Source organism: Rhea pennata, chromosome 1, assembly GCF_028389875.1.
Source record: "Rhea pennata isolate bPtePen1 chromosome 1, bPtePen1.pri, whole genome shotgun sequence".
In the NCBI taxonomy this organism is placed as follows: domain Eukaryota; kingdom Metazoa; phylum Chordata; class Aves; order Rheiformes; family Rheidae; genus Rhea; species Rhea pennata.
In genome coordinates this window covers 199,918,024-199,987,259 of record NC_084663.1, presented here as the reverse complement: position 1 = coordinate 199,987,259, position 69,236 = coordinate 199,918,024, and the positions used below count along the sequence as shown (strand labels likewise).

The 69,236-nt window shown below is 49.8% G+C and overlaps 4 protein-coding genes and 1 pseudogene across 6 annotated transcripts; all 5 read right to left on the bottom strand.

Moving 5' to 3' along the window:
- Positions 1-425: 425 nt before the first annotated feature.
- Positions 426-4,065, bottom strand: LOC134145099 (PHD finger protein 7-like). Its single transcript, XM_062584330.1, has 9 exons — positions 4,032-4,065; positions 3,470-3,561; positions 2,870-2,971; positions 2,455-2,579; positions 1,725-1,887; positions 1,530-1,636; positions 1,266-1,379; positions 788-906; positions 426-598 (listed from the first exon to the last, which is right to left on the bottom strand). Exons 1-9 carry the CDS (start codon positions 4,063-4,065, stop codon positions 426-428), a joined length of 1,029 nt encoding a protein of 342 aa, XP_062440314.1.
- A 17,998-nt stretch (positions 4,066-22,063) lies between these two features.
- Positions 22,064-25,703, bottom strand: LOC134144943 (PHD finger protein 7-like). Its single transcript, XM_062584290.1, has 9 exons — positions 25,670-25,703; positions 25,108-25,199; positions 24,508-24,609; positions 24,093-24,217; positions 23,363-23,525; positions 23,168-23,274; positions 22,904-23,017; positions 22,426-22,544; positions 22,064-22,236 (listed from the first exon to the last, which is right to left on the bottom strand). Exons 1-9 carry the CDS (start codon positions 25,701-25,703, stop codon positions 22,064-22,066), a joined length of 1,029 nt encoding a protein of 342 aa, XP_062440274.1.
- Positions 25,704-43,701: 17,998 nt separating this feature from the next.
- On the bottom strand, positions 43,702-47,341 carry LOC134144887 (PHD finger protein 7-like). The gene is made up of 9 exons (XM_062584202.1): positions 47,308-47,341; positions 46,746-46,837; positions 46,146-46,247; positions 45,731-45,855; positions 45,001-45,163; positions 44,806-44,912; positions 44,542-44,655; positions 44,064-44,182; positions 43,702-43,874 (listed from the first exon to the last, which is right to left on the bottom strand). Exons 1-9 carry the CDS (start codon positions 47,339-47,341, stop codon positions 43,702-43,704), a joined length of 1,029 nt encoding a protein of 342 aa, XP_062440186.1.
- A 4,110-nt stretch (positions 47,342-51,451) lies between these two features.
- On the bottom strand, positions 51,452-53,147 carry LOC134144833 (PHD finger protein 7-like; annotated as a pseudogene).
- A 6,019-nt stretch (positions 53,148-59,166) lies between these two features.
- On the bottom strand, positions 59,167-68,807 carry MSANTD4 (Myb/SANT DNA binding domain containing 4 with coiled-coils). 3 transcript variants are annotated; one of them, XM_062577554.1, is made up of 3 exons: positions 68,627-68,807; positions 62,543-63,172; positions 59,167-60,826 (listed from the first exon to the last, which is right to left on the bottom strand). In XM_062577554.1, exons 2-3 carry the CDS (start codon positions 63,002-63,004, stop codon positions 60,251-60,253), a joined length of 1,038 nt encoding a protein of 345 aa, XP_062433538.1. In that variant the 5' UTR covers positions 63,005-63,172; positions 68,627-68,807; the 3' UTR covers positions 59,167-60,250. The 3 variants fall into 3 exon arrangements, with proteins under 3 accessions (XP_062433538.1, XP_062433555.1, XP_062433548.1); XM_062577571.1 differs by lacking the exon at positions 68,627-68,807 and adding an exon at positions 68,227-68,311; XM_062577564.1 differs by lacking the exon at positions 68,627-68,807 and adding an exon at positions 67,181-67,273.
- Between the last annotated feature and the right edge of the window lie 429 nt (positions 68,808-69,236).

Below are 69,236 nucleotides of genomic sequence, written 5' to 3'. Positions count from 1 at the left end.
CACTGTCATCTTATCATGCAGGGATAAGGTGAGGAGAGCTAAAGCCTACCTAGAGTTGAAACTGGCAAGGGACACATAGGACTAAAAGAAAGAATTCTACAAGTACAAAACCAGCAAAAGAAATATGAATGAAAATGTAGGCAGACTGCTAAACGGGAAAGCCCACCAGAAAGCCACAGCAAAACACGACAAATTTGACTCTCCTTCTTAAGGCTAACTTGCAACTTCAAGAATGTCATTGCTCTTGCAAAAAGATTACGGTACAATTATCTTTATTCAGAGGCAGATGCAGCATGGTTCCCCAAGGTTGGAAGACAGTGTCCCTTCCGCATTGAGGCGGTGCGGGGACCAGTGGCCACAAGGCCCAACCTGCAGAGCTGTCGAGAAGGTGCAGGGTTGGGCTGGGGACTGGGACAGCTGGCTCTTCAGGGCCGGCTGTAAGGATGTTGTGAGCGGCGCTGTAACCGCAAGCGGCCTGGCCTTCGCTCTGGCCCACTCTGGCCTGCCTGGCTGCTACTTTCAGGAGCCGCTGAGCTGGGGGACGATGCTGGCTGGCTGGTGCTGCTGGAGCTGGCTGTCTGCGGCTGTGCACTGGAGGCTGTGAGGAGAGGCAGGAAGGTCAGAAGCATGGTCCCACATCCCCAAGACAGGACGGGCCCTGGGAACAGTGCCCTCCTGGGAGCTAAGGGACTCTGCCAAGCCCACCCAGTGCCCCCCCAGCAGGCCTGGCCTGGTCCCTGGCTCTGGCATGGGAGAAGCTGTGGGGAAGTCCTCTTTCTCCTCTTACCAGTGCCCAGGCCCGCACAGTCATCACATTCCCACGTGGCAGCGGTGGCCCTCAAGGCAGAGCAGCGGCGGTGGGTGCCCCTGGCAGCGCAGGAGGAGCAGAGGAGCAGGTACCAGGGCCTGGGAAAGCAAAACACACTGGTGGCCATGGCAGCCAAGGCTGGCAGTGACACCAGAGAGGTTGCCTGGAAAAAGTGACCCAAGCAAGAGGGTGCCTGGCAGAGCCCCCCGAGTGGTTCCCAAAAGCCCCAGGCAAACCCTCAGTTGCTTGGAGGACCACGTGGTACATGCCAGCAGGGGCATCCTTCCTGTCCTCGCAGCTCTGCAACCCCACGGCAAAGGGCCATCCCTTTCTCTGTCCCTCCTCCACCGCAGGCAGCCCCCCCACCTCCCTGAGGCCTTCAGACATCTGCCCAGAGCAGGGCTAAGGCACCTGCTTCCATGGAGGGAACCAGGAAATTGCTGTGCTGGACACTTACCCTGCGTCTTCTGCCTGTTCTCTGCCTCCTGCACAAAGGCACCGGCCAGCATCACAGCGGTCGTGCCTCTGATACAGTTCTGCAAAGGCACCATCTGCCTCCCACGCGGGTTGTCTGCAGGTGAAGCAAAGGAAGGTCTTGAGCCTCCGCTGCTCCTAGTCTAAGGAGCCTCCAGATGCTCCTGGCCTTATGGCCTCCCCTGCTACAACCTAACCCTCGTGCCCTTGTCTTGTGGGCATCAGGCAATGGCAGTGGAGAACCAACCTGATGGGGACTCGGATCCCCATGGAAGACATTTCCGGCTGGAATGTCTCACTGTCTTTGCACTGTGGGCACCGGAAGGAGAACAATCCAGCGCGCAGAGCCTGTTTCTGCAAGAGTGTCACAACCAGTGTGAGCCGGATATTGCTCCTTGCTGGGCACCTGCCAGGCCCAAGGGGCACGGGAAGGGCCTTGTACCTGGATGCAATCCCGATGGAACCACGCATGCAAACACGCAGGGCACACCATTGTGTGGTAAGACAGCTTCCCCTCCACAGGCTCCAGACAAATGAGACAGCAGGTTTCCCCATCCTGCTGTGCCTGCACTGTTTGCTCTGGGCGATGTTCCCGGCAGAAGGACCTGGGCAGAAGATTTTGGAAGAGGGCACCCCAGTCAGCATGTGCAGAGTCCATCCATGTTCCTGGACAAGACGACCCCACAGGCTGTAGGTGCTGGCTGCTCCCCGGGCAGGGTGCGCACACCTCTCTTCCCATTCCCGTCTTCCTCCAGAGAGTCTCCCACCCATGGGCCCCAGCTTCAGATTCCGGCTGAGGCCCGTGCATCATGCATCTGAGATGGGCCCTGGCATGCTCACACTGGCCCAGAAGGGAACCTTGCCTGCAGAGAGGAGCCTTGCAAAGACAGTGGTTTTCCATCCTGGAGTGAGGAAGGCATCCCCAGCTCCAGAGGTCCAAGAACATGGCACTGCCAGGGCCTTGCAGCCAGCAGATCCTCCCATACTACCCAGCACCCAGAGCAGGGGCAAAGGGACAGCAAGGAGACCGGCAGTCCCTGCCTGTGGCTGTGGCAGGGCTCCTAGAGGGTCACTGCAGGGCACAGCAAGCAGTTGCCTCACCTGCTTTGCCAATGCTAGCTGGAGGGGAAAGGAGGCAGAGGCGGCCCAGAAGGAGGCTCGTCAGCCCTTACCGGTACTGCCCAGAGAACTGCGAGATACAGCCATCTTCACGGCCACAGGGGAAATGGAAGGTGCGCTTGCAGCCCTTCTGCCGGCATGTCACCGTGGCCCCTCGCTCGCCGCAGACATAGCAGAGCTGGAACGAGCACAGCAGCCCCCCATCAGAGACACGCTCGGGGCCCCCAAGCCTGCCCCACACCTTTGGCAATGCTGCAGGGATGTGGGTTCTCCTGGCTAGTGTTCTGAAGAGCCACCTTGGGGACTGAGGTTTCTGCTTCTGCTGGAGTCTCGCTGCAGCTCCCGGCACTTGTGGAACGGCTGCCTAGAGCTGACAGGAAACCCCCAAACTTCCTTCCTATGGCACATACTGAGCTCTCAAAAACCCCTCCTGCCACAAACCTCCCCACACCCCAGCAAGGTCTTTACCTTCCGACTCGCCCGCTTCACCGTCCGCCTGATATCTGCAGGAAGGAACTCGGCGGCTGCCATGTCATTGGGGTATCTCATGGGGAGCCCACTGGCGAGATACTGGAAAACAGAAAAATCCCAAGCTTGTCAGCTCAGGGAGGCATGGTGCATTGCTGGTTGACGGTGCTGAGACACTGGCAGGCCACGCTCCGTTCCCTGGCGCTGCCTGAGCTGCAATGTTCCTGGGCCTTGGAGCTGCTCCGCAAGATGCAGTGCAGAGGCCTGGAGAGATGAGCCAGGCTGAGGGCTGGGAAGGCACTCGTGGGAGTGCCCTGGCAAAGGGCTGGGGGACACTGCCGCAGGCAGCGCTGGCCGGCTGGGCCTTGCTGAGAGGAGCACCGGCCACGTTGGGACGGGCGATGAGAGTCCAAGCAGAATACAGCAAAGGGTCTCCAGGAAGGGCAGGAGGTGGTGAAGACGAGTCGGTACCCACAGAGCTCTCGGGATGGTATTTCCCGTGGCTGCAGACCCAGGCGCACCCCCACGCCCCCATCCTGTCTGGCTGCCATGGACATGACATGCTGCTGGGGAAGCTGGACACAACGCAAGGAAACTCACCAGGCAATTCTCGTGGGCACAGAGACCGTCCCTCTGCCTCTTCGGCCCGTAGACGTCCGGGTCGGAATCGGCCCGGCGACACAGCACGCAAGCTGCACAGGGGAGAGCAAAGGCCACAGCGACCAAAAGCCTCCCTATGGCCTGGGAAAGGGTCCTGCGGGGCTTCCCCCCACAAGGGCTTGCTCCCTCCCGCCTGCCCAAAAATCCTCCATGACTGACCGGTTCCCCCTGGCTGCCTGACAACCCCACGCTGACCCAAAGCAGGCTCCAGCCCCTGGCTCCAGGGCTGCCCCGGCCAACGTGCCCTCGCCTTCCCCTTGCCTCTGCCAGCCCCTCTCGCCCCTTCCCATGGCCCCCTCGCTCCCAACCAGCCACGGCCACCATCAGCCTTTCCCCCCTGCACAGCCCTGCCTGCGCCCCAGGCCTCGTCCCCAGGCCCTGCCGCAGGGACGCTGCCCAGCTCCTGCCTCCCTGCCACCGTGGGCAGCCGTGCACCAGCCACCACGCAAGGCCTTTGCCCACCGGACACCTGCCGCGCGCTCCCGGCTCGCTCTGCTCTCACCCTCCTCCCTGGCGTCGGGCGCCTTGCGCTTCATGGCGCACACGAGGCGGCTCGACAGCGAGTGCTCTGGGAAAGATCTGCCCCGGCGGCGCCGGGGTCTCCGCTCCAGGCACTCCTTCGCCGACCCTGGGGGAGCAGCGGGGCCGGGGTGACTCCGCAGCCCAGCGCGGCCCAGCCCCAGCGGCCGCGGCGTGCGGCCCCGCTCCTGCCGCCGCGGCAGCCCCGCGCGAGCCCCTTCCTGCCCGGCCCCGGGGCGACCTCTCGCCGCCCGCCGCAGGGGCCGCGGCCCGGGAGCCCCGCGGGGCTGGAGCAGGGCCCCGGGCCCGGCCCTGCGCGGGGCAGCGCCACCTCCCCTGCGCGCACCTGTCCCGTGCTCAGAGGCGCCTCCAGCCTGGGGCTGCCCACACCCCGCCGCCCTTTTTGTACCGCCGGGCCGCCCGCATCACCCGCTGCCACTGTGACACGGCACCGCCGCCGGGGTGACACTGACCCCCACTGTGACACGGCACCACTGCCGCGGTGACACTGACCCCACTGTGACACGCCTTCACTGCCACCCGTGGGGACTGAAGGCAGGAACCAATGCCCTTGGCTGCCCAGGGCACAGGTACCTGCCACTGCTTGCTTGGGTCAGCCCTGACCTTACCCTGCTGACAGGGAAGTGTGACAGAGCTGCCCTTGCCCCCTCTTCCTGAGGGCGCAGTGCACACCTCGGGGCTGCTTGACAAGCCTCATGCCCACGCCTTGCCAGGCAAGACGTTCCTGAGGAGAGGCAGGCGGCCGAAACATTTGGATTGCCCTCAGATCTCGTCCCAGACGGAGGACGACCCCTGGAATCAACGGAGAACGGAGTCCTTCCGTCGTTAGCCCTGCCCAAAGGACGCTACGCGTTTCGCCCGCACACCTCGCGTGCTCGCTTTCTCTTCAGGTGGACGTTTCCCAAACACGTCCTGCCTAGGCATTTCAGACGTGATGTCTCCTCATTGTCCTGCTTACCGGAGTGACTCTGGTCTCCTCAGTCGCCTGCTGTCTTCCTTGAATTCTGTCTTGTTACCTTGGAGGCTTCAAGCTGAGGCTGGCCCATTGCGTACGAGGAAGACGAGCGGGCCCGGGTCAAGCGCCCTCTCCCTGTTGCGCAGTACGAAGGCCTTCTGTGGCCGAGCGTCAGTCCACCCAGAGCCAAGCGTCAATCAGGATCCTCACAGAAGGATCATACAGGCCCGAAGTGTCTGCACGCAGTGCTCGGGGTCTGCCTCTTTTCTCTCTCACCCTTCCCCGGCTCCTCTGGCTCTGAAGGTGGGGGCTGTCAGTCTGGAGGGCCGGGCGGTGCAGCGAGCTGGCAGCACCGCGAGTCCTTGGGCCTTTGGCAGGACTCTGCTGTTCATGCTGACACTTTCTCCCTCACGCTAGGACCCCCATTTTGGTCATTCGGAGATGTTTGTAAACAGCCTTGTGCACCTTGCTCTTTCTTCGCTGCTCTTCCACTCCACAGGACTCCCACGCTGGCCACACGTGGTGCGTTTTATGCATGTGAGATACTTGTTCTCTGTTCTCTTGGTTGGCCCTGAGCGTCTTCTGTTTCCAGCTCCAGCTCTCCGTTTCTTTAACTGCCCTGTGGTGGCTTGTTTAGAGTGAGGTGGTCTCCAGTGAGAGCCTGTGCCCCATCCCTTATCATCCCATGCCTGTACTCCTCCGTCACACCCGGTATTTCCCCCTCTCAAGTTCCCTACTGTCATAGCAGGCCTCTACTAGACCATTAGGCTCGAGAGGTGAATGTGGCTGTAGAGCTTTGAAGAAAGCCAACCTGCTTGGCTTTGAAGAAAGCCAACAGGCACCTGCTCGGGGAGAGTAACTGCTGTCACAGGTGCAGGAAGGAAGAAAGAACGACAGGTAGTCCGGAGAGGGCTCAAGGGGCTGGATGCTAAGCCAGACGCCTTGGCAGGGGGCCATTGCTCAGGCTCTCCTCTCTGGGAGGAGCATCCTCAAGCCTGCACCACACACCCAGGGGAGGTGACTGCAGGGGATGAAGAAGTTGGAGCAGGCCTCAGGGCTACGGACCTGTCCAAGGAGGTCACCAAGGGGCCCCTGCGCAAACCCTGCCACATGTAAAGACGAGACCTATCCTGTGAGCCTGACACACACGCCCCCGCATGTGACCCCAGGCCGACAGAGTGACTGAAGTTCTGTTTTCTGGGTCAGCCACGGCCTCCACCTCCACGCAGGGTGCTAATCAACACACCCAAGCGCACACACAGCTTGTGCCTCTGGAGGACTGCAGGTAAAGCAGGAGATGCCAGGGGCGGCTTCTGCACTGATAGAAATTGCCCCTCGGAGAGCTCTGGTGACATTGAGTCAAAGGCATTGCTGTGCCGGTGGCTAGAAGTTCCCCAAATGACAGAAGAGTTGGCATAGGAAGGCATGCCTGGAGACCCTCTGGTGCAAGAGCCCTGCTCAAGCAGGGTGTGCTGCAGCAGGTTGCCTAGCACCGTGGCCAGGCAGGTTTCCAATGTCTCCAAGGACGCAGACTCCACAACCTCTCAGGGCAGCTGCTTCCAATGTGCCATCAACCTGCACAAGGACAAAGTGCTTCCTTAGGCTCAGGGAGAATTTCCCGCATGCCACTTTGTGCCCATTGCCTCTCCTCCTGACCCGGGGCACCGCTGAGAAGAGTCTGCCTCCATCTGCTTTACACCCTCCCATCAGATGCCTCTCAACATTGATGGGATCCCTGCAGAGCCTTCCCTTCTCCAAGCTAGACAGCCCCACCTCTCTCAGCCTCTGCTGTCTGTGACCTTGTCTCCCCTTGCTCCGTTCTCACCAGCTGGTCCATTGCTTCAGCAGCGCAGACACCAGCTGGCCAGCTCCTGGGCCACCCTGGCACTTCAGGACTTCAGGGCCCTGGGCACCCAGGCTGCACACCGCAGCTCGACAGCAACTGGACTCTCGGACAAGGTGGACCTTCGTCCCTCCAGCTCACTCGCAACTTAAAGAATGCCACAGCTCTCGTCGCAGAGCTTGAACACGCTTCTCTTTACTGAGAGTCAGAGACAGGGTGGGCCCCTGTGGCTGCAAGTCAGCGTCCCTCCTGGGGGAGGCAGCACATCTGGGCTGCCGATGCAGGCTGGGAGGCCGCAGCAGCCCGCACCGCACTTCCTCTGGCAGGGGCTGGGGAGCGGTGGCATCGCTCGGGACCGTCACGAGGCCTGACCCGCAGAGGTGCCAAGAGGAAGGAGCCCGCGTGGGCTGGGACAGCGCTGGCTCGTCAGGGCCGTCTGTATGGATGTTGGGAACGGCGCCTTAACTGCGCGCGGCCCGGCCTGCGCTCTGGCCCGGTCTGGCCTGACCGGCTGCTGCTCGCAGGAGCCCGGGAGCTGGGGGATGATGCCGCTTGGCTGCTACTGTTGGAGCTGGCCGTCCCTGGCTGCGTGCTAGAGGCTGTAGAGAGAGGCAGGAGGGTCAGCAGCATGGCCCCACGTGCCCAGGGCAGGAGAGGCCAGAGCACTGGCCCCCTGGCAGTATAGAGGCTCTGCCAAGCCTGGCCTGAGCACCCATGGGAGGCTCTGCCTAGCCCTGGCTGTGGCCTGGGGGCATCCGGGGCCACCCAGCTTCTCCCCTTACCGGTGCCCAGGCCCGCGCAGTCGTCACACTCCCATGTGACTGCGGTGGGCCTCAAGGCGGAGCAGCGGTGGTGCGTGCCTTTGGCAGCGTAGGAGGAGCAAAGCAGCAGTTGCCATGGCCTAGGAAAGCAAACGGGTTGGTGGCCAAAGTGGCAGCCAGCGCTGCCCGTGACTCTAGGGAGGCAGCCAAGGACAAGGGTACTCGAGCAAGAGGGGGGCCTGGCCCAGCTGCCTGGCCTGGCCTGGCCCCCCAAGTGCCAAGGGCCCTTGCTCCCAGAGCTCCTGGGGAGGCCAAGAGCCTGGGCACAGCCCCCCACCAACCGGCCACTGCTTGGCACACCACTTGGCCAAATATGGAGAAAATGGCACACCACTTGGAGAAAATATGGTAATGGGTACACCCACACTGGCGTGTGGGCTGGTCATTCAGTTTCATAATCTAATCTTTGCACAGTGCATACGAATTCCCATTTCATGATATCCACCTACCACCTGAAGTGTATATCTCAGTGGAGAACTCTGACTGTGATCATTTATTAGCATAGAAAATTCTGTCAATTCCTTGCTCTTTTCAGAGAGTCACAGATCTGTAGTCCAGAAGGAAAAATTACAAACATCTAATCTGACCACATACGTGACACGGACAATAGAATTTCCCATGCCAAGGTCTGGCTCTCAAATGCCACTCAGATTTGGCTTACAGACTTTGAATGTATCTACATCCCTAGATGTTTTGTTGCAAGCACTCAGGGGTAAAAAGTACCTTGTTTCAAGTTTAAATGTGCTCAGTTTCTGCATCAAGGAATTTAATTATGTTGTTTTGCCTTTGTATTTTCTTTCTACCATCAGAACCACTGAAGGTATTTCTAGACCTTAAGCAACCTACCTCTCACCTGTTTTTCTCAAATTAAAAGGGTTCCTTTACTTAATATGTCATTGTGCAGCAGATTTTCCCAGCCCAGCATCACTCTTGATCTGTGTATTCTTGGGCTCTGTCAGCTCAAAGTTTTACTCAATCTTATGTCATATTCTTGAAAGTCTTGTCAAGCAAAGAACACTTCGACATGGAGAAGGAAAACTCACTATAGCTACATGAGGTCCATTCAAATGTGTGCAGGTGAGGACAGAAACTCCTCTCTGCCTTTATTCAGCAGTAGAGCTGCTATGTTTTTCTCTTCTGGAACCTGACACATGTGCAGTCCTTGCTGTAATGTGAATGCAGGGATGCTTCTGTCTGCCACTACCTTTTCTGCAGTAAGCAACTGAGGGAGGACAGCTCTACAGTCCTGCTGCTGTCAGCAGCCTTGGTTGGACTTTAAGGGAAGAAGAGGATGATGTCAAGTTCACACCTCTAGAATAAAATTTTTATCCCAAGAGCTGACCTTGGAGCAGCACAGCTCTGCAACAACCAAATCCATGGTAGCCATAGACTGTTGGAGGGAGGATAAGGTGGGATGAGAGCCTGACTAACTTCTGTTATGAGTTGTTATCACATGCTGCATATAACATGTGGTGTTTTTTTCCCTGCCTACTCCTAGTGGGCCTGAGACTTTATTCTGTTAATTTTGGTGGGAATTGTGATGAGTAGATGAATATGTCCTTTGAATTGGTATATCAGGCATAAAAGAATAATTTATGTATATTTGAAAATTGTTGATTCATTTCTTGATTTCTTTTGGATGATTTCCTACATACCCACACACACACACACACAGAAAAAAGGATAAAAAGTCTTTCTTGGCTGCTATATTTTATATTTGTCAGTATTATGGCACAAGAGGGTTCTTTTTTTTTTTTTTTTTTTTTTTTGTAAAATAAATGAGAGCTGCTAAAAGCGATCAAACAAACTCCTTGTGAAACTGAAGTTTCCTGCGTAAGTCTGGGAAAAGTATTGCACAGGCAACAGCAGTACTACGTATCCCCAGTTCACACCATTAAGTAGTGGCATCAGCCTTTACTTACAGAGACCACATCTCAGTTATCATTCTCTTTCAGTCTTTCCTCTGTTGCGACTCTGAAAAGATGAACTGCCTTGGTGTTTTTGTGATGAGATTGTCTGCCCATTTGTAACTTGAACTGCCCTGGTATTTTTGTGAATAGATTGTCTGCCCATTTGTAATTCTGTTGAGTCATCTTGGCAATGCTGTCAAACTTCAGCATAGACATATAGGAAGTCACTGAGAGGGAGTAAGTTGAGAAATGATTTGAGCTATTCTTTCTGGTTCTAAACTAAATATACCCAGCTCTTGAAAATGTACTTCCTGAAAATCTCCACCAGTAAAATAGTATTTCAAATGGCTGCACAGTTCACATTAGAGCCACAGGAGGTCAGATTTAGATAATGAACAAGCCCAGAATTCTAAATTTAAATATCTAGACTTTGGAAGTGTTTGGGTTTAGTTCTCACAATTTCCCTGTAATCATTTACTTTAATCCTTGTTTCAAATTAGTTCCCACCATTTCTCTTCCTTCTGGTCAGGCTCTATTATTTCTCTTTCTTCTTCAGTATACGAAAGTGTATATTTGGCAGGAATTCCAGTAATTTTATATGAAGTTTGGGAAATGTGCAAAGGCCATTTCACTTTTACTTCCTGTCTCACCACACTAATTAAAAAAAAAAAAAAAAAAATCAAACCTCAGTTTGAACTCCAAGCTGATTGAATTTTTTATGGCAATGATAAAGGAGCAGCTATAAGACTAGAACAAATACTTCCAAAGAAGATCTGAAGGCTAGAACAAATATTCCAAAGATCTGCATCTGCTGGGTGTACTCCTAACTTTCAGAGTCTCGCCAGGCAAGTCCATCATTAGTTTTGGAGGCATGATTTCAGCCTAATGTCTCTTAGTTCAGTCTCATCCAGTCACTAGTATGAACACTTTCTTGCATGATCACATGTATAGTTGCCTTTCAAGTATATTAATAAAATGTGTCCTGAAGTAACACAGATAGCCTTTTCTCTAGTGCAAGCACACATTCTAGTGGTGAGCTGCTGTCTGTGTTACCAGTAAGCATTGCTTCTCAGCAATGGGCCTCGTAATTTTTTTTCTTTTTTTCTACCTCTGAAAGGTTTCTCTTTTTTTTTGGCTCAGGAGACTTCAAGTCATTCCCCATGCTGTCATCTTGGTCACTTATATCAGGATAAGCACTTTAGATTGCCTTAGGGGTTGGTAGTGCTGTTAATCTGGTCTCTTCTCAAGACTGTCTCTGAACTCGGACTGTCCTTTCTCGCTGCCCTTTTCTTCCTCTCTAACTACAGCTCACCATGTTACGGAACGACAGTAATGATAGGGAGGCGGGGCAGCAGGTGGAAGACCCCTGCCACAATACCCTCACCACCTGTGCCACACTGTGCTAAGCTAATAAAGTTAAATGACAGCCTCCTTCACTCCCACAACTGAATCTGACCCAACAAAACCATCACGTTTGTCAGATTTGTGCCATAAACTCTGATAAGGTTGAGTCTACACACTTGAGAAATGTTCGTCTACATCATCTGTGATCTCAGGGGCAGCTCTTACCTTGGGGACACACAGACTCACACACACAGACACACACACTCAGATCACCATCAGCTAAAAAACAGTAGAGACACTGTTGGCTACTCTGGTCTTTCCTTGGTATAAGCAAAAGCGTGGCTGTGAGCATATTTCTGGCTGAGACCAACAACCACTCTGATCAGTAAGAGCAGTGCCACTGCCACCACATGTGCCATATCCATCTGAGCCCAAGGGACAGTGACAATAAAGTCTGTTCAGAGGCTGTTCCCTTCTATTTGGCAGTGGCAGAGTGGGTTTGGAAGGAGACTTAAAATTCTGCTCTGCTTTCACTGTTTTTGTGTTTCTCTTCACCTCTTTTTGAACTCTTGGATAAAAAGCTGTGAACTGAAGAACACAGAGCTCAACTTCTGTCCTTTCCACACAGATTTTTGCTTTACAGGAAATAACTCTTTTCTACAAAAAGAATAAACACATGAACTATTCAGACCTAACAATGGTCATATATCAAAAGGTACAGTGTGAAGAGGGCAGGAGGGACTTATTATCTGAATGGGTTTGTTCATCCTGAATAAAAGCTGCCATCTTCTAATAGATCAAATGTTATTTTCCAGAACACAGTCCAGCTAAATTGACAAGTTTTTGAGTACAGCCTCCTAAACACCTTTGTCTCTTTCTTCCAGAAATGTTGCAATTATTATAACTACTGTAGATGGGAAAATGATTTGAAGGAAGGGAGGCTGGCAGGTTTCAGGAAGCAGGAGGAGCTGGATGTGTGTACTTTGATTCATAGCAAGGTTGCCTTTATGATAAAAATGAAGTAGGTAAGTCTTTATGTTCGCTTTTACCTCTGAAATCTATAAGACATAGATTATATTTTGTTATCAAGATTATCTACAACTAAAAATTTAAATAAACTAGATCTCACACAAATCAGTTTTTAGAAAAGTGTTCAATAATGAGTATTTTACTTAGTAGACATACTGGTTTTTTTAGTAGAGAGACAATTCAAAGGAAGATAATAACCCTGTGCTTGTCTGGATACCATGCTGCATTAGCCCACAATTTTTCTTCCATACTTCTGGGACAAAAGATCTTTTCAGCCCCAAAATGCAAAGGAAACAATGCTAGTTCTTTTAGGTATAGTTTAGTCTTAGTGATTTAGGAAGCCATTAATATAACAGCAAGCTAGTCCTAAAATGACTATGTGATAGCTATATGAAAGGCATTTCCAGATGATCTGCCCAGCTCTAAAAGCAACTGTGCTCCTGACCACTCACTGTGCAGGTCTTCAAGAGCAATAGAAACACCCATATCGTCAAACAATATAAATAAAGATGCCTTTAAATGCTCTCATTAAATCAGCTTGCTTTTGACTTCCCTATGAGTAAGAAGTCCAGCAAAGGGGGCAGGAGACCTCCATAGGTGAGTAAGGAGCTCCTGGCCAAATTCAGACAGAAGAAGAAAGTGCACAGACTGTGGAAGAGGGGACAGGCTACTTGGGAGAATTATAGGAATGCAGTCAGAGTATGTCGAGATGCAGTGAGGAAGGCTAAGACCCAGCTGGAGTTGAGTCTGGCAAGGGATGTTAAGGACCATAGGAAGGACTTCTTCAAATACATCAGCAGCAAGAGGAGGACTCAGGAAAATGCAGGCCTGCTACTGAATGGGGCAGGGGCCCTGGTGACAAGGGATACAGAGAAGGCAGAATTACTGAATGCCTTCTTTGCTTCAGTCTTCACTGCTAAGGGCAGCCCTCAGGAATCCTGTAGCCTGGATGTGAGGGAGAAAGTCTGGAGAAGGGAAGACTTTCCTTTGGTTGAGGAGGAAAGGATTAGAGACCTTCTGGGCAGGCTAGACATCCACAAATCCATGGGCCCAGATGGGATGCACCAACGGGTACGGAGGGAGCTGGCGGATGGTGTTGTCAAGCCACTCTCCATCATCTTTGAAAGGTCCTGGAGAACTGGAGAGGTGCCTGAGGCCTGGAAGAAAGCCAGTGTCACTCCAGTCTTCAAGAAGGGCAAGAAGGAGGACCCAGGCAACTCTAGGCCTGTCAGCCTCACCTCCACCCCTGCAAAGGTGATGGAACAGCTCATTCTGGATGTCATCTCCAAGCATATGGAGGAGAAGAAGGTGATCAGGAGTAGCCACCATGGATCCACCAAGGGGAAATCCTGCTTAACTAATCTGATAGCCTTCTCTGATGGAATGACTGGCTGCATGGATGAGGGGAGAGCAGTGGACATTGTGTACCTTGACTTCAGCAAGGCTTTGGACACTGTCTCCCATCACATCCTCCTAGAGAAGCTCAGGAAGTGTGGGTTAGACGAGTGGACAGTGAGGTGGCTTGAGAACTGTCTGAAAGGCAGAGCTCAGAGGGTCGTCATCAGTGGCGTGGAGTCTAGTTGGAGGCCTGTGGCTAGTGGCATTCCCCAGGGCTCAGTCCTGCGTCCCATCCTGTTCAACTTCTTCATCAATGACCTGGATGAGGGGACAGAGTGCCTCCTCAGCAAGTTTGCTGATGATACCAAGCTGGGAGGAGTGGCTGATACACCTGAGGGCTGTGCTGCCATTCAGAGAGACCTGGACAGGCTGGAGAGTTGGGCAGAGAGGAACCTCCTGAGGTTCAACAAGGGCAAGTGCAGAGTCCTGCACCTAGGGAAAAATAACCCCAGGCACCAGTATAGGCTGGGGGCTGACCTTGTGGAGAGCAGCTCTGCAGAGAAGGACCTGGGAGTGCTGGTGGATGACAAGTTGACCATGAGCCAGCAATGGGCCCTTGTGGCCAAGAAGGCCGATGGTCTCCTGGGGTACATTGGGAAGAGTGTTGCCAGCAGGTGGAGGGAGGTGATCCTGCCCCTCTCCTCAGCCCTGGGGAGGCCATACCTGCAGTGCTGCATCCAGTTCTGGGCTCCCCACTACAAGAGAGACATGGAGCTACTGGAGAGAGTCCAGCGTAGGGCTACAAAGATGATCAGAGGGCTGGAGCACCTGCCCTATGAGGAACGGCTGCAAGAGCTGGGCCTGTCTAGCCTGGGGAAGAGAAGACTGAGGGGGGAATCTGATCAATGTGTACAGGTACCTGAAGGGAGGGTGTCAAGGGGACAGGGACAAACTCTTTTCAGTTGTCCCGTGTGACAGGACAAGATGCAATGGGCAGAAAATGAAGCACAGGAAGTTCCGCCTGAGCGTGAGGGGGAATTTCTTCCCTGTGAGAGTGATGGAGCCCTGGCACAGGTTGCCCAGAGAGGTTGTGGAGTCTCCTTCTCTGGAGATCTTCAAGGCCTGCCTGTATGCAACCCTGTCTGCCATGCTCTAGGTGACCCTGCTGAGCAGGGAGGTTGGACTAGGTAATCTCCAGAGGTCCACTCCAACCTTATTGATTCTATGATTCTGTGATAGTGTCACTGTCCTTGGTCTTACCTTTCTCTCTGATATTGACTTACTGACTTTAACGGCGTTATCAGATTTCTGATCTGTTTCTTATCTGTCGTACTTTTATCATTACATCTTGCATTGTATGTTAGTCTTACTCATCCATAGTGCTTAGGATCCTGGGAAGAACCAAGGCAATGCTATGTAAGAGGTGATCCTAAATAGGAGGCGGCCATGGCGAGTGGCAAGTGGCAAGTCTCTGTCAATTTGGAATTCTCTTGCTTGTGTGCATTTTCCATGTTTCCATTGCACTTTTTACTTTTTTAGTTCATAGTTACTGCTTTCCAGATTTTTATTACACCTGTTGTCACAGCCAAGGGTTTACTACTTGTTAATATTGCCCTCCTATCAATCTCCTTCCCTTGAACTTCTACGCAGCCTCATGACTGAACTTGGAACCTCTAACCTTGACAACATCAATTCATTTTGCAGATAACTGACACCTCCCCTTGCTTTGTCATTTACATGTGATCAGATGAATGAGCCCCTTTCATGGTACCAAAGCATGAAGTTTCTGAAGTGTTTTTTGCTCTACAGTTTCTGAGCAGTGGGATTCCACTACTTGTCCTTTGTGGAAAGATGAGATTCCAAAAAAGATGGCAGATAGGAGGTATGGCTAAAAATTTTAAAACAGTATAACACTGTGCAAAAAGCAAAGAGCAATGAGAACAAGAAAATTTTACCAGAGACTCACCTATAGTTTTTGCCCTCAAATTCTGCAATTATATAACGATACACAAGAACATAAATGTTCCCTTATTGAATCAGAGCAATAATCCCTCTAGTAAGAAATTCTGTCCTTGAAATTAGGTTGCATTAGATGCTTCCAAGGAAAGTGTAAATCTGTTCCACTAGAATAAAACTTTCTTCTTCCGTAACCACAGGGCATTAGGAGTTAAGCTGTTCATAAAGATTGTATCCTTCATCCATTGCTATTCTCTTAGTGTGGTTGTTCTGGATACCCTTGTAGCCAATGGCACATTCTTTGAACCCTACATGTGGTAGGCGACACGGGGCGCTGCGGAAGATCACGGGATGTGACGTCCTGACGAGGCAGGGCTAAGACAGGAAAAGACAGTGCGAGCGCGTATATAAAGAATTGTAACGACGCAATAAACGCCATTTGCTGCATCCTCCCTAGGGAGTCAGTGTGGTGTGGCCCAGGGGCGGGCGGGGTTGCGGGCTCCTGACCTCACCCTAACTCTGGGTATTGTTGCGACGGCAACACCTACACACACAATTTTTACCCTATTATGAAAAGGCACTTCCTATATCCAACAATTACTTGAAAATTGGTTGTCATTTCTGAAAACTGCTTGATTCATGAAAACTCCTATAACAGGACAGAAAACATATGGAAATAATTTTTTTCACAGGCCTAATACTGAACAGTAGTAGTAAGTAAGATCATCAGCTATGAGAAGTAAGTAATGGTTTTTATTTGTACATTAAATCGGTGACATAAAAGATTTGCAATCTATTACAGAGCAATAAGCAATAGGTTTCCATGGAACAATATCTAATTTATACCTTTCCTATTTTGCAAGGTAGAACTTTAGAAAATGCTTTTCAAACTTCAGATTTTCTTTTTTCTTTTTTTTTTTTTTTTTTTTTAATTCTCATTTCTATAATCTCTTCCTATCTCAGTGAGATAAATATCAGTCTGAAGACGGTGTTCAGGTAGCTAAACAGACAGAGGAGCCAAATTAAAAATGTGCTTCTTCCTTTAACTCATACAGTCCATGATGAGGCCATCCATCAAGAGTGAACTATCTTAGGATTGATCACTAGTCTGGCACAACATAATTACTGAACCAGAAGCACTGTATTATATAGTATGAAATGGCAACTTTGCCTCCACATTATGAACCAGTTGACTAATGATGGAGTGTTACAATTAGAAAATATGAATTTAACAAGGCAGGGTATTCCATAGTCTACTAATGTGTGGAATAAAACTACTGATAAGATGAAGCAGGGAAATTAAAAACAGTAAGATTTTAACAGAAAATACCAGTAGTATTCCTAATAAATTGTAAAAGAAGGGGATGGAAGTGTCCTCTGAGGTAGGTAAAGTTTAAAATGTTTACGGCTGATACATGAAAAGGGCTTCTTGTAGTCTTGTATCAGCAGACATATTCTTTTCTAATGTGTTTTATGATACCTGAGAACTGATGCATTAATTGGCACAGTAACTCTGACCTAGAATCAGGACATTTTGTTTTGAGAGTCTAGGAAGGAAAAACAACGAGTCCAGGAGTGAGAGCTGCTACAGGCACAGAGCCCGGATTTCTGTTCCCTGACTCCATTTTCATGCCATGTGAGTGACAAATGGCTAGATCACAGAGTCACTGCAAGATCATCCAGTGACACAGAGCCCAAAGGTCTGGTGGCATAACTAATGGTTTGAAAAATCACCTTTTTGGTATAAATTACTCCACCCTCAAAAAAAAAAAAAAAAAAAAAAAAAAGAGAGAGAAAGAAAGAAAAGAAAAGAAAAAAAAAAAAAGAAAAAAAAAGAAATGATGAGGTACTAAGGTACTATAACTTGCTCCAGGTCGGTACTGAAAGTGTTCTTCCACATCCTCCTCCTCTTATTGCCTACAACATTCTTCTTCAAATTAGTTGACTATCTGGAAGAAAATGGCCATTTATTTTAAAATAACTTCTTTTTTAGCCTTGATGAAACTCCTTTTGTAATCATGGTATCAGTTATTCTGAACCACTGACAAAAAATAAAAGGGCTAACATGGAAGAATCTGACTCATTTATGTTTTAGCTAAATCTTATCTAAAAACATCAGCAGTGCCTTTGTGATGCAGGCACTTAGACTTTCAGTGAAATCTAGGTTTGTAGGAGGCCAGAGCTGCTGTTCTTCTTACTCTGCTAGCTTTTTAAATTGTAGTTATTTACCTCATAGTTATTTGCCTTCTTAGCACTTTAGACTCCTCAAAGGCCTGCTAGCTCTTGCTCTGATTCCTGGACAGTCTGGTTAGTAGATAATGTAGCTCTTCACCAGCCAATTAGCCGACGGGCTAGCCCTATAAGATCAACGAAGATAATTATACATATAAAGCAAATAGCTCTGGTCTTTTTTCTTGTCACAGCACCATGCCCATTAAGCCTCGCTACCAACTGATGTCAGAGTACTCTGAGAGTAAGTCTGTGCTGCAGTCAAAGCTGTGACAGCAGCTCATGTAGCTTTAAGTTAGATAGGTGAGGTATCAAAAGCAGTAGCACCACACTAGCTGGAAAACTCACTTGACACCTTGAAATAAATACGAAATATTATATAAATACGAATAAATATGAAAACCAACTTGTGCTGGTTTTCATGGTGCTATGGGTCCATTACTGCTGGCACCTGATTGCACTAACATAGTTCATGGTGCCTAGCCTGGATTCACTGAGTTTGATGTTGGCATCTGAAGTTAGGTGAGATGATTTCTACACACTGTACTTGTTCTAAGTGCTGAGTTAGAAAACTTAGGTGTATTTCTGTGAGTTGTAATCATACCTTTCACTATAGTGTAGACACACATCAGAAGGTCTGTTTTTCCATGAATTTTAGCCTGAAAGAATATTGTCATAAAAAGCACAACATTTAGACAGTGTACTAACAAAGGTGATGGAAAAGATGAGCAAAAAGATGAGCTGGTGAGCAGTCAGCCCCACTGCCCCCTGACAGGTGCCCATTTAGCAAAGTTCATTAACATGTGCAATGTCAAGTAAGTGCATGACCAATGCCATACATGTAATTGCATTACAAAGGGCCTGAAAACCATTAAAGTAGAGAGAAAGCTAGAATGAGAAGCTAATTGTGCCACTTTGATGACGTGAAAAGGTAAAAGAAGGAAATGAGTAAGAAGATAGAGGCAAATCTAGGCTGTATTAACTCTTTATCAACACTTTAATACTGATGACTGCCCACTTTCCTATTTTAACTGTTTATATTTGTGCTAAAACTCAAAGTTCTCTTATTCTAAAATATCTTATAAAAAGGAAAATATACTAGAATCGTTTTTGGTTTTTTAAAAAAATCATTTAATTTCTTTCGTTTTTCCCCCCAGTAAAATTCTGCAAGATCTTCTCTAAGAAAGAAGAGATAATCTTAGATAAGAAAATATCAGATATAGGTAAAAATTGTTTTCTTCTTCATAAATTTTTCTCTCCGACACTTCCTTTTATAAAAAAGTCCATGATTAACTGTCATTGAATTGGAGGCTTCTTTTTGGCTTTGGATACATGACTGTTTGCAACATTGGAGAGACAGGTTTTAGAATCTAAAAGTTCTTGAGGTGCATTAATGCAGGAGAAAATAATTTTGGAGAAATTCTGAATTGTAGAATCATCACGAAACATCTGCTACTGGATGTTTTCTGATGCCAGAAGCTTTCTGGGAGGGGAGCTTCTCATTGCAATGGATTGTGGAGCTGAACTGACACCCTGGCAGCACTACCTGTGCTGCACAAGTGACACTGAACTGCAGAATGGTTCACAGCGCAAAACAGCAGAGTCCTGAGCAGGATGGCTGAGTTGCCTGCATCCACAGGGATGCACTGAACTAATTAATGTGCTGGAGTTGGGTGGGTCTGGTAAATAAAAGTAGGTCAAAGAAGCAAAGGCGTTTATACTGGGTAGTTTACATGTCTTTTCCCAAGAAACAAAACTTAAATGGAAGTCAGCCAGTAAACTGAGAACACAGCGATGTGGAGAAATAGGAAAAATAAGTGGGAAAAGAAGTGAATATTCTCATTTCTCCTCTTTGTGGAATCATAGAAAATGTAGCTGGAGGGCCACATCTATGTCACTCTTGACATGTTTGCCAAATGTATTTTTAAAATTGCTGACTGACGAAGACTATACAACTTCCCCAAGTGATCTATTCCATTCCTTCACGTCCTTACTAGCACTTTTCCTCATGGCTAGTCCAAACAGTCATAAGTTTATTCTTTTTTTGTCTTGTTGGCAATGTACACAAAGAACAGATCATTCCCTGCAGATTTTTAAATATTTGAAGGCTGTCATGTCTCCCCTCAGTCTCTCTTTTACAAACTGAGTAACACCAGTTTTTCAGTCATTCCTCGTGGATGATGGTTTAATGTGATTCTTCTCACCCATATTAGGTAGGAAAGCAGAGCGCCCTAGCTTTTCTGCCCTGCAAAAGGAAAAGATGGGCGAATATATCACCACAAGGCCTCTCTGGGAAGTGAGCAGTGTGCCCCATTGCTCCCGGCCTGGCGATCGCCTTTTGTCAGGTATCATCCCCACGGGTTCATGAGCTGCCCTGGGCCTGGCCAGCACCAGTAGTTGCCCCTTCCCATGACCCAGGAGCATGTCAGGATGGGAGTCCCTCCCCCCGCAAACACAGGCTGCCATTTTCTGCGTCCCCGTACATGCTTTACAAGACTTCTGAACAAACCCTAACACATCCATAATGTCTGAGGTCCAGATCTTCTCTAAGACTGCAGCTTTGCAGAGGAGGGCTCTTGTCCTACCCGAGGCCTTGATACTTTGGAGTAAATTCACACTCCTGTTAGCTGAAGAGCAGCTGGGAGCATCTGTGCCTGCTGAGCCAGAGCCACTTAGCGGCACTAGGAGGAAGTGGTGAATGTTAGCAGTGGAGGGCTGCAGGGGAATGGTGGTATTCTCCTGCCGGTGAGGGGGAAAGACCTGAGGAGGAGTGGACAGATTAGTTGTGCAGCTGGTTGACACCAGGATTCCAGTTTCTGCAACTGTGGGATCCTCTTCAAGAATGGACAACTACTTAATAGAGATGGGATCCATCTGATAAAGCAGGACAGAACTGTCTTTGCTAACAGGCTGGCCAAACAGGAAAGGAACGCTTTAAACTAGGAATGATGGAGAGGGAGAGAATGAAGAACAATCAAATAAGGAACTGGTGAACAGCATTGGCACCCATGGGTGTTGGGTAATGAAAGCATAATGGATCTCTTAATCAACAGAAGGGGGCTGAATCATCCCAAGCATATGCATGTAATTAATCAAGTGCTTGAAAGACCACATTATGGGCAAAGCTTTCGTGCTCATTCTAGGAAGTCAGCAATCCAGGTGCCTCTCTGAAGTGCCTGTACACTAATGCATGCAGCACAGGAAAGAAACAGGATGAATTAGAAGTCTGCATGCAGTTACAGGGCTATGATTTCATTAGGATCATGGGGACATGATGGAATAACTCACACACCTGGAGTGCTGCAATGGATGGATACAGACTCTTTAGGAAGGACAATCCAGAAAGGCACAGAGGAGGAGTTGGCCCTTATGCAAGATAATAGCGGGACTGTATGGAGCCCTCCCTGCAGACAGGTGAGATCTCAGCTGAGAGCTTATGGGTCAGACTTAGCAGACAGACCAACATAGGTGACATGGAGGGTGTCTGCTATAGATCACCTGATCAGAAAGAGGTAGATGAGGCCTTCTTCAGACAATTGGAAAAAGCCTCACATTCACAAGCCCTGATTTTCATGGGGGACTTGATCTTTATAGCAGATTTCAACCACCCTGATATTCGCTGGAGGGACCTCACAGAAGGGCACAAGCAGTCCAGGAGTTTTCTGGAGTGCATTGAAAACAAATTCCTAACATAAATGATTGAGGAGATGATGGGGAAAATGCTCTGCTGAATCTCATACCTAAAAACAAAGAAGAATTGCTTGAGGATGTGAAGGTCAGAGGCAACCTTGGCCACAGTGACCACAGAATGGTGGAGTTCAGAATCCTGCAAAGCGGAAGCAGAGCAAGTAGCAGGATCACATTCCTGGACTTCAGGAGAACAGACTTAGGGCTGTTCAGGGATCTGCTTTGAAATATTCCAAGGGAGAGGGCCCTAAAGATTAGAGGGGTCCAAGAGAGTTGGTTGATATTTGAAGATCACCTCCTCCAAGCTCAAAATTACTCCATCCCAACAAGTAGAAAAAGACAGGTGGCAAGAGAGCTATATTCATGAACAAAGAGCTCCTGAGAAAACTCAAAACAACAAAAAAGGAAATGTAAAGGGATAGAAGCAGAGAGAGGTGACCAGAAATGAATACAGAAACACTGTCATCTTATCATGCAGGGATAAGGTGAGGAGAGCTAAAGCCTACCTAGAGTTGAAACTGGCAAGGGACACATAGGACTAAAAGAAAGAATTCTACAAGTACAAAACCAGCAAAAGAAATATGAATGAAAATGTAGGCAGACTGCTAAACGGGAAAGCCCACCAGAAAGCCACAGCAAAACACGACAAATTTGACTCTCCTTCTTAAGGCTAACTTGCAACTTCAAGAATGTCATTGCTCTTGCAAAAAGATTACGGTACAATTATCTTTATTCAGAGGCAGATGCAGCATGGTTCCCCAAGGTTGGAAGACAGTGTCCCTTCCGCATTGAGGCGGTGCGGGGACCAGTGGCCACAAGGCCCAACCTGCAGAGCTGTCGAGAAGGTGCAGGGTTGGGCTGGGGACTGGGACAGCTGGCTCTTCAGGGCCGGCTGTAAGGATGTTGTGAGCGGCGCTGTAACCGCAAGCGGCCTGGCCTTCGCTCTGGCCCACTCTGGCCTGCCTGGCTGCTACTTTCAGGAGCCGCTGAGCTGGGGGACGATGCTGGCTGGCTGGTGCTGCTGGAGCTGGCTGTCTGCGGCTGTGCACTGGAGGCTGTGAGGAGAGGCAGGAAGGTCAGAAGCATGGTCCCACATCCCCAAGACAGGACGGGCCCTGGGAACAGTGCCCTCCTGGGAGCTAAGGGACTCTGCCAAGCCCACCCAGTGCCCCCCCAGCAGGCCTGGCCTGGTCCCTGGCTCTGGCATGGGAGAAGCTGTGGGGAAGTCCTCTTTCTCCTCTTACCAGTGCCCAGGCCCGCACAGTCATCACATTCCCACGTGGCAGCGGTGGCCCTCAAGGCAGAGCAGCGGCGGTGGGTGCCCCTGGCAGCGCAGGAGGAGCAGAGGAGCAGGTACCAGGGCCTGGGAAAGCAAAACACACTGGTGGCCATGGCAGCCAAGGCTGGCAGTGACACCAGAGAGGTTGCCTGGAAAAAGTGACCCAAGCAAGAGGGTGCCTGGCAGAGCCCCCCGAGTGGTTCCCAAAAGCCCCAGGCAAACCCTCAGTTGCTTGGAGGACCACGTGGTACATGCCAGCAGGGGCATCCTTCCTGTCCTCGCAGCTCTGCAACCCCACGGCAAAGGGCCATCCCTTTCTCTGTCCCTCCTCCACCGCAGGCAGCCCCCCCACCTCCCTGAGGCCTTCAGACATCTGCCCAGAGCAGGGCTAAGGCACCTGCTTCCATGGAGGGAACCAGGAAATTGCTGTGCTGGACACTTACCCTGCGTCTTCTGCCTGTTCTCTGCCTCCTGCACAAAGGCACCGGCCAGCATCACAGCGGTCGTGCCTCTGATACAGTTCTGCAAAGGCACCATCTGCCTCCCACGCGGGTTGTCTGCAGGTGAAGCAAAGGAAGGTCTTGAGCCTCCGCTGCTCCTAGTCTAAGGAGCCTCCAGATGCTCCTGGCCTTATGGCCTCCCCTGCTACAACCTAACCCTCGTGCCCTTGTCTTGTGGGCATCAGGCAATGGCAGTGGAGAACCAACCTGATGGGGACTCGGATCCCCATGGAAGACATTTCCGGCTGGAATGTCTCACTGTCTTTGCACTGTGGGCACCGGAAGGAGAACAATCCAGCGCGCAGAGCCTGTTTCTGCAAGAGTGTCACAACCAGTGTGAGCCGGATATTGCTCCTTGCTGGGCACCTGCCAGGCCCAAGGGGCACGGGAAGGGCCTTGTACCTGGATGCAATCCCGATGGAACCACGCATGCAAACACGCAGGGCACACCATTGTGTGGTAAGACAGCTTCCCCTCCACAGGCTCCAGACAAATGAGACAGCAGGTTTCCCCATCCTGCTGTGCCTGCACTGTTTGCTCTGGGCGATGTTCCCGGCAGAAGGACCTGGGCAGAAGATTTTGGAAGAGGGCACCCCAGTCAGCATGTGCAGAGTCCATCCATGTTCCTGGACAAGACGACCCCACAGGCTGTAGGTGCTGGCTGCTCCCCGGGCAGGGTGCGCACACCTCTCTTCCCATTCCCGTCTTCCTCCAGAGAGTCTCCCACCCATGGGCCCCAGCTTCAGATTCCGGCTGAGGCCCGTGCATCATGCATCTGAGATGGGCCCTGGCATGCTCACACTGGCCCAGAAGGGAACCTTGCCTGCAGAGAGGAGCCTTGCAAAGACAGTGGTTTTCCATCCTGGAGTGAGGAAGGCATCCCCAGCTCCAGAGGTCCAAGAACATGGCACTGCCAGGGCCTTGCAGCCAGCAGATCCTCCCATACTACCCAGCACCCAGAGCAGGGGCAAAGGGACAGCAAGGAGACCGGCAGTCCCTGCCTGTGGCTGTGGCAGGGCTCCTAGAGGGTCACTGCAGGGCACAGCAAGCAGTTGCCTCACCTGCTTTGCCAATGCTAGCTGGAGGGGAAAGGAGGCAGAGGCGGCCCAGAAGGAGGCTCGTCAGCCCTTACCGGTACTGCCCAGAGAACTGCGAGATACAGCCATCTTCACGGCCACAGGGGAAATGGAAGGTGCGCTTGCAGCCCTTCTGCCGGCATGTCACCGTGGCCCCTCGCTCGCCGCAGACATAGCAGAGCTGGAACGAGCACAGCAGCCCCCCATCAGAGACACGCTCGGGGCCCCCAAGCCTGCCCCACACCTTTGGCAATGCTGCAGGGATGTGGGTTCTCCTGGCTAGTGTTCTGAAGAGCCACCTTGGGGACTGAGGTTTCTGCTTCTGCTGGAGTCTCGCTGCAGCTCCCGGCACTTGTGGAACGGCTGCCTAGAGCTGACAGGAAACCCCCAAACTTCCTTCCTATGGCACATACTGAGCTCTCAAAAACCCCTCCTGCCACAAACCTCCCCACACCCCAGCAAGGTCTTTACCTTCCGACTCGCCCGCTTCACCGTCCGCCTGATATCTGCAGGAAGGAACTCGGCGGCTGCCATGTCATTGGGGTATCTCATGGGGAGCCCACTGGCGAGATACTGGAAAACAGAAAAATCCCAAGCTTGTCAGCTCAGGGAGGCATGGTGCATTGCTGGTTGACGGTGCTGAGACACTGGCAGGCCACGCTCCGTTCCCTGGCGCTGCCTGAGCTGCAATGTTCCTGGGCCTTGGAGCTGCTCCGCAAGATGCAGTGCAGAGGCCTGGAGAGATGAGCCAGGCTGAGGGCTGGGAAGGCACTCGTGGGAGTGCCCTGGCAAAGGGCTGGGGGACACTGCCGCAGGCAGCGCTGGCCGGCTGGGCCTTGCTGAGAGGAGCACCGGCCACGTTGGGACGGGCGATGAGAGTCCAAGCAGAATACAGCAAAGGGTCTCCAGGAAGGGCAGGAGGTGGTGAAGACGAGTCGGTACCCACAGAGCTCTCGGGATGGTATTTCCCGTGGCTGCAGACCCAGGCGCACCCCCACGCCCCCATCCTGTCTGGCTGCCATGGACATGACATGCTGCTGGGGAAGCTGGACACAACGCAAGGAAACTCACCAGGCAATTCTCGTGGGCACAGAGACCGTCCCTCTGCCTCTTCGGCCCGTAGACGTCCGGGTCGGAATCGGCCCGGCGACACAGCACGCAAGCTGCACAGGGGAGAGCAAAGGCCACAGCGACCAAAAGCCTCCCTATGGCCTGGGAAAGGGTCCTGCGGGGCTTCCCCCCACAAGGGCTTGCTCCCTCCCGCCTGCCCAAAAATCCTCCATGACTGACCGGTTCCCCCTGGCTGCCTGACAACCCCACGCTGACCCAAAGCAGGCTCCAGCCCCTGGCTCCAGGGCTGCCCCGGCCAACGTGCCCTCGCCTTCCCCTTGCCTCTGCCAGCCCCTCTCGCCCCTTCCCATGGCCCCCTCGCTCCCAACCAGCCACGGCCACCATCAGCCTTTCCCCCCTGCACAGCCCTGCCTGCGCCCCAGGCCTCGTCCCCAGGCCCTGCCGCAGGGACGCTGCCCAGCTCCTGCCTCCCTGCCACCGTGGGCAGCCGTGCACCAGCCACCACGCAAGGCCTTTGCCCACCGGACACCTGCCGCGCGCTCCCGGCTCGCTCTGCTCTCACCCTCCTCCCTGGCGTCGGGCGCCTTGCGCTTCATGGCGCACACGAGGCGGCTCGACAGCGAGTGCTCTGGGAAAGATCTGCCCCGGCGGCGCCGGGGTCTCCGCTCCAGGCACTCCTTCGCCGACCCTGGGGGAGCAGCGGGGCCGGGGTGACTCCGCAGCCCAGCGCGGCCCAGCCCCAGCGGCCGCGGCGTGCGGCCCCGCTCCTGCCGCCGCGGCAGCCCCGCGCGAGCCCCTTCCTGCCCGGCCCCGGGGCGACCTCTCGCCGCCCGCCGCAGGGGCCGCGGCCCGGGAGCCCCGCGGGGCTGGAGCAGGGCCCCGGGCCCGGCCCTGCGCGGGGCAGCGCCACCTCCCCTGCGCGCACCTGTCCCGTGCTCAGAGGCGCCTCCAGCCTGGGGCTGCCCACACCCCGCCGCCCTTTTTGTACCGCCGGGCCGCCCGCATCACCCGCTGCCACTGTGACACGGCACCGCCGCCGGGGTGACACTGACCCCCACTGTGACACGGCACCACTGCCGCGGTGACACTGACCCCACTGTGACACGCCTTCACTGCCACCCGTGGGGACTGAAGGCAGGAACCAATGCCCTTGGCTGCCCAGGGCACAGGTACCTGCCACTGCTTGCTTGGGTCAGCCCTGACCTTACCCTGCTGACAGGGAAGTGTGACAGAGCTGCCCTTGCCCCCTCTTCCTGAGGGCGCAGTGCACACCTCGGGGCTGCTTGACAAGCCTCATGCCCACGCCTTGCCAGGCAAGACGTTCCTGAGGAGAGGCAGGCGGCCGAAACATTTGGATTGCCCTCAGATCTCATCCCAGACGGAGGACGACCCCTGGAATCAACGGAGAACGGAGTCCTTCCGTCGTTAGCCCTGCCCAAAGGACGCTACGCGTTTCGCCCGCACACCTCGCGTGCTCGCTTTCTCTTCAGGTGGACGTTTCCCAAACACGTCCTGCCTAGGCATTTCAGACGTGATGTCTCCTCATTGTCCTGCTTACCGGAGTGACTCTGGTCTCCTCAGTCGCCTGCTGTCTTCCTTGAATTCTGTCTTGTTACCTTGGAGGCTTCAAGCTGAGGCTGGCCCATTGCGTACGAGGAAGACGAGCGGGCCCGGGTCAAGCGCCCTCTCCCTGTTGCGCAGTACGAAGGCCTTCTGTGGCCGAGCGTCAGTCCACCCAGAGCCAAGCGTCAATCAGGATCCTCACAGAAGGATCATACAGGCCCGAAGTGTCTGCACGCAGTGCTCGGGGTCTGCCTCTTTTCTCTCTCACCCTTCCCCGGCTCCTCTGGCTCTGAAGGTGGGGGCTGTCAGTCTGGAGGGCCGGGCGGTGCAGCGAGCTGGCAGCACCGCGAGTCCTTGGGCCTTTGGCAGGACTCTGCTGTTCATGCTGACACTTTCTCCCTCACGCTAGGACCCCCATTTTGGTCATTCGGAGATGTTTGTAAACAGCCTTGTGCACCTTGCTCTTTCTTCGCTGCTCTTCCACTCCACAGGACTCCCACGCTGGCCACACGTGGTGCGTTTTATGCATGTGAGATACTTGTTCTCTGTTCTCTTGGTTGGCCCTGAGCGTCTTCTGTTTCCAGCTCCAGCTCTCCGTTTCTTTAACTGCCCTGTGGTGGCTTGTTTAGAGTGAGGTGGTCTCCAGTGAGAGCCTGTGCCCCATCCCTTATCATCCCATGCCTGTACTCCTCCGTCACACCCGGTATTTCCCCCTCTCAAGTTCCCTACTGTCATAGCAGGCCTCTACTAGACCATTAGGCTCGAGAGGTGAATGTGGCTGTAGAGCTTTGAAGAAAGCCAACCTGCTTGGCTTTGAAGAAAGCCAACAGGCACCTGCTCGGGGAGAGTAACTGCTGTCACAGGTGCAGGAAGGAAGAAAGAACGACAGGTAGTCCGGAGAGGGCTCAAGGGGCTGGATGCTAAGCCAGACGCCTTGGCAGGGGGCCATTGCTCAGGCTCTCCTCTCTGGGAGGAGCATCCTCAAGCCTGCACCACACACCCAGGGGAGGTGACTGCAGGGGATGAAGAAGTTGGAGCAGGCCTCAGGGCTACGGACCTGTCCAAGGAGGTCACCAAGGGGCCCCTGCGCAAACCCTGCCACATGTAAAGACGAGACCTATCCTGTGAGCCTGACACACACGCCCCCGCATGTGACCCCAGGCCGACAGAGTGACTGAAGTTCTGTTTTCTGGGTCAGCCACGGCCTCCACCTCCACGCAGGGTGCTAATCAACACACCCAAGCGCACACACAGCTTGTGCCTCTGGAGGACTGCAGGTAAAGCAGGAGATGCCAGGGGCGGCTTCTGCACTGATAGAAATTGCCCCTCGGAGAGCTCTGGTGACATTGAGTCAAAGGCATTGCTGTGCCGGTGGCTAGAAGTTCCCCAAATGACAGAAGAGTTGGCATAGGAAGGCATGCCTGGAGACCCTCTGGTGCAAGAGCCCTGCTCAAGCAGGGTGTGCTGCAGCAGGTTGCCTAGCACCGTGGCCAGGCAGGTTTCCAATGTCTCCAAGGACGCAGACTCCACAACCTCTCAGGGCAGCTGCTTCCAATGTGCCATCAACCTGCACAAGGACAAAGTGCTTCCTTAGGCTCAGGGAGAATTTCCCGCATGCCACTTTGTGCCCATTGCCTCTCCTCCTGACCCGGGGCACCGCTGAGAAGAGTCTGCCTCCATCTGCTTTACACCCTCCCATCAGATGCCTCTCAACATTGATGGGATCCCTGCAGAGCCTTCCCTTCTCCAAGCTAGACAGCCCCACCTCTCTCAGCCTCTGCTGTCTGTGACCTTGTCTCCCCTTGCTCCGTTCTCACCAGCTGGTCCATTGCTTCAGCAGCGCAGACACCAGCTGGCCAGCTCCTGGGCCACCCTGGCACTTCAGGACTTCAGGGCCCTGGGCACCCAGGCTGCACACCGCAGCTCGACAGCAACTGGACTCTCGGACAAGGTGGACCTTCGTCCCTCCAGCTCACTCGCAACTTAAAGAATGCCACAGCTCTCGTCGCAGAGCTTGAACACGCTTCTCTTTACTGAGAGTCAGAGACAGGGTGGGCCCCTGTGGCTGCAAGTCAGCGTCCCTCCTGGGGGAGGCAGCACATCTGGGCTGCCGATGCAGGCTGGGAGGCCGCAGCAGCCCGCACCGCACTTCCTCTGGCAGGGGCTGGGGAGCGGTGGCATCGCTCGGGACCGTCACGAGGCCTGACCCGCAGAGGTGCCAAGAGGAAGGAGCCCGCGTGGGCTGGGACAGCGCTGGCTCGTCAGGGCCGTCTGTATGGATGTTGGGAACGGCGCCTTAACTGCGCGCGGCCCGGCCTGCGCTCTGGCCCGGTCTGGCCTGACCGGCTGCTGCTCGCAGGAGCCCGGGAGCTGGGGGATGATGCCGCTTGGCTGCTACTGTTGGAGCTGGCCGTCCCTGGCTGCGTGCTAGAGGCTGTAGAGAGAGGCAGGAGGGTCAGCAGCATGGCCCCACGTGCCCAGGGCAGGAGAGGCCAGAGCACTGGCCCCCTGGCAGTATAGAGGCTCTGCCAAGCCTGGCCTGAGCACCCATGGGAGGCTCTGCCTAGCCCTGGCTGTGGCCTGGGGGCATCCGGGGCCACCCAGCTTCTCCCCTTACCGGTGCCCAGGCCCGCGCAGTCGTCACACTCCCATGTGACTGCGGTGGGCCTCAAGGCGGAGCAGCGGTGGTGCGTGCCTTTGGCAGCGTAGGAGGAGCAAAGCAGCAGTTGCCATGGCCTAGGAAAGCAAACGGGTTGGTGGCCAAAGTGGCAGCCAGCGCTGCCCGTGACTCTAGGGAGGCAGCCAAGGACAAGGGTACTCGAGCAAGAGGGGGGCCTGGCCCAGCTGCCTGGCCTGGCCTGGCCCCCCAAGTGCCAAGGGCCCTTGCTCCCAGAGCTCCTGGGGAGGCCAAGAGCCTGGGCACAGCCCCCCACCAACCGGCCACTGCTTGGCACACCACTTGGCCAAATATGGAGAAAATGGCACACCACTTGGAGAAAATATGGTAATGGGTACACCCACACTGGCGTGTGGGCTGGTCATTCAGTTTCATAATCTAATCTTTGCACAGTGCATACGAATTCCCATTTCATGATATCCACCTACCACCTGAAGTGTATATCTCAGTGGAGAACTCTGACTGTGATCATTTATTAGCATAGAAAATTCTGTCAATTCCTTGCTCTTTTCAGAGAGTCACAGATCTGTAGTCCAGAAGGAAAAATTACAAACATCTAATCTGACCACATACGTGACACGGACAATAGAATTTCCCATGCCAAGGTCTGGCTCTCAAATGCCACTCAGATTTGGCTTACAGACTTTGAATGTATCTACATCCCTAGATGTTTTGTTGCAAGCACTCAGGGGTAAAAAGTACCTTGTTTCAAGTTTAAATGTGCTCAGTTTCTGCATCAAGGAATTTAATTATGTTGTTTTGCCTTTGTATTTTCTTTCTACCATCAGAACCACTGAAGGTATTTCTAGACCTTAAGCAACCTACCTCTCACCTGTTTTTCTCAAATTAAAAGGGTTCCTTTACTTAATATGTCATTGTGCAGCAGATTTTCCCAGCCCAGCATCACTCTTGATCTGTGTATTCTTGGGCTCTGTCAGCTCAAAGTTTTACTCAATCTTATGTCATATTCTTGAAAGTCTTGTCAAGCAAAGAACACTTCGACATGGAGAAGGAAAACTCACTATAGCTACATGAGGTCCATTCAAATGTGTGCAGGTGAGGACAGAAACTCCTCTCTGCCTTTATTCAGCAGTAGAGCTGCTATGTTTTTCTCTTCTGGAACCTGACACATGTGCAGTCCTTGCTGTAATGTGAATGCAGGGATGCTTCTGTCTGCCACTACCTTTTCTGCAGTAAGCAACTGAGGGAGGACAGCTCTACAGTCCTGCTGCTGTCAGCAGCCTTGGTTGGACTTTAAGGGAAGAAGAGGATGATGTCAAGTTCACACCTCTAGAATAAAATTTTTATCCCAAGAGCTGACCTTGGAGCAGCACAGCTCTGCAACAACCAAATCCATGGTAGCCATAGACTGTTGGAGGGAGGATAAGGTGGGATGAGAGCCTGACTAACTTCTGTTATGAGTTGTTATCACATGCTGCATATAACATGTGGTGTTTTTTTCCCTGCCTACTCCTAGTGGGCCTGAGACTTTATTCTGTTAATTTTGGTGGGAATTGTGATGAGTAGATGAATATGTCCTTTGAATTGGTATATCAGGCATAAAAGAATAATTTATGTATATTTGAAAATTGTTGATTCATTTCTTGATTTCTTTTGGATGATTTCCTACATACCCACACACACACACACACAGAAAAAAGGATAAAAAGTCTTTCTTGGCTGCTATATTTTATATTTGTCAGTATTATGGCACAAGAGGGTTCTTTTTTTTTTTTTTTTTTTTTTTTGTAAAATAAATGAGAGCTGCTAAAAGCGATCAAACAAACTCCTTGTGAAACTGAAGTTTCCTGCGTAAGTCTGGGAAAAGTATTGCACAGGCAACAGCAGTACTACGTATCCCCAGTTCACACCATTAAGTAGTGGCATCAGCCTTTACTTACAGAGACCACATCTCAGTTATCATTCTCTTTCAGTCTTTCCTCTGTTGCGACTCTGAAAAGATGAACTGCCTTGGTGTTTTTGTGATGAGATTGTCTGCCCATTTGTAACTTGAACTGCCCTGGTATTTTTGTGAATAGATTGTCTGCCCATTTGTAATTCTGTTGAGTCATCTTGGCAATGCTGTCAAACTTCAGCATAGACATATAGGAAGTCACTGAGAGGGAGTAAGTTGAGAAATGATTTGAGCTATTCTTTCTGGTTCTAAACTAAATATACCCAGCTCTTGAAAATGTACTTCCTGAAAATCTCCACCAGTAAAATAGTATTTCAAATGGCTGCACAGTTCACATTAGAGCCACAGGAGGTCAGATTTAGATAATGAACAAGCCCAGAATTCTAAATTTAAATATCTAGACTTTGGAAGTGTTTGGGTTTAGTTCTCACAATTTCCCTGTAATCATTTACTTTAATCCTTGTTTCAAATTAGTTCCCACCATTTCTCTTCCTTCTGGTCAGGCTCTATTATTTCTCTTTCTTCTTCAGTATACGAAAGTGTATATTTGGCAGGAATTCCAGTAATTTTATATGAAGTTTGGGAAATGTGCAAAGGCCATTTCACTTTTACTTCCTGTCTCACCACACTAATTAAAAAAAAAAAAAAAAAAATCAAACCTCAGTTTGAACTCCAAGCTGATTGAATTTTTTATGGCAATGATAAAGGAGCAGCTATAAGACTAGAACAAATACTTCCAAAGAAGATCTGAAGGCTAGAACAAATATTCCAAAGATCTGCATCTGCTGGGTGTACTCCTAACTTTCAGAGTCTCGCCAGGCAAGTCCATCATTAGTTTTGGAGGCATGATTTCAGCCTAATGTCTCTTAGTTCAGTCTCATCCAGTCACTAGTATGAACACTTTCTTGCATGATCACATGTATAGTTGCCTTTCAAGTATATTAATAAAATGTGTCCTGAAGTAACACAGATAGCCTTTTCTCTAGTGCAAGCACACATTCTAGTGGTGAGCTGCTGTCTGTGTTACCAGTAAGCATTGCTTCTCAGCAATGGGCCTCGTAATTTTTTTTCTTTTTTTCTACCTCTGAAAGGTTTCTCTTTTTTTTTGGCTCAGGAGACTTCAAGTCATTCCCCATGCTGTCATCTTGGTCACTTATATCAGGATAAGCACTTTAGATTGCCTTAGGGGTTGGTAGTGCTGTTAATCTGGTCTCTTCTCAAGACTGTCTCTGAACTCGGACTGTCCTTTCTCGCTGCCCTTTTCTTCCTCTCTAACTACAGCTCACCATGTTACGGAACGACAGTAATGATAGGGAGGCGGGGCAGCAGGTGGAAGACCCCTGCCACAATACCCTCACCACCTGTGCCACACTGTGCTAAGCTAATAAAGTTAAATGACAGCCTCCTTCACTCCCACAACTGAATCTGACCCAACAAAACCATCACGTTTGTCAGATTTGTGCCATAAACTCTGATAAGGTTGAGTCTACACACTTGAGAAATGTTCGTCTACATCATCTGTGATCTCAGGGGCAGCTCTTACCTTGGGGACACACAGACTCACACACACAGACACACACACTCAGATCACCATCAGCTAAAAAACAGTAGAGACACTGTTGGCTACTCTGGTCTTTCCTTGGTATAAGCAAAAGCGTGGCTGTGAGCATATTTCTGGCTGAGACCAACAACCACTCTGATCAGTAAGAGCAGTGCCACTGCCACCACATGTGCCATATCCATCTGAGCCCAAGGGACAGTGACAATAAAGTCTGTTCAGAGGCTGTTCCCTTCTATTTGGCAGTGGCAGAGTGGGTTTGGAAGGAGACTTAAAATTCTGCTCTGCTTTCACTGTTTTTGTGTTTCTCTTCACCTCTTTTTGAACTCTTGGATAAAAAGCTGTGAACTGAAGAACACAGAGCTCAACTTCTGTCCTTTCCACACAGATTTTTGCTTTACAGGAAATAACTCTTTTCTACAAAAAGAATAAACACATGAACTATTCAGACCTAACAATGGTCATATATCAAAAGGTACAGTGTGAAGAGGGCAGGAGGGACTTATTATCTGAATGGGTTTGTTCATCCTGAATAAAAGCTGCCATCTTCTAATAGATCAAATGTTATTTTCCAGAACACAGTCCAGCTAAATTGACAAGTTTTTGAGTACAGCCTCCTAAACACCTTTGTCTCTTTCTTCCAGAAATGTTGCAATTATTATAACTACTGTAGATGGGAAAATGATTTGAAGGAAGGGAGGCTGGCAGGTTTCAGGAAGCAGGAGGAGCTGGATGTGTGTACTTTGATTCATAGCAAGGTTGCCTTTATGATAAAAATGAAGTAGGTAAGTCTTTATGTTCGCTTTTACCTCTGAAATCTATAAGACATAGATTATATTTTGTTATCAAGATTATCTACAACTAAAAATTTAAATAAACTAGATCTCACACAAATCAGTTTTTAGAAAAGTGTTCAATAATGAGTATTTTACTTAGTAGACATACTGGTTTTTTTAGTAGAGAGACAATTCAAAGGAAGATAATAACCCTGTGCTTGTCTGGATACCATGCTGCATTAGCCCACAATTTTTCTTCCATACTTCTGGGACAAAAGATCTTTTCAGCCCCAAAATGCAAAGGAAACAATGCTAGTTCTTTTAGGTATAGTTTAGTCTTAGTGATTTAGGAAGCCATTAATATAACAGCAAGCTAGTCCTAAAATGACTATGTGATAGCTATATGAAAGGCATTTCCAGATGATCTGCCCAGCTCTAAAAGCAACTGTGCTCCTGACCACTCACTGTGCAGGTCTTCAAGAGCAATAGAAACACCCATATCGTCAAACAATATAAATAAAGATGCCTTTAAATGCTCTCATTAAATCAGCTTGCTTTTGACTTCCCTATGAGTAAGAAGTCCAGCAAAGGGGGCAGGAGACCTCCATAGGTGAGTAAGGAGCTCCTGGCCAAATTCAGACAGAAGAAGAAAGTGCACAGACTGTGGAAGAGGGGACAGGCTACTTGGGAGAATTATAGGAATGCAGTCAGAGTATGTCGAGATGCAGTGAGGAAGGCTAAGACCCAGCTGGAGTTGAGTCTGGCAAGGGATGTTAAGGACCATAGGAAGGACTTCTTCAAATACATCAGCAGCAAGAGGAGGACTCAGGAAAATGCAGGCCTGCTACTGAATGGGGCAGGGGCCCTGGTGACAAGGGATACAGAGAAGGCAGAATTACTGAATGCCTTCTTTGCTTCAGTCTTCACTGCTAAGGGCAGCCCTCAGGAATCCTGTAGCCTGGATGTGAGGGAGAAAGTCTGGAGAAGGGAAGACTTTCCTTTGGTTGAGGAGGAAAGGATTAGAGACCTTCTGGGCAGGCTAGACATCCACAAATCCATGGGCCCAGATGGGATGCACCAACGGGTACGGAGGGAGCTGGCGGATGGTGTTGTCAAGCCACTCTCCATCATCTTTGAAAGGTCCTGGAGAACTGGAGAGGTGCCTGAGGCCTGGAAGAAAGCCAGTGTCACTCCAGTCTTCAAGAAGGGCAAGAAGGAGGACCCAGGCAACTCTAGGCCTGTCAGCCTCACCTCCACCCCTGCAAAGGTGATGGAACAGCTCATTCTGGATGTCATCTCCAAGCATATGGAGGAGAAGAAGGTGATCAGGAGTAGCCACCATGGATCCACCAAGGGGAAATCCTGCTTAACTAATCTGATAGCCTTCTCTGATGGAATGACTGGCTGCATGGATGAGGGGAGAGCAGTGGACATTGTGTACCTTGACTTCAGCAAGGCTTTGGACACTGTCTCCCATCACATCCTCCTAGAGAAGCTCAGGAAGTGTGGGTTAGACGAGTGGACAGTGAGGTGGCTTGAGAACTGTCTGAAAGGCAGAGCTCAGAGGGTCGTCATCAGTGGCGTGGAGTCTAGTTGGAGGCCTGTGGCTAGTGGCATTCCCCAGGGCTCAGTCCTGCGTCCCATCCTGTTCAACTTCTTCATCAATGACCTGGATGAGGGGACAGAGTGCCTCCTCAGCAAGTTTGCTGATGATACCAAGCTGGGAGGAGTGGCTGATACACCTGAGGGCTGTGCTGCCATTCAGAGAGACCTGGACAGGCTGGAGAGTTGGGCAGAGAGGAACCTCCTGAGGTTCAACAAGGGCAAGTGCAGAGTCCTGCACCTAGGGAAAAATAACCCCAGGCACCAGTATAGGCTGGGGGCTGACCTTGTGGAGAGCAGCTCTGCAGAGAAGGACCTGGGAGTGCTGGTGGATGACAAGTTGACCATGAGCCAGCAATGGGCCCTTGTGGCCAAGAAGGCCGATGGTCTCCTGGGGTACATTGGGAAGAGTGTTGCCAGCAGGTGGAGGGAGGTGATCCTGCCCCTCTCCTCAGCCCTGGGGAGGCCATACCTGCAGTGCTGCATCCAGTTCTGGGCTCCCCACTACAAGAGAGACATGGAGCTACTGGAGAGAGTCCAGCGTAGGGCTACAAAGATGATCAGAGGGCTGGAGCACCTGCCCTATGAGGAACGGCTGCAAGAGCTGGGCCTGTCTAGCCTGGGGAAGAGAAGACTGAGGGGGGAATCTGATCAATGTGTACAGGTACCTGAAGGGAGGGTGTCAAGGGGACAGGGACAAACTCTTTTCAGTTGTCCCGTGTGACAGGACAAGATGCAATGGGCAGAAAATGAAGCACAGGAAGTTCCGCCTGAGCGTGAGGGGGAATTTCTTCCCTGTGAGAGTGATGGAGCCCTGGCACAGGTTGCCCAGAGAGGTTGTGGAGTCTCCTTCTCTGGAGATCTTCAAGGCCTGCCTGTATGCAACCCTGTCTGCCATGCTCTAGGTGACCCTGCTGAGCAGGGAGGTTGGACTAGGTAATCTCCAGAGGTCCACTCCAACCTTATTGATTCTATGATTCTGTGATAGTGTCACTGTCCTTGGTCTTACCTTTCTCTCTGATATTGACTTACTGACTTTAACGGCGTTATCAGATTTCTGATCTGTTTCTTATCTGTCGTACTTTTATCATTACATCTTGCATTGTATGTTAGTCTTACTCATCCATAGTGCTTAGGATCCTGGGAAGAACCAAGGCAATGCTATGTAAGAGGTGATCCTAAATAGGAGGCGGCCATGGCGAGTGGCAAGTGGCAAGTCTCTGTCAATTTGGAATTCTCTTGCTTGTGTGCATTTTCCATGTTTCCATTGCACTTTTTACTTTTTTAGTTCATAGTTACTGCTTTCCAGATTTTTATTACACCTGTTGTCACAGCCAAGGGTTTACTACTTGTTAATATTGCCCTCCTATCAATCTCCTTCCCTTGAACTTCTACGCAGCCTCATGACTGAACTTGGAACCTCTAACCTTGACAACATCAATTCATTTTGCAGATAACTGACACCTCCCCTTGCTTTGTCATTTACATGTGATCAGATGAATGAGCCCCTTTCATGGTACCAAAGCATGAAGTTTCTGAAGTGTTTTTTGCTCTACAGTTTCTGAGCAGTGGGATTCCACTACTTGTCCTTTGTGGAAAGATGAGATTCCAAAAAAGATGGCAGATAGGAGGTATGGCTAAAAATTTTAAAACAGTATAACACTGTGCAAAAAGCAAAGAGCAATGAGAACAAGAAAATTTTACCAGAGACTCACCTATAGTTTTTGCCCTCAAATTCTGCAATTATATAACGATACACAAGAACATAAATGTTCCCTTATTGAATCAGAGCAATAATCCCTCTAGTAAGAAATTCTGTCCTTGAAATTAGGTTGCATTAGATGCTTCCAAGGAAAGTGTAAATCTGTTCCACTAGAATAAAACTTTCTTCTTCCGTAACCACAGGGCATTAGGAGTTAAGCTGTTCATAAAGATTGTATCCTTCATCCATTGCTATTCTCTTAGTGTGGTTGTTCTGGATACCCTTGTAGCCAATGGCACATTCTTTGAACCCTACATGTGGTAGGCGACACGGGGCGCTGCGGAAGATCACGGGATGTGACGTCCTGACGAGGCAGGGCTAAGACAGGAAAAGACAGTGCGAGCGCGTATATAAAGAATTGTAACGACGCAATAAACGCCATTTGCTGCATCCTCCCTAGGGAGTCAGTGTGGTGTGGCCCAGGGGCGGGCGGGGTTGCGGGCTCCTGACCTCACCCTAACTCTGGGTATTGTTGCGACGGCAACACCTACACACACAATTTTTACCCTATTATGAAAAGGCACTTCCTATATCCAACAATTACTTGAAAATTGGTTGTCATTTCTGAAAACTGCTTGATTCATGAAAACTCCTATAACAGGACAGAAAACATATGGAAATAATTTTTTTCACAGGCCTAATACTGAACAGTAGTAGTAAGTAAGATCATCAGCTATGAGAAGTAAGTAATGGTTTTTATTTGTACATTAAATCGGTGACATAAAAGATTTGCAATCTATTACAGAGCAATAAGCAATAGGTTTCCATGGAACAATATCTAATTTATACCTTTCCTATTTTGCAAGGTAGAACTTTAGAAAATGCTTTTCAAACTTCAGATTTTCTTTTTTCTTTTTTTTTTTTTTTTTTTTTAATTCTCATTTCTATAATCTCTTCCTATCTCAGTGAGATAAATATCAGTCTGAAGACGGTGTTCAGGTAGCTAAACAGACAGAGGAGCCAAATTAAAAATGTGCTTCTTCCTTTAACTCATACAGTCCATGATGAGGCCATCCATCAAGAGTGAACTATCTTAGGATTGATCACTAGTCTGGCACAACATAATTACTGAACCAGAAGCACTGTATTATATAGTATGAAATGGCAACTTTGCCTCCACATTATGAACCAGTTGACTAATGATGGAGTGTTACAATTAGAAAATATGAATTTAACAAGGCAGGGTATTCCATAGTCTACTAATGTGTGGAATAAAACTACTGATAAGATGAAGCAGGGAAATTAAAAACAGTAAGATTTTAACAGAAAATACCAGTAGTATTCCTAATAAATTGTAAAAGAAGGGGATGGAAGTGTCCTCTGAGGTAGGTAAAGTTTAAAATGTTTACGGCTGATACATGAAAAGGGCTTCTTGTAGTCTTGTATCAGCAGACATATTCTTTTCTAATGTGTTTTATGATACCTGAGAACTGATGCATTAATTGGCACAGTAACTCTGACCTAGAATCAGGACATTTTGTTTTGAGAGTCTAGGAAGGAAAAACAACGAGTCCAGGAGTGAGAGCTGCTACAGGCACAGAGCCCGGATTTCTGTTCCCTGACTCCATTTTCATGCCATGTGAGTGACAAATGGCTAGATCACAGAGTCACTGCAAGATCATCCAGTGACACAGAGCCCAAAGGTCTGGTGGCATAACTAATGGTTTGAAAAATCACCTTTTTGGTATAAATTACTCCACCCTCAAAAAAAAAAAAAAAAAAAAAAAAAAGAGAGAGAAAGAAAGAAAAGAAAAGAAAAAAAAAAAAAGAAAAAAAAAGAAATGATGAGGTACTAAGGTACTATAACTTGCTCCAGGTCGGTACTGAAAGTGTTCTTCCACATCCTCCTCCTCTTATTGCCTACAACATTCTTCTTCAAATTAGTTGACTATCTGGAAGAAAATGGCCATTTATTTTAAAATAACTTCTTTTTTAGCCTTGATGAAACTCCTTTTGTAATCATGGTATCAGTTATTCTGAACCACTGACAAAAAATAAAAGGGCTAACATGGAAGAATCTGACTCATTTATGTTTTAGCTAAATCTTATCTAAAAACATCAGCAGTGCCTTTGTGATGCAGGCACTTAGACTTTCAGTGAAATCTAGGTTTGTAGGAGGCCAGAGCTGCTGTTCTTCTTACTCTGCTAGCTTTTTAAATTGTAGTTATTTACCTCATAGTTATTTGCCTTCTTAGCACTTTAGACTCCTCAAAGGCCTGCTAGCTCTTGCTCTGATTCCTGGACAGTCTGGTTAGTAGATAATGTAGCTCTTCACCAGCCAATTAGCCGACGGGCTAGCCCTATAAGATCAACGAAGATAATTATACATATAAAGCAAATAGCTCTGGTCTTTTTTCTTGTCACAGCACCATGCCCATTAAGCCTCGCTACCAACTGATGTCAGAGTACTCTGAGAGTAAGTCTGTGCTGCAGTCAAAGCTGTGACAGCAGCTCATGTAGCTTTAAGTTAGATAGGTGAGGTATCAAAAGCAGTAGCACCACACTAGCTGGAAAACTCACTTGACACCTTGAAATAAATACGAAATATTATATAAATACGAATAAATATGAAAACCAACTTGTGCTGGTTTTCATGGTGCTATGGGTCCATTACTGCTGGCACCTGATTGCACTAACATAGTTCATGGTGCCTAGCCTGGATTCACTGAGTTTGATGTTGGCATCTGAAGTTAGGTGAGATGATTTCTACACACTGTACTTGTTCTAAGTGCTGAGTTAGAAAACTTAGGTGTATTTCTGTGAGTTGTAATCATACCTTTCACTATAGTGTAGACACACATCAGAAGGTCTGTTTTTCCATGAATTTTAGCCTGAAAGAATATTGTCATAAAAAGCACAACATTTAGACAGTGTACTAACAAAGGTGATGGAAAAGATGAGCAAAAAGATGAGCTGGTGAGCAGTCAGCCCCACTGCCCCCTGACAGGTGCCCATTTAGCAAAGTTCATTAACATGTGCAATGTCAAGTAAGTGCATGACCAATGCCATACATGTAATTGCATTACAAAGGGCCTGAAAACCATTAAAGTAGAGAGAAAGCTAGAATGAGAAGCTAATTGTGCCACTTTGATGACGTGAAAAGGTAAAAGAAGGAAATGAGTAAGAAGATAGAGGCAAATCTAGGCTGTATTAACTCTTTATCAACACTTTAATACTGATGACTGCCCACTTTCCTATTTTAACTGTTTATATTTGTGCTAAAACTCAAAGTTCTCTTATTCTAAAATATCTTATAAAAAGGAAAATATACTAGAATCGTTTTTGGTTTTTTAAAAAAATCATTTAATTTCTTTCGTTTTTCCCCCCAGTAAAATTCTGCAAGATCTTCTCTAAGAAAGAAGAGATAATCTTAGATAAGAAAATATCAGATATAGGTAAAAATTGTTTTCTTCTTCATAAATTTTTCTCTCCGACACTTCCTTTTATAAAAAAGTCCATGATTAACTGTCATTGAATTGGAGGCTTCTTTTTGGCTTTGGATACATGACTGTTTGCAACATTGGAGAGACAGGTTTTAGAATCTAAAAGTTCTTGAGGTGCATTAATGCAGGAGAAAATAATTTTGGAGAAATTCTGAATTGTAGAATCATCACGAAACATCTGCTACTGGATGTTTTCTGATGCCAGAAGCTTTCTGGGAGGGGAGCTTCTCATTGCAATGGATTGTGGAGCTGAACTGACACCCTGGCAGCACTACCTGTGCTGCACAAGTGACACTGAACTGCAGAATGGTTCACAGCGCAAAACAGCAGAGTCCTGAGCAGGATGGCTGAGTTGCCTGCATCCACAGGGATGCACTGAACTAATTAATGTGCTGGAGTTGGGTGGGTCTGGTAAATAAAAGTAGGTCAAAGAAGCAAAGGCGTTTATACTGGGTAGTTTACATGTCTTTTCCCAAGAAACAAAACTTAAATGGAAGTCAGCCAGTAAACTGAGAACACAGCGATGTGGAGAAATAGGAAAAATAAGTGGGAAAAGAAGTGAATATTCTCATTTCTCCTCTTTGTGGAATCATAGAAAATGTAGCTGGAGGGCCACATCTATGTCACTCTTGACATGTTTGCCAAATGTATTTTTAAAATTGCTGACTGACGAAGACTATACAACTTCCCCAAGTGATCTATTCCATTCCTTCACGTCCTTACTAGCACTTTTCCTCATGGCTAGTCCAAACAGTCATAAGTTTATTCTTTTTTTGTCTTGTTGGCAATGTACACAAAGAACAGATCATTCCCTGCAGATTTTTAAATATTTGAAGGCTGTCATGTCTCCCCTCAGTCTCTCTTTTACAAACTGAGTAACACCAGTTTTTCAGTCATTCCTCGTGGATGATGGTTTAATGTGATTCTTCTCACCCATATTAGGTAGGAAAGCAGAGCGCCCTAGCTTTTCTGCCCTGCAAAAGGAAAAGATGGGCGAATATATCACCACAAGGCCTCTCTGGGAAGTGAGCAGTGTGCCCCATTGCTCCCGGCCTGGCGATCGCCTTTTGTCAGGTATCATCCCCACGGGTTCATGAGCTGCCCTGGGCCTGGCCAGCACCAGTAGTTGCCCCTTCCCATGACCCAGGAGCATGTCAGGATGGGAGTCCCTCCCCCCGCAAACACAGGCTGCCATTTTCTGCGTCCCCGTACATGCTTTACAAGACTTCTGAACAAACCCTAACACATCCATAATGTCTGAGGTCCAGATCTTCTCTAAGACTGCAGCTTTGCAGAGGAGGGCTCTTGTCCTACCCGAGGCCTTGATACTTTGGAGTAAATTCACACTCCTGTTAGCTGAAGAGCAGCTGGGAGCATCTGTGCCTGCTGAGCCAGAGCCACTTAGCGGCACTAGGAGGAAGTGGTGAATGTTAGCAGTGGAGGGCTGCAGGGGAATGGTGGTATTCTCCTGCCGGTGAGGGGGAAAGACCTGAGGAGGAGTGGACAGATTAGTTGTGCAGCTGGTTGACACCAGGATTCCAGTTTCTGCAACTGTGGGATCCTCTTCAAGAATGGACAACTACTTAATAGAGATGGGATCCATCTGATAAAGCAGGACAGAACTGTCTTTGCTAACAGGCTGGCCAAACAGGAAAGGAACGCTTTAAACTAGGAATGATGGAGAGGGAGAGAATGAAGAACAATCAAATAAGGAACTGGTGAACAGCATTGGCACCCATGGGTGTTGGGTAATGAAAGCATAATGGATCTCTTAATCAACAGAAGGGGGCTGAATCATCCCAAGCATATGCATGTAATTAATCAAGTGCTTGAAAGACCACATTATGGGCAAAGCTTTCGTGCTCATTCTAGGAAGTCAGCAATCCAGGTGCCTCTCTGAAGTGCCTGTACACTAATGCATGCAGCACAGGAAAGAAACAGGATGAATTAGAAGTCTGCATGCAGTTACAGGGCTATGATTTCATTAGGATCATGGGGACATGATGGAATAACTCACACACCTGGAGTGCTGCAATGGATGGATACAGACTCTTTAGGAAGGACAATCCAGAAAGGCACAGAGGAGGAGTTGGCCCTTATGCAAGATAATAGCGGGACTGTATGGAGCCCTCCCTGCAGACAGGTGAGATCTCAGCTGAGAGCTTATGGGTCAGACTTAGCAGACAGACCAACATAGGTGACATGGAGGGTGTCTGCTATAGATCACCTGATCAGAAAGAGGTAGATGAGGCCTTCTTCAGACAATTGGAAAAAGCCTCACATTCACAAGCCCTGATTTTCATGGGGGACTTGATCTTTATAGCAGATTTCAACCACCCTGATATTCGCTGGAGGGACCTCACAGAAGGGCACAAGCAGTCCAGGAGTTTTCTGGAGTGCATTGAAAACAAATTCCTAACATAAATGATTGAGGAGATGATGGGGAAAATGCTCTGCTGAATCTCATACCTAAAAACAAAGAAGAATTGCTTGAGGATGTGAAGGTCAGAGGCAACCTTGGCCACAGTGACCACAGAATGGTGGAGTTCAGAATCCTGCAAAGCGGAAGCAGAGCAAGTAGCAGGATCACATTCCTGGACTTCAGGAGAACAGACTTAGGGCTGTTCAGGGATCTGCTTTGAAATATTCCAAGGGAGAGGGCCCTAAAGATTAGAGGGGTCCAAGAGAGTTGGTTGATATTTGAAGATCACCTCCTCCAAGCTCAAAATTACTCCATCCCAACAAGTAGAAAAAGACAGGTGGCAAGAGAGCTATATTCATGAACAAAGAGCTCCTGAGAAAACTCAAAACAACAAAAAAGGAAATGTAAAGGGATAGAAGCAGAGAGAGGTGACCAGAAATGAATACAGAAACACTGTCATCTTATCATGCAGGGATAAGGTGAGGAGAGCTAAAGCCTACCTAGAGTTGAAACTGGCAAGGGACACATAGGACTAAAAGAAAGAATTCTACAAGTACAAAACCAGCAAAAGAAATATGAATGAAAATGTAGGCAGACTGCTAAACGGGAAAGCCCACCAGAAAGCCACAGCAAAACACGACAAATTTGACTCTCCTTCTTAAGGCTAACTTGCAACTTCAAGAATGTCATTGCTCTTGCAAAAAGATTACGGTACAATTATCTTTATTCAGAGGCAGATGCAGCATGGTTCCCCAAGGTTGGAAGACAGTGTCCCTTCCGCATTGAGGCGGTGCGGGGACCAGTGGCCACAAGGCCCAACCTGCAGAGCTGTCGAGAAGGTGCAGGGTTGGGCTGGGGACTGGGACAGCTGGCTCTTCAGGGCCGGCTGTAAGGATGTTGTGAGCGGCGCTGTAACCGCAAGCGGCCTGGCCTTCGCTCTGGCCCACTCTGGCCTGCCTGGCTGCTACTTTCAGGAGCCGCTGAGCTGGGGGACGATGCTGGCTGGCTGGTGCTGCTGGAGCTGGCTGTCTGCGGCTGTGCACTGGAGGCTGTGAGGAGAGGCAGGAAGGTCAGAAGCATGGTCCCACATCCCCAAGACAGGACGGGCCCTGGGAACAGTGCCCTCCTGGGAGCTAAGGGACTCTGCCAAGCCCACCCAGTGCCCCCCCAGCAGGCCTGGCCTGGTCCCTGGCTCTGGCATGGGAGAAGCTGTGGGGAAGTCCTCTTTCTCCTCTTACCAGTGCCCAGGCCCGCACAGTCATCACATTCCCACGTGGCAGCGGTGGCCCTCAAGGCAGAGCAGCGGCGGTGGGTGCCCCTGGCAGCGCAGGAGGAGCAGAGGAGCAGGTACCAGGGCCTGGGAAAGCAAAACACACTGGTGGCCATGGCAGCCAAGGCTGGCAGTGACACCAGAGAGGTTGCCTGGAAAAAGTGACCCAAGCAAGAGGGTGCCTGGCAGAGCCCCCCGAGTGGTTCCCAAAAGCCCCAGGCAAACCCTCAGTTGCTTGGAGGACCACGTGGTACATGCCAGCAGGGGCATCCTTCCTGTCCTCGCAGCTCTGCAACCCCACGGCAAAGGGCCATCCCTTTCTCTGTCCCTCCTCCACCGCAGGCAGCCCCCCCACCTCCCTGAGGCCTTCAGACATCTGCCCAGAGCAGGGCTAAGGCACCTGCTTCCATGGAGGGAACCAGGAAATTGCTGTGCTGGACACTTACCCTGCGTCTTCTGCCTGTTCTCTGCCTCCTGCACAAAGGCACCGGCCAGCATCACAGCGGTCGTGCCTCTGATACAGTTCTGCAAAGGCACCATCTGCCTCCCACGCGGGTTGTCTGCAGGTGAAGCAAAGGAAGGTCTTGAGCCTCCGCTGCTCCTAGTCTAAGGAGCCTCCAGATGCTCCTGGCCTTATGGCCTCCCCTGCTACAACCTAACCCTCGTGCCCTTGTCTTGTGGGCATCAGGCAATGGCAGTGGAGAACCAACCTGATGGGGACTCGGATCCCCATGGAAGACATTTCCGGCTGGAATGTCTCACTGTCTTTGCACTGTGGGCACCGGAAGGAGAACAATCCAGCGCGCAGAGCCTGTTTCTGCAAGAGTGTCACAACCAGTGTGAGCCGGATATTGCTCCTTGCTGGGCACCTGCCAGGCCCAAGGGGCACGGGAAGGGCCTTGTACCTGGATGCAATCCCGATGGAACCACGCATGCAAACACGCAGGGCACACCATTGTGTGGTAAGACAGCTTCCCCTCCACAGGCTCCAGACAAATGAGACAGCAGGTTTCCCCATCCTGCTGTGCCTGCACTGTTTGCTCTGGGCGATGTTCCCGGCAGAAGGACCTGGGCAGAAGATTTTGGAAGAGGGCACCCCAGTCAGCATGTGCAGAGTCCATCCATGTTCCTGGACAAGACGACCCCACAGGCTGTAGGTGCTGGCTGCTCCCCGGGCAGGGTGCGCACACCTCTCTTCCCATTCCCGTCTTCCTCCAGAGAGTCTCCCACCCATGGGCCCCAGCTTCAGATTCCGGCTGAGGCCCGTGCATCATGCATCTGAGATGGGCCCTGGCATGCTCACACTGGCCCAGAAGGGAACCTTGCCTGCAGAGAGGAGCCTTGCAAAGACAGTGGTTTTCCATCCTGGAGTGAGGAAGGCATCCCCAGCTCCAGAGGTCCAAGAACATGGCACTGCCAGGGCCTTGCAGCCAGCAGATCCTCCCATACTACCCAGCACCCAGAGCAGGGGCAAAGGGACAGCAAGGAGACCGGCAGTCCCTGCCTGTGGCTGTGGCAGGGCTCCTAGAGGGTCACTGCAGGGCACAGCAAGCAGTTGCCTCACCTGCTTTGCCAATGCTAGCTGGAGGGGAAAGGAGGCAGAGGCGGCCCAGAAGGAGGCTCGTCAGCCCTTACCGGTACTGCCCAGAGAACTGCGAGATACAGCCATCTTCACGGCCACAGGGGAAATGGAAGGTGCGCTTGCAGCCCTTCTGCCGGCATGTCACCGTGGCCCCTCGCTCGCCGCAGACATAGCAGAGCTGGAACGAGCACAGCAGCCCCCCATCAGAGACACGCTCGGGGCCCCCAAGCCTGCCCCACACCTTTGGCAATGCTGCAGGGATGTGGGTTCTCCTGGCTAGTGTTCTGAAGAGCCACCTTGGGGACTGAGGTTTCTGCTTCTGCTGGAGTCTCGCTGCAGCTCCCGGCACTTGTGGAACGGCTGCCTAGAGCTGACAGGAAACCCCCAAACTTCCTTCCTATGGCACATACTGAGCTCTCAAAAACCCCTCCTGCCACAAACCTCCCCACACCCCAGCAAGGTCTTTACCTTCCGACTCGCCCGCTTCACCGTCCGCCTGATATCTGCAGGAAGGAACTCGGCGGCTGCCATGTCATTGGGGTATCTCATGGGGAGCCCACTGGCGAGATACTGGAAAACAGAAAAATCCCAAGCTTGTCAGCTCAGGGAGGCATGGTGCATTGCTGGTTGACGGTGCTGAGACACTGGCAGGCCACGCTCCGTTCCCTGGCGCTGCCTGAGCTGCAATGTTCCTGGGCCTTGGAGCTGCTCCGCAAGATGCAGTGCAGAGGCCTGGAGAGATGGGCCATGCTGAGGGCTGGGAAGGCACTCGTGGGAGTGCCCTGGCAAAGGGCTGGGGGACACTGCCGCAGGCAGCGCTGGCCGGCTGGGCCTTGCTGAGAGGAGCACCGGCCACGTTGGGACGGGCGATGAGAGTCCAAGCAGAATACAGCAAAGGGTCTCCAGGAAGGGCAGGAGGTGGTGAAGACGAGTCGGTACCCACAGAGCTCTCGGGATGGTATTTCCCGTGGCTGCAGACCCAGGCGCACCCCCACGCCCCCATCCTGTCTGGCTGCCATGGACATGACATGCTGCTGGGGAAGCTGGACACAACGCAAGGAAACTCACCAGGCAATTCTCGTGGGCACAGAGACCGTCCCTCTGCCTCTTCGGCCCGTAGACGTCCGGGTCGGAATCGGCCCGGCGACACAGCACGCAAGCTGCACAGGGGAGAGCAAAGGCCACAGCAACCAAAAGCCTCCCTATGGCCTGGGAAAGGGTCCTGCGGGGCTTCCCCCCACAAGGGCTTACTCCCTCCCGCCTGCCCAAAAATCCTCCATGACTGACCGGTTCCCCCTGGCTGCCTGACAACCCCACGCTGACCCAAAGCAGGCTCCAGCCCCTGGCTCCAGGGCTGCCCCGGCCAACGTGCCCTCGCCTTCCCCTTGCCTCTGCCAGCCCCTCTCGCCCCTTCCCATGGCCCCCTCGCTCCCAACCAGCCACGGCCACCATCAGCCTTTCCCCCCTGCACAGCCCTGCCTGCGCCCCAGGCCTCGTCCCCAGGCCCTGCCGCAGGGACGCTGCCCAGCTCCTGCCTCCCTGCCACCGTGGGCAGCCGTGCACCAGCCACCACGCAAGGCCTTTGCCCACCGGACACCTGCCGCGCGCTCCCGGCTCGCTCTGCTCTCACCCTCCTCCCTGGCGTCGGGCGCCTTGCGCTTCATGGCGCACACGAGGCGGCTCGACAGCGAGTGCTCTGGGAAAGATCTGCCCCGGCGGCGCCGGGGTCTCCGCTCCAGGCACTCCTTCGCCGACCCTGGGGGAGCAGCGGGGCCGGGGTGACTCCGCAGCCCAGCGCGGCCCAGCCCCAGCGGCCGCGGCGTGCGGCCCCGCTCCTGCCGCCGCGGCAGCCCCGCGCGAGCCCCTTCCTGCCCGGCCCCGGGGCGACCTCTCGCCGCCCGCCGCAGGGGCCACGGCCCGGGAGCCCCGCGGGGCTGGAGCAGGGCCCCGGGCCCGGCCCTGCGCGGGGCAGCGCCACCTCCCCTGCGCGCACCTGTCCCGTGCTCAGAGGCGCCTCCAGCCTGGGGCTGCCCACACCCCGCCGCCCTTTTTGTACCGCCGGGCCGCCCGCATCACCCGCTGCCACTGTGACACGGCACCGCCGCCGGGGTGACACTGACCCCCACTGTGACACGGCACCACTGCCGCGGTGACACTGACCCCACTGTGACACGCCTTCACTGCCACCCGTGGGGACTGAAGGCAGGAACCAATGCCCTTGGCTGCCCAGGGCACAGGTACCTGCCACTGCTTGCTTGGGTCAGCCCTGACCTTACCCTGCTGACAGGGAAGTGTGACAGAGCTGCCCTTGCCCCCTCTTCCTGAGGGCGCAGTGCACACCTCGGGGCTGCTTGACAAGCCTCATGCCCACGCCTTGCCAGGCAAGACGTTCCTGAGGAGAGGCAGGCGGCCGAAACATTTGGATTGCCCTCAGATCTCGTCCCAGACGGAGGACGACCCCTGGAATCAACGGAGAACGGAGTCCTTCCGTCGTTAGCCCTGCCCAAAGGACGCTACGCGTTTCGCCCGCACACCTCGCGTGCTCGCTTTCTCTTCAGGTGGACGTTTCCCAAACACGTCCTGCCTAGGCATTTCAGACGTGATGTCTCCTCATTGTCCTGCTTACCGGAGTGACTCTGGTCTCCTCAGTCGCCTGCTGTCTTCCTTGAATTCTGTCTTGTTACCTTGGAGGCTTCAAGCTGAGGCTGGCCCATTGCGTACGAGGAAGACGAGCGGGCCCGGGTCAAGCGCCCTCTCCCTGTTGCGCAGTACGAAGGCCTTCTGTGGCCGAGCGTCAGTCCACCCAGAGCCAAGCGTCAATCAGGATCCTCACAGAAGGATCATACAGGCCCGAAGTGTCTGCACGCAGTGCTCGGGGTCTGCCTCTTTTCTCTCTCACCCTTCCCCGGCTCCTCTGGCTCTGAAGGTGGGGGCTGTCAGTCTGGAGGGCCGGGCGGTGCAGCGAGCTGGCAGTACCGCGAGTCCTTGGGCCTTTGGCAGGACTCTGCTGTTCATGCTGACACTTTCTCCCTCACGCTAGGACCCCCATTTTGGTCATTCGGAGATGTTTGTAAACAGCCTTGTGCACCTTGCTCTTTCTTCGCTGCTCTTCCACTCCACAGGACTCCCACGCTGGCCACACGTGGTGCGTTTTATGCATGTGAGATACTTGTTCTCTGTTCTCTTGGTTGGCCCTGAGCGTCTTCTGTTTCCAGCTCCAGCTCTCCGTTTCTTTAACTGCCCTGTGGTGGCTTGTTTAGAGTGAGGTGGTCTCCAGTGAGAGCCTGTGCCCCATCCCTTATCATCCCATGCCTGTACTCCTCCGTCACACCCGGTATTTCCCCCTCTCAAGTTCCCTACTGTCATAGCAGGCCTCTACTAGACCATTAGGCTCGAGAGGTGAATGTGGCTGTAGAGCTTTGAAGAAAGCCAACCTGCTTGGCTTTGAAGAAAGCCAACAGGCACCTGCTCGGGGAGAGTAACTGCTGTCACAGGTGCAGGAAGGAAGAAAGAACGACAGGTAGTCCGGAGAGGGCTCAAGGGGCTGGATGCTAAGCCAGACGCCTTGGCAGGGGGCCATTGCTCAGGCTCTCCTCTCTGGGAGGAGCATCCTCAAGCCTGCACCACACACCCAGGGGAGGTGACTGCAGGGGATGAAGAAGTTGGAGCAGGCCTCAGGGCTACGGACCTGTCCAAGGAGGTCACCAAGGGGCCCCTGCGCAAACCCTGCCACATGTAAAGACGAGACCTATCCTGTGAGCCTGACACACACGCCCCCGCATGTGACCCCAGGCCGACAGAGTGACTGAAGTTCTGTTTTCTGGGTCAGCCACGGCCTCCACCTCCACGCAGGGTGCTAATCAACACACCCAAGCGCACACACAGCTTGTGCCTCTGGAGGACTGCAGGCAAAGCAGGAGATGCCAGGGGCGGCTTCTGCACTGATAGAAATTGCCCCTCGGAGAGCTCTGGTGACATTGAGTCAAAGGCATTGCTGTGCCGGTGGCTAGAAGTTCCCCAAATGACAGAAGAGTTGGCATAGGAAGGCATGCCTGGAGACCCTCTGGTGCAAGAGCCCTGCTCAAGCAGGGTGTGCTGCAGCAGGTTGCCTAGCACCGTGGCCAGGCAGGTTTCCAATGTCTCCAAGGACGCAGACTCCACAACCTCTCAGGGCAGCTGCTTCCAATGTGCCATCAACCTGCACAAGGACAAAGTGCTTCCTTAGGCTCAGGGAGAATTTCCCGCATGCCACTTTGTGCCCATTGCCTCTCCTCCTGACCCGGGGCACCGCTGAGAAGAGTCTGCCTCCATCTGCTTTACACCCTCCCATCAGATGCCTCTCAACATTGATGGGATCCCTGCAGAGCCTTCCCTTCTCCAAGCTAGACAGCCCCACCTCTCTCAGCCTCTGCTGTCTGTGACCTTGTCTCCCCTTGCTCCGTTCTCACCAGCTGGTCCATTGCTTCAGCAGCGCAGACACCAGCTGGCCAGCTCCTGGGCCACCCTGGCACTTCAGGACTTCAGGGCCCTGGGCACCCAGGCTGCACACCGCAGCTCGACAGCAACTGGACTCTCGGACAAGGTGGACCTTCGTCCCTCCAGCTCACTCGCAACTTAAAGAATGCCACAGCTCTCGTCGCAGAGCTTGAACACGCTTCTCTTTACTGAGAGTCAGAGACAGGGTGGGCCCCTGTGGCTGCAAGTCAGCGTCCCTCCTGGGGGAGGCAGCACATCTGGGCTGCCGATGCAGGCTGGGAGGCCGCAGCAGCCCGCACCGCACTTCCTCTGGCAGGGGCTGGGGAGCGGTGGCATCGCTCGGGACCGTCACGAGGCCTGACCCGCAGAGGTGCCAAGAGGAAGGAGCCCGCGTGGGCTGGGACAGCGCTGGCTCGTCAGGGCCGTCTGTATGGATGTTGGGAACGGCGCCTTAACTGCGCGCGGCCCGGCCTGCGCTCTGGCCCGGTCTGGCCTGACCGGCTGCTGCTCGCAGGAGCCCGGGAGCTGGGGGATGATGCCGCTTGGCTGCTACTGTTGGAGCTGGCCGTCCCTGGCTGCGTGCTAGAGGCTGTAGAGAGAGGCAGGAGGGTCAGCAGCATGGCCCCACGTGCCCAGGGCAGGAGAGGCCAGAGCACTGGCCCCCTGGCAGTATAGAGGCTCTGCCAAGCCTGGCCTGAGCACCCATGGGAGGCTCTGCCTAGCCCTGGCTGTGGCCTGGGGGCATCCGGGGCCACCCAGCTTCTCCCCTTACCGGTGCCCAGGCCCGCGCAGTCGTCACACTCCCATGTGACTGCGGTGGGCCTCAAGGCGGAGCAGCGGTGGTGCGTGCCTTTGGCAGCGTAGGAGGAGCAAAGCAGCAGTTGCCATGGCCTAGGAAAGCAAACGGGTTGGTGGCCAAAGTGGCAGCCAGCGCTGCCCGTGACTCTAGGGAGGCAGCCAAGGACAAGGGTACTCGAGCAAGAGGGGGGCCTGGCCCAGCTGCCTGGCCTGGCCTGGCCCCCCAAGTGCCAAGGGCCCTTGCTCCCAGAGCTCCTGGGGAGGCCAAGAGCCTGGGCACAGCCCCCCACCAACCGGCCACTGCTTGGCACACCACTTGGCCACTGCTAGCAGGGGCATCCCTCCTGCCCCAGCAGCACAGCATGCCTGTGCAAAGGGCTGTCCCGTTGCCTGTTCTCCTGCCCCCGCAGGGGGTCCATCCCTCTTCCAAAGACCTTCAGAGAGCGTGCAAGACTGGCACTAAGGCACATGGCCAGCAGGGGAACTGGGGCTTTGACGACTTACCCCTCTTCTGCTGCCTCTTCTCTGCCTCGCACAGAAAGACACTGGTTGGTGTCACATCGACGGTGCCTCTCATGCAGCTCAGCAAAGGCCCCCTCTGCCTCCCAGGTGGGTTGCCTGCCAGGTCGAAGCCAAGCAAGGGATGAGCCTCCCCTGCCCCGTAGACTTGTGCCCCTCTTCTGTCTCGTGGGCACATGGCAAGGGCAGAAGAGAGCCAACCTCATGGGCACTCAGATGCCCACAGAAGACATTTCCCACAGGAAGGTCTCCCTGTCTTGACACTGCGGGCACTGGAAGCAGAAGAAGCCAGCGCCGAGAGCCTGTTGCTGCAAGAGAGGCACGGCAGCACTTGGGCACGTGGGGCACTGCCCACTGCTGGCCACCGGCCATGACCAAGGTGGGGCCGCGGGAAGGGCCTCATACCTGGATGCAGCCCTGATGGAACCAGGCGTGCCTGCACGCGGGGCACACCAGAGTGTGATGGGAGAGCCTTCCCTCCACGGGCTCCAGACAGATGAGACAGCAGGTCTCCCCATCCTGCTGCGCCTCCATGGTCTGCTCCGGGCGATGTTCCCAGCAGAAGGACCTGGGTGGCACAGGGAAGAGGTGGGCGAGGTGCCTTTCTGCGCAAGACTATCCCGCAAGCTCTAGAGGCTGGCAGCTCCCAGGCAATGTGTGCATGCCTCTCTTCTACCCCTTTCTGGCCCATGAATCTCCCACCCAAGGGTGCTGGCATGTTCTAGCTGAGGTCCGGGCATCATCCCTCTGTGCTGGGCTCTGGTGTCCTTGCACCAAGCTGAGGACCTGCACTGCAGACAGGAGGCCGGAGCAAGCCACTGGCTTTCCAGCCCACCTTCCTCGGGAGCCGAGCACAAGGGATTGCCAGGGCATGGCTTAGGGCACCCTCCCACTCTGCTCCTGCACCCAGTGGAGGCAAAAGGGGCGCAGAGAGGAGCCCTCCCGGCTCCAGCAGGGCTCTTGCAGGGTCCCGGCAGCACAGAGCTAGCTGCCCTCTTGGCCAGGGCTGCCTGCAGGACGACGGAGGCAGAGGCCACCCAGCATGAGCCTCGTCACCTCTTACCTGTACTGCCCAAAGAACTGCGAGGCGCAGCCATCCTCGCAGCCACGCGGGAAGTGGAAGCTGCGCTTGCAGCCCTTCTGCCGGCACCTAATGGTGGCCCCTCGCTCGCCGCAGACATAGCAGAGCTAGGACGAGCACAGCGGCCCCCCGTCAGAGACATGCTCAGGGCCCCCAAAGCCTGCTGCACACCTTTGGCAAGGCTGCAGGCATGACGGGGGCACTGCTGGCTCACGTGCTGCAGCTCTGCCTCAGGCGCTGGGCTTCCTGCCTCTGCTGCAGCCTCGCTGCAGCTCCCGGGCCTTGCAGGAGTGTTGCCGGCAGCTGATGCAAGACCCCGGGATTTCCTTCCCGCAGCATAGCCTGAGCTCGCACAACCCAGGCCGGCACAAACCTCCCCACACCCCTGCTAGCTCTTCCTTCACCTTCCGAGTTGCCTGCTTCACTGCCCGCCTGATACCCGCCGGAAGGAACTCGTCGGCTCCCGTCTCGCTGGCGTGTCTCACAGGGAGCCCGCTGGCAAGAGACTGACAAACAGAAAAGTCCCGGAGCTCAGTAGGTCGGGGAGGCATGGCGCATTGCCGGCAGGTGCTGCTGAGACCCTGGCGAGAGGCCATGCCCACTTGCCCGGCGCTGGGCACGCTGCCGTGCTCACGGGCCTTCGAGCTGCTCCGCAACAAGCAGCGCAGAGGCCTGGAGGGGTGGGAGGCCGGGCTGCGCTGTGGCCTGGCAAGGCACCGCTGCCCGGGAGCGCCCGGGCGAGGGGCTGGGGGACGCTGCTGCGGGCAGCACTGGGCTGCTGGGCCTCGCTGAGCGGAGCACCCGCCGTGTTGGGGCGCACGAGGAGAACCCGAGCAGAGCGCAGCAAAGGGACTGCGGGAGGAGTTGACACCCGCAGAGCTCTCGGGAGGACGTTGAGACCCAGGTGCATCCCCACGTGCCCATCGTGCCCGGCGGGGCAGGGAGGTCGCAGGCTGCTGGGCTCGGCACCGGGGGGACGCTGGACGCAGCCCAGGGAGACTCACCAGGCAATTCTCGTGGGCGCAGAGACCGTCCTTCCGCTGTTTCTCGCCGTACAGATCCGAGTTGGAATCGGCTTGGCGACACAGCACGCAGGCTGCGGAGGGGGCTGCAAAGGCCCCAGCCACTGAGCACCTCGCTGGGGCTTTGGGAAAGGGTCCTGCAGGGCTTCCCCCACCAGGGCCTGCTCCCTCCCTGCGGCGCAAGTGCCCTCCTGGTGATGACTGCTGCCCCCACGGCTCCCCGACAGCCCCACGCTGACCCGGAGGAGGCTCTGGCCCCGGCCCCCAGAGCTCCCACGCACGACCTGCTCTTGCCTTCCCCTTGCCTCTGCCGGCCCCTCTCGTCCCTTCTTGGGAGCCCCTGGCTCCCAGCCAGACCTGCGAAGTGAAGACCTCTCCTCCCTGCACACCTCTCCCGCCTAGCACGTCCCTCGCCGTGGCCCAGGCCTCGTGCGCGGCAGAGCAGCTCAGGCTCGCTCTGCTCTCACCCTCCTCCCTGGCATCGGCGCCTTGCGCTTCATGGCGCACACGAGGCAGCTCGACAGCGAGTGCTCCGGGAAAGATCTGCCCCGGCAGCGCCGGGGTCTCCGCTCCAGGCACTCCTTCGCCGACCCTGGGGGAGCAGCGGGGCCGGGGTGACTCCGCAGCCCAGCGCGGCCCAGCCCCAGCGGCCGCGGCGTGCGGCCCCGCTCCTGCCGCCGCGGCAGCCCCGCGCGAGCCCCTTCCTGCCCGGCCCCGGGGCGACCTCTCGCCGCCCGCCGCAGGGGCCGCGGCCCGGGAGCCCCGCGGGGCTGGAGCAGGGCCCCGGGCCCAGCCCTGCGCGGGGCAGCACCACCTCCCCTGCGCGCACCTGTCCCGTGCTCAGAGGCGCTGGTAGTGCTGGGGGGCCGGAGGCAGGCTGACATTACTAATTCCTGTGTGGAAATGTGGGCCCTATTTCCTAAGTCAGTAAAGGTGAAACGGCAGCTTTTGAAATAAGAACCTATGCTGAGCCTTAAGGCTTTGGAAGGCTTTGAACACTTATGTTCAAAGTCTAGATATTGTCAGTTATCCCAGATTTGAAAGTTATTACATTCAACTGTATAAAAGAAAAAAATGGGGGGGAAACGATTGCATTTAGTGGCAATTTTCTGGCACTCTCTGCCTTAAATTCACTATTTGATTTCAGCAGCAATAGAGAAGAATCAGAGTATTTCCTCCTCCCTTTTCTCCCACTCATAACCCCTATCAATCTCATGTTTGACATCAAGTAGGATTTTCAACAGATTTTTTTTTCACACTTGTAAAATATCAACCCTGGATCTGATACAATCTCCTTGGATTTCTCTGCCTTTCTGAGGCGGATTTCTGGGGGAGTGTAAGCTGGAGAAGCAGGTGACATCATTGCTAATACTCCTTTGTGGCAAATGAGCCTGAGAAGTTCTATGAAAAGGCAAAGAAATGTGAGCTGTCAGGCTGTGTGCCTACTTGCAGAGAGGAATTTTATCTGATAGATTTAAAAATGTGTCTTTTGAGAGAGGAGGGGTAAAATATGAACATGGCCAAAGCAGTGAACATGATTCATGAACACCAGATAGATTGTTGTCCAGTACATATAAACCAAGTGCAATCCTAGATTACTGGAAGAACTCATTTAGTAGCAATATTTTGAACAACTACCATCTAGCAACTGGATAATAGCATGATATAAATGGAAGCCTCTTTCTCATATCTGCCTGAATTCTACTTTAAAAAATTCAGAAGGCAAAACTTACCTTTCTTTCCTTCTTGGGCCCATCAACATATTCCATTGAGCTACCAGAGACTTTGAGAAGCTTTTCCAACACCTAGAGATAGCTGGAGGAAGGTGTCACTGACTTTGCCTGTTTTTGCAGTCTTACTGTTATCCTGGAGATAGGAACAGAAGTAACATAAAGGACACCTTTATCCAGTCACATAGTTCTGTTAGAGAAATACTGTAAGAAAAACCTTGCAAATAGTTAACAAGACTCAAGGACAAGGGAGAGAGAAAAACAGTACTGCAAAGGATAAGCAGCTCTGGCTAAATAACCTTGATGAAACCACAGCGCTTTGAAGAATGTGAGGGGTAGGTAAGACAAAAACAGCAGAATAACCCAGAAGTGACCTTAGGTTCATTAAGGCTTATTAACATATTAAACTACACACCCCTAAATGAATAATGAGATGGAAATGACATGATAATGATGTCACTGCCTCTTCTCCACTTCCTATGCTAATTAACAAGAATGTGAAAGTGCAAGCGCAGAGCAATTACCTGATGTAATGAAACCAATAGAAAGATTTGTATAAAGTACTCCCTGGAAAGTGTGTATAAATCAAGAATGAGAGGGGGAGAAGGGGTGCTAGCTTTGTGGATTTACCACCTAGCACCCATCTCTGCGCAGAAATGAAATAAACAAATATCTCGACCCTGTGTGTCTATTAGTTGCTTGCACACCGGGTAACAGAACCCAGATTTTGGGACAACAGTTCCTCTACAAGTAAGCATTGGAGAACTGCTACATGCTATAGAGGTTGGTCTGTCTAGTGCTACCAGTATCCAAGACCTCCTGGATTATGACTAGTGAGGCTGCGTGGGTCCTATCAACTGTCCTGATCAATGTGTAGCTTCCCCATTTAAAGTATTCAGCTGTAACCCAGGCCCAGCACTGATAACAGCCCAGCTGCCTAACCTTGGCTCACACTGATGAGAAAACTTGCAAGTTGTGAGAAAAAAACTTGTAGAAAAAAAGTCAAGCAAAATAAGAAAGCTAAAACCACAGACAGATGTAGGATTGTTGAGATAGGTATCAGTAGTAATTTGAGAATTTAAGGAGAAAAGAAAAAAATATGGAAAGGTTAAAAAATCCTAAGGAAAAAAAAAAAAAAAGAGAGAGAGAGAGAGAGGAGTCAGAAGATAGCAACTCAGGGCTATCAAAGAGCCATTCCAGGTAGTCCTGCAGGCTGATCCTTCATCTCCTGACTGATGCCTGCCTGGTTAACAGAGGATCTTTGGATGCCCTACCAGTGGTGATGAGGATACTAATGCTTAGCCTGACAGCTTTTTAAATTCTAACTATTGTTTACATTAGATAATAAATATTTTATACTCTAAGTTGTGTATATGCAGCTTGCAGAGTGTCTTTGTGCATGCAGAAAGTTGCTTGAAGTGGCCTAGAGAGAAATAACACATGACCCTTTATATTCAAGGAAATTAAGTCTGTGTTGAATCATACTGTGCTTTCTCAGGTATGTCCTGTTGGAGTGTAGCTGCTGTTCATGCCAGGCTGTCCAAGGGTAAGGTTCACAACCTTGCCCTGTGAGCTTTTCTGGCTGTTTTTAGTATACCATTTAAACATCGGCAAGTCTGTCTCCAAATTGTTTTGTGAAAACACCTGGACGTACTCTGCTCCTCTTCATTAATGTCTTAACTGGGCACAAATTGTTGGGACACGCCACTAAAAGCAGATGGTGAGAAACTCAGTGGGGTAGCCTTTATCTAACCTTCATTATTCAGCCTTCTAGCCTTAGAATTACTAGCTAGAAAATCCTTTAAGGATTACCTGACATAATGACATTTATTAAGGTTTGAATAGATGTTTTCCCTGCAGCGAGGGGAAACATCCGGGCGTACACTTAACATATAAGCTTGTCACTACGGATCTCCCTGCTGAATCTCAGGCTTCACTTTTCCCCTCACCTTCATGTATACATTCCCGTGAGGCATCACAGAGCCATGAGACTGGACACCAATATATCAGGAATAAGCTTAACAAGGCGTCTCCCAATAACCTCTGGGGATATTTACAGTACTTTGTTTCATTACTTGTCTTGGCAAAACACCACTGGGCTGTGTCTAACTGCTATGATTGGCTTCCCTCACCTTCCCTCTTCCACCTTCCCTCATACTAAATGTTTGATCCTCACTCCTTCCCCCCATCCCGAATATTTGCCCCTTCCTCTATAAGTGGTTTCCTCCTTGTCTTACAGTCCTCAGTCTGGGAATGTCGGTTAGCTTACATATAATCATAGACCCTTCTTTTATGCAGGAATCCAAAATCTCTCCTTCACATGGGAATGAAATTAATGTGCAAGTCCTGACTTCAGTGACATTTAGACAGTCTAAATCTTGCCCTTAGACTTTGCTATCAGGATTCCAAATTGGTAAATCAAGTAATTAAGGTTTAAGAGATTACAGATTAGTATTTGAAAGAATGACATTTAAATTACCATAAAATGACTGCAATTTTGGTACAAAAAAAGCAAGCTATTAAAATTATTGTATTAAACTCTACAATTTGCTCTAAAATTTGTGTTGGAATTGTGTTTTCAATTATTTATGATCGTACTTAATTTCAACATTTAATATTTTCCAAGAGGCTTTGTATAACCAAAGGATACATCACTTCCCTAGGAGGCTGAATAGATAGTTGTTAAAAGAAATAATTGCTTGCTTATTGCTTTTTTCATAAAGTGTTCAAATTTCTGAAATAAAAAAGCCAAAACTTTCAGATTTATCTCAGTTGGGTATTTTTTTGTCCAAATCTTCAATGTTCTTAGAGCAAAATTTCCAAGATGTCCAATGTAAGATGTAAGTCTTAATCCTAATGATTACATCCTTGAACTGAAATAAAAGATGAAGAAACAGGTGCTGGTATAAACTAGTGGCATAACTGCCTTTCAGAACAAGAGCCAGATGCCACACCTGCTCCTTCCCAGACAAGTGTTTTGCGTGCAAAGGACTACAGAAGCATTATCTGGCCTGACATGGTACTTCTGGTCACTAACTTACTCTTGCATTCCAGGTTACACTGACCCTCAGTCATTCCAACTCACCCATAGTTTGGCACTCAGAATAGATTTCTAGAAAAATGGGTCACCTCAGGATAAGGCAATTATGAAATCCATGTTAGTATCTGGGCAGATTCCAGTATCTCTATGCGTTAGGCAATCACAACAAAAATTCTGAATTGTCTCTTATATGTTTTAGAAGGGTAAGATAAGTGAAGCGAATGACTGATAAATAGGCAGAGAAAGCTCCTTCTGGTGTAAATGTGTTTGACACACATAAGGTAGTCACTCACTTTGAGGAGAAAAAGAGAATTTCAGATACACTTCCCTCTAGGGCATTTCCATCCAACTCGTTTGTGTTCTCCTCTTTTCCCTTCCCAAGTACTGGTTGTTTTGAATCCTATTTTGAGGTGCCTTGTCTCTCCAGTTTATTACACAAGGAACAAAGGCACTAGCAACTTGGGGCTGTTGCAATGTGGAGTATCCAGGTTCCTCTAAATATGTAGTCCTCTGGTTTTCTCTCTGAAGAAACATCGTCTCAGGAGCAATTTTGGGTTGTAGTAGTCAAATTTATTTCCACTATAGAAGCACACTTGTTTCAGTAATAGAAAAATAACATTTTTTTTTTTTTTTGCAAAATAAAAGTAATCCTGTAGTGGTATAAATATATTTACTTGCACAAGAATCCATGTAAGTCACTCAACATATACTCAGTTTTAGTATTCTGATAGTCTTAAGTTTCAAATGGAGTTAACAAAAGCTAGCTGAGAAGTGCAAAGTTTGGCTCAGTTGTAATTTAAACAGATATGTGTATGAAATCATAGAAAGTTTCCTTGTTCTTTATTATTATTTTAAATGAATACATCACTTATGAAAAAAATGACAACTTCAACAATAATCACTTCTGTTTACCTAATTTAACACATACTGTATGGTGTCAGCCATTCAAGCTTCTTTATCCTGCCTTATTGAGATGATCTTAATCCTGGCCAGGTAGAACTAACATCAAGAGTGAGAAGCTTAGTGTTCCTTAACATGGGCTCTGCCTTTGACTTCACTCCCAAGACTCCCATCATGAGCTACTGTCTCTCAAGGAACAGATCAAATCTAGCAATTTACTTCAGGGGGTCACCACAGGTTGATCTGACAGCTACTTCCTGCTACTAAGTCCTCTTGCTATATTCAGACAGGTAATCTAGATGTAAATTATTCTATATAGCATTATTCATGACCTGATACATCCAACAGTGTAGGTATTATTGATATACAGCTTTGTGTAGTATGAATACTTCATGCAAATGGAAGGAGTTCACTATCTTCTGCACTCCTACTCAGTTTAGGTCATGGAACAACAGTAGACACCACTGTAGGGAATTTAACTTGTACTTCACTCTTAGATAATTCCTGAACTCCTCTTTTAATTGTGGGGATGGAAAACTCTGAAAGGGGGGAACTGAGTATAATGAAGCAATCACATCATAGCTCTGTGTTACTGTGTTCAGTTTAAATTACACATATATACTGTGTGGGCTATCTTCCGCACCATGCCCTCACAACATATGCTGATTTATTTTGTGATTCCTGTAATTTTAGGGAATTACTGTTACTGCATTAAAAAAAAAATCAATTTGTCTGTGGGAAGAGGACACCAAACTATACAATACAATACTAAAGACAAGTGAACATAACATTTTGCTCTGATATACTGAAAAACAATTTCATACATAAGCTCCATTTATGTAGGCACACTGACTTATTAAGCACTATTCCATTTTTAAAAGTTTAACATCAACATTCAATTCTGGACAGAAGAACATTAAGCCCCTAGAACAGTTTCAGTATTAAGAAAAGAACAACCTCTATTTTACAAACATCAAAACACTAAATCTATGCTTAAGTTAAGAAGTTCACTGCAAGTGGCCCTCTCTCTGAATTCTAAGACGTTCTTTCTCCACTTGCAAGCGTTCCTTCTCAATCTGCAGCTTCTCTGACTCAAACTTTAAGAACTGTAATCTCTCTTTCTCTAACTGCAAACGTTCTTTCTCAAGTTTTAACTTTTCAGTTTCTAGATCCAGAGGCTGCATGATGGGTTTCTCTATTTGAGCAAGGTCATTTTCTAGGGTAGGTTTTTCAGCTTGCAGAGTCGCTAGCCTCAATTTCTCTCGCTCAATCTGAAGTCGCTCCTTCTCAAGTTGAAGTCTCTCATGCTCCAAGTCAACATGCCGTAACCGTTCTTTTTCTATTTGCAGACGCTCCTTTTCCACCTGCAGCCTTTCAGCTTCAATGTCTAGTCGCTGTTTCTCCAACTCCACCTTCTGCTTCTCCAGATTTATAAGCAAGTGAGAATCTTCATAGACTAGCCTAGCTTGAGCAGAGCTTAGATTTCCAAACTCTTCAATGTGAGTAAAATCTGGTAGGTCATTTTCCTTTTTCGAATCTGGCAAAACTGATGACAAAATTTCTTCTTCTTCCTCAATAGGAAACTGCAGAGACAAATGCAATATGCCAGAATTATATTCAAGTCTCTTTACCATAATAAATCTGTTACAACTAACCTCAATGAAAACAGCAAGCATTTTGTTTTGCAGGTTTTTTTGTTTTACTATCTTAAAAATTAATCCAGATTTGTTTTCTTACATTTTGTAGAATAACCATGCTAGATTCAAAGACTGTTCTATGTTATTTTACAAGTACAGAAATATGTCAGATTTACAAGTTAATATCCGATAACCAAAAATGTAAAACCAATTCTTCAGTGGATATGCAAGAAAAGTACAGGAGAGAACACACTTTTTCTTTTACATAACTTTACCTTTAAACAAAAAAAAGGCATGACAGATACTACAGATTATACAAAGCCTCTGAAAGAAAACTGGATTTAAAAAGCATGCATTGTTCTATTTTTTCATATAGCTCCATAACACTTCTATGAACCACTAAGGATTTGTTGTGACCAATCAATTTATCAAAGCAGCTGGATCTGTAGGATATTTGGTTATGTAAATTAACCTAGCCTTCATTAAAATGAGAATTCCATTTCTAAGAACATTTAATATTGTTCTGTATTTGAATTCATCTGACTTATTTTGCATGCTCCTTTCAGATTGCATTAATTGATCCATAAACTAGACTTGTTAAATCAATTTTGTATAGACTTGTTCTTTTCAAAACCATTTATGACATAGGCAACTTTGGGGCTAGCACTGTTGCTCCTGTTGGACTGTAACAATTCATGCAGAATTACAGCCATTATAGGCTACAAATACATAGTACATATGGGATCATCATGTCCCGCTGAGTATGCTACAAAGGAAAGAAACTGAGGAAGATATGGGTTCAGAAAATCTTAACACAATGAGATCCACTGCCAATCCTCCCATATTAGAGAAAACAGACAAATTTCAGCAGTAGTCAGACAGCATTCTCACTACCATTAAACAGCTTACATTGATAAGTACAACCAATATTCCAGTACTCCTCTCAAATGAGCAGAGAGAGGATTTGCTCCCAAATCAAAAAGTTCATTTACCAATTTTTAAAACAGTATAAATATGTAGAGGCAGATCAAAACTACCGTAACATTTAATTTCACTCTAGTTGGTTGCCTCACCCAGGATAGTCACGGTACTACCAATAGCATCAACCTTTGCAGGTTTCATAGCTGCTTGTCAGAATTAACATTGAAATTTTGACAGTAATGGCTAGTTGACTTGTTCATGTTACAGTTTCATCTCAAATGCGTTCATTTTAAGAAATGCAAACAGCACTCCATCTTCCTGTATCTCCAGGTTACAAATATTTTCATGTGTGAAAAAGGTGCATTTCTCTCCTGTGTTCATCTATATAAACAGCCTGAATATTAAAATAACTATGATTTCCTTCAATACATATGTATTTTCATCCTCCTGATGGCATTAATTGCTATCTATGGCATGCAGAATTGGGAAATATATATGCAAATATATATTCAAAGTTGTGTGGTATTAATTTAATAACCAATATCCAAGACTGTACACATAACAACAAGTTGTTGGATTTGAATGCCAACTCTCAGATACATACTTGTTTCTACAGATTCTTTAATTCACACATTCAGACAAAACTAGAAACAGATGCTACCAAGAAGGATAGCAAAAAGCCCCACACTGATGTGTAAAGAAGGCCATATTGAATACAGCTACCGTCTCCTAATTACTTACTTCAAAACTCTGCGGATCCTCCTCTTCCTCTTCCACTTTGATTTCTGTTAAAGATCCACCTGCTTCTCTGAAGTCAGTGATATTCTGCCATTCAAAACTACATTCATTTGCAAATCCCATTTTCTCATCCATTTCTTCATTGAGAGAGTCATCTAAATCAGATGAAGGAAAGTGAAACCCAGCACCTACTACTTTGATGTTTGCGTTCAGGCGTTTTCTCTTCATGAGTGCTCTCCAATCAAGGTACCGTCTTTTCACTTCTGTCCCTGTTCTTTGCTCTCCTTCACCTACAGCATTCACACATTCTGCTATTTCCTCCCAAGCTTTCCGTTTCATCTCATTAATTGTTGTATTAAGTTGCTTGGAAAAGAGTACTTCTTTTCTTTTTCTGATTTCCTTAAGGAGAGTTTGCGTTTCCTGAACACTAAAATTGCTTTTTCTTTTTCTTTTTAATTGTTTCATTTTTTCCAGCTTTAAGCTAATAATTTTACCAGAACAGATTCAAAAATGTTTTGACACTAATCAGTTATTAATACAAATAGAATTTTAAAAGCAATTAAAGTAGTTCACTCAGTTCTTGTGAAGTAAATTTTCTCTTCACTTGGTAGTATTTTCTATTTGTCAGACTTCCTAAGAGAAAAAGAGCAAACAACATAAATCTCAAAGATATGCAGTTTATATTTTCATTTAATTAACTTGACTCCTAAGTCAACTAGTTAAAGAACGCATATTCTCAACTGATCATTCATCCAATAGAAGAAAACAATTTTGTTAAATTCTGAATATAAAATAGCTACAGATGGGCTTCTCTAATCTCATATGAATTATCAATCCATTAATATATCCATGTCACAAACCATCAAGGTTGAGTTGATATTTCCATAATAAAAATATGGCTCTTATGGTTTTGCCAGTTGAGATCTGCATGAGGCTAAAATTTGACATACACATCTCAGTTTGAATATTAAATTATTTTCAAAAGAAGCTAAAATTATCATTAGTTCAGAAACATAAAAGGTTTAAGTGACTGATTTTCTTCAACACTTTTAAAAGCTATTTCTATTTTCTTTTTTTAAGTAGATTGATTTGAAAGGTTGAAGTTTTAGCTGCACTTCTGATTTACTTTAATCAGAAAAGAAAAACTGGAACAATTCTGTTGAATGACAGAAAACAACTAGTAGTACATATTCAAATCATGGCACACATCAGAGATGCTTTAATAGGAAATAGATTTAGGAATAAGTCATTACATGCCAGTGTTAAAGCCTCCTCCATCCATCTCTCACGGCACAACCACCTCAACCCATGTCAGATGCGATCACAGCTTGAAAGCTAAGCCAGTCCTCTACCTTCTGCAGTAGCTGATCCTGTGCCTGACTCTGAAGGGAAAGCTAAACCCCATAATACACTTGACAGATTGTGAACAACTCTACAGAGATAGTGGAAAGTTTGAGTGGGTGAAACATATGGGAATATTAATGTAGTGATTAATACATCATGTACTGCATTACAAAAGAAAAGAGAGATTGAATTTAAAAAATGTTCTTAGATTGCTTAGTAAAAGTCCACCTTAGGATTTGTTTTGAATCTTCTGAAACACTTGTTACCCACCACCACTGGAAAAAGGCTTTAAACCAAGGAGGCCAATGTTTCACTATTAATCAATATAGTATTTACAGTTTCAAGCTGTTATGATTCTTCACTATTTAATCCAACATGGTATTTTGTCTGTGTGAAACATATGCATCATAAATTATATATTTGATTGCTATTGACTAATGGCTAATGGACTTAATGATTAAATAGCAAATGCTTTTTCTCAACCTATCCAGGTTGTTTATGTTGCTAAGTATTTTTTTTCTTTTTCTCCTGTTACTTTCCTAAGGCTGGTTAAAACTTACACATCAGCACATTACACAAAACCTCTCCATTTTGGGGATAATACACATACAATATTAGATATTGCTTTCTATCTGGTCCCCTTACGAAGTTTTCTGTATCAAGTAACATTCTTCTGCACTCCAGCATCTAAGCAGAATGGTATCAAATATTTTATAAAATGCGCCTTTAAAAAACTATTTCCCTATTTTTCCCAGTTAAAATGTTGCCCTATTGCCCCCTACTGTAAATTCACTTACTTCTGATGCTTGCTAGCTAGCAAATATGCAAAAGCTAACCCCAAGAAGAAACTAATTTCACAGAACATAAGTAGATACATAAGCATGTATCTACAAAGACTACAATACAGTGCTACCATGCAGTTACCCAATAATTTTGAATCTGCAAACTCAAGTTGGAAACTACATGTTACTGTTTCAGATGCATAAAACTTCCTGCCTTTCTGGAAAAAAAAAAAATTTAAGGAAAGAGAAGAATTAATTTAAAAAATAGCATCACTTGTCTGTTTTTAACACACTTAGCTCGACATGACCAGTAATAATAAAAAATGTTTCAGTTTTAAAAAAAATCAGATTTATAGCCACAACACAGTATTGAATCTGTTGGTGTATATAATTTTTTTCTGAGACCTTTTATCTGATTTTTAAGCTTCTCCCTTAGCCTTTATTACTATGAGCTTACCCTGAAAAGATACTAGGTATTATAATATTTACTTCAATTTGGAAGAAAAATGATTTATTTGGGACTTGCTTTTTGCTTTTTAACTCAAATTGCTTTTCTTCTGTTATTACAGCAATTGAATTTCTTGACTTATCAATCAAACTCTAAGTTCAGCTTGTTAAAAGTTAATTTTTAAAAAGTCATCAAGCAGTTTAATCTTTCTATAAAGTTACGAGTGCACTAAACTGGCGTTAAAGAATTGAGAGAGCTTTGGGAAACATCCAGAGTAACTGCCTTATTAACAGTGATCGATGGATAGACACGTATCCTCTTTCACACTGATGAAAAACATTTAAATCACTAAAACTGGAGAAATACGCATGCTTGGAGATACAGTCAAATGCTATCAAATTATTATTAGTTTCAAGTTAGGTTCAAAATAATCACACTGAGTTTATATAGTTACACAATGGCCTTAGCAACAATTCTTCCAACACACAGAACATTTGCATCTGTCTGATCTCAGGGTTTGTGTGTGAGGGAGAAATATTCAGAGGTATCAATTTTGAGTTTGTCTTCTAGGTAAAAAGAATTATTTAGGATTCCTACATACAACATAGTTTTCAGAATAATTAATTCTGGACATGTCACTACCAAGACATTGAACCTTTGACTAAGGTCAAGTCCTACTTATTTAAATCAGCAGAAATAACATGCTTGATTTTTAAGCATGTTCTTAAGTAAACACTTAAGTACTTAGCTGAATATGGGGCAAAGGGTCAGATTTATCAAAGGTTTGGGGAACTGGGTATGTTTCTTAGGGTTTACCTGAATAAAGCTGCTTTCATCTCGAGATGTATACTGCACGCATATACTGCACGAACCTTTCACCTAGCCCTGGCTAGGATCAACAAAGCAATGGTCATTCCCCAGTGGCAGGGAAATCACAGGATTTTAGAGACAGATATGGCACCTCTCTTTATCTCTACTCTTACAAAATTTCTCAGTACAAGCATAGCACAGTAGGGGAGAGAGAGTAGGCACAATCACAGGCCAAAAAAGAAAAGTCTTCACATCAGTTTTTATTCAACATTATTTTCTAATTTTCTAACTGTAATTCTACAGAAATGTAGAAGACAGAAATAATTCTCATCTTAGCTGCAGAAAAGGTTACAAGTTAAAATGCACCATTGTCCAGCTATCCTGTGAGTCAATCTCCTGGCTCCTTGCCCAGATCACAGGTGTTCTGAATCACCTGTATGTTCTCCCCATCCACTGTGGAAATGAAATGCCTACTCTTCAGTTTTAGATCTTATTTTACAAGTCAAGCAGATGAGCAACCTGACCAAATGAGCAGTGCAATATCTAACTTGGAAACTCTTGGCATCTATTGCCTTTATTATGCAAAATTTTCTTTGACTTTTTTCTTCTTGAGAATGTCTAGTACAAGCCCTTAAATTTGTAAATAGAATACCTGCAAGCCTTACTTGCCTATTTAAAAAAATAAAGTAGAAGGTAGTAGTCATGAGAAGTACAGAAGTTATCTTCTCCACTGGTCTTTTTTGTGTGAAAACATATTGACCCATTAAAGACATTTCCCTTCTTATTAATCTGTTAATAAATTTTCTTAACACATATTCACTTCCAGAATTGGATCAACCCCACTGTGAGATTATTTACCTCTTTCATGTATTAAATAGAAAACAATATGATCTTAATAAAGTCAAGGTTTGGAATATTCTCGTTTCCAATGTTGCTAGTTGCTCTCTGGGAAACTACTTTTTAATGTAGAAAACGAAATGTCATTTGCTCAGAGTATTTAAGGGACAAAAATGGTAACACGTCAAGATTTGTACATGTTCTAGATAGTTACAGAAAAAACGCTATCAGCCACCAATTTGAAAGGCATAATTTACAAAGACACAACATAGAGCATGTATAAATTTTGCTTTGATATAATGTCTAAACTATTAAGTTCATACATTTTGAAATAGTTGTAGATAAATATTACAGTCTTTGGAAATCAATACTGTAATTAGTCTACATTTCAGTGTCTTTGGTAGCACTGGAACAGGTTACCCAAAGAGGTTGTGGAGTTTCCTTCTCTGGAGATATTCAAAACCACCTGGATGCCATCCTGTCCTATGTGCTCTAGATGACTCTGCTTGAGCAGGGGGGTTGGACCAGATGATCTCCAGATGTCCCTTCCAACCTCAACTGTTCTGTGATTCTGTAGAGGATTCCACAACACATAATGCTCATGCAGGGAACCAACTTCGGAAAAAAGGGCGCTCCACTTGGAAAAAGAATGTGGCAATAAGTGCAGAGTGGACAAAAAGCTTTTAATCAGATCAAGCTACTTAGACCACTATGAAGACAAAGGACATGTGCAAGCAAAAAATTCTTCTCAAGTGTACGATCAAGAGTACTTCTGATATGTGACCAAACTCTCAGTCTCCTCACGCAGAATAGCTGCAGTGAGGCCATCTGAGAGAGAAACCAGTAGGGAGTTAACAGAGGATGCAAAGAGCTCCGGTTAGGTGATTAGCCATGCACCCATCGCACGGCAATGCCCTTCTGCGTGATAGCTGCAAATGTAAAATGCATTTGTACAGTTTGGGTACAAATGCAAAGTGCTGGCTAGAAAAACAGAAACCATTCTGACCACGCAATAGCCTAGAGTTTTCAAGGGGCTTCCAGGAAAGAGCGTAACAAGAAGCTCTAGGTTAGATGGAATTCTCCCAGGCTAGACCGATGGAGGTCGGGGAAGGCCCTCATCTCTGCACGACAGAAACAGACTGTCTCTGCTGAAATAAAAGGACTGTTACAAAACTGTGTGCAACACTCCCAAAATACATGAAATAAACAGATAAAGAAAATCTTTAAAGCATCCACATTCTGCCCCCCACGGCTTCTGTCTCCCCAGCTCACAATATAATATTGTGTGAGTACGGTCGGGAGCTGAGCGCTAAAAAACCACCACCACCAGAAAACAAACAAACAAAACGAAAAAAACCCTCTACCCAACAACAGAAGCGATCACCAGGACTGAATAGAATTGGTTAGAATTAACTCAAGATTTCTGAAGGATAATCCACGAGTGGGTTTTAAAAAATAATAATTACACGGATTTCCACGTCTTCTGGCTTTTCCCACTTCCAGAGGCTGCAGCCTGTGCCCGCGGGTGCGACGCCCCGGCCGGCAGCGGGGCCAGGCCCGCGCCGCCCGCAAAGGCAGGCGAGCGCGGCGCGGCGGGCAGCGCGCAGCGGCGGCCGCGCCGCGCTCGGGCCCGCGCCGCTCGCCGCCCCCGGCGCGGGCAGCCCGCGGGCGGCGCGGGGCCGGGGGCCGGCACGGCCGCCCCGAGGCGCGGTGGCGCCGCCTCGCCTCGCCCCGCTCCCTCCCGGCGCTCCCGCGGAGCCGGCGGGCCGGCTGCGCCCCCGCGGGAGCAGCGCACCGGGGACGGGGTCACCCCCCTCCCCCCCACACCCCCGCTCGGGTCCCCGGGGAGCAGCGCCGCGCACTCACCTGCGCCCAACTCCCCTCCGGGTCCCCTGCCCTGCAGCGGCCGCCGCGCTCCCATTGGGCCAGCCGCCTGCCTGTCAGCCCTCCGCGCGCGCCTATTGGCGGGGCCGGCCCGTCATTTCTCTGGCGGCGCCGCCTCCTCGCCGCCGTGACTCGCCCAGGTGGGCCGGAATCCCCCGGGCGAGCGTCGCACCCCGCAGCTCCTTTCCCAACGGGACTCCAGCCGCGCGCCACCCGCCGCCGCCATTGGCCGGAGCTGCTGCTTGTCTGCCCGAATCCCGGCGCTGATTGGCTAGGCCCGGCAACGCCCGCCTTCTCCCTTCAATGAGCTTCCGGCAGCGCTGCTGCGGCGCTTGGTGCGGCCGCGGGGGCGGAGCGGGCGGCTCCCGCCTCCGCCTCCGCCTGCTTTGTCTGAGCCGGCGGCGGCCGCGGCGGGGGCTGGTGGGGGCTCCGCGGGGAGGCGGGAGACAGGAGACAGGAGACCAGGCCGCGAAGGCGCCGGGCCGCTGCAGGGCGCCTGTTAGCCGGCGGCGCCCCGGCTGCGCCTCTGCCCGTCGAGCAGCCCGCGCCGGTCGGCGCGGCCTCGCGGGGCGCCTGGCTTCCTGCCGCGGTG

Bases quoted from the DNA above. Each gene is read 5' to 3' on its own strand.
- LOC134145099 (XM_062584330.1), bottom strand. From the start codon at position 4,065: ATGAAGCGCAAGGCGCCCGACGCCAGGGAGGAGG. The intron at 1,888-2,454 runs GTAAGGGCTGAC...TCTTCTGCCCAG, and splicing joins CAGTTCTCTGGGCAGTACCG to GTCCTTCTGCCGGGAACATC. The intron at 907-1,265 runs GTAAGTGTCCAG...TTGCTTTCCCAG, and splicing joins GAACAGGCAGAAGACGCAGG to GCCCTGGTACCTGCTCCTCT.
- LOC134144943 (XM_062584290.1), bottom strand. From the start codon at position 25,703: ATGAAGCGCAAGGCGCCCGACGCCAGGGAGGAGG. The intron at 24,610-25,107 runs GTGAGTTTCCTT...TCTGTTTTCCAG, and splicing joins GTGCCCACGAGAATTGCCTG to TATCTCGCCAGTGGGCTCCC. The intron at 23,018-23,167 runs GTTGGTTCTCCA...CTTCACCTGCAG, and splicing joins GGGATCCGAGTCCCCATCAG to ACAACCCGCGTGGGAGGCAG.
- LOC134144887 (XM_062584202.1), bottom strand. From the start codon at position 47,341: ATGAAGCGCAAGGCGCCCGACGCCAGGGAGGAGG. The intron at 46,248-46,745 runs GTGAGTTTCCTT...TCTGTTTTCCAG, and splicing joins GTGCCCACGAGAATTGCCTG to TATCTCGCCAGTGGGCTCCC. The intron at 44,183-44,541 runs GTAAGTGTCCAG...TTGCTTTCCCAG, and splicing joins GAACAGGCAGAAGACGCAGG to GCCCTGGTACCTGCTCCTCT.
- MSANTD4 (XM_062577554.1), bottom strand. From the start codon at position 63,004: ATGAAACAATTAAAAAGAAAAAGAAAAAGCAATTTTAGTGTTCAGGAA. The intron at 60,827-62,542 runs GTAAGTAATTAG...TTGTCTCTGCAG, and splicing joins AGGATCCGCAGAGTTTTGAA to TTTCCTATTGAGGAAGAAGA.